The sequence below is a fragment of the Eptatretus burgeri genome, chromosome 9 (genome assembly GCF_056783735.1).
Source record: "Eptatretus burgeri isolate ZD-2024b chromosome 9, Ebu_testis_v1, whole genome shotgun sequence".
Taxonomy (NCBI): domain Eukaryota; kingdom Metazoa; phylum Chordata; class Myxini; order Myxiniformes; family Myxinidae; genus Eptatretus; species Eptatretus burgeri.
In genome coordinates, this window is record NC_140969.1 from 35,401,095 (window position 1) to 35,473,183 (window position 72,089).

At 46.1% G+C, this 72,089-nt stretch overlaps 2 protein-coding genes across 6 annotated transcripts in view; one reads left to right on the plus strand and one right to left on the minus strand.

Annotated features, from left to right (window-relative positions):
- Positions 1-471: 471 nt before the first annotated feature.
- On the plus strand, positions 472-54,522 carry LOC147019894 (uncharacterized). Of its 3 annotated transcripts, none has more exons than XM_085894708.1 (12): positions 472-705; positions 9,772-9,856; positions 10,192-10,363; positions 16,197-16,376; positions 28,782-28,889; positions 29,064-29,179; positions 29,826-29,959; positions 30,056-30,124; positions 39,478-39,627; positions 43,460-43,546; positions 49,542-49,751; positions 54,058-54,522. In XM_085894708.1, exons 1-12 carry the CDS (start codon positions 691-693, stop codon positions 54,160-54,162), a joined length of 1,431 nt encoding a protein of 476 aa, XP_085750834.1. In that variant the 5' UTR covers positions 472-690; the 3' UTR covers positions 54,163-54,522. The 3 variants fall into 3 exon arrangements, with proteins under 3 accessions (XP_085750834.1, XP_085750835.1, XP_085750833.1); XM_085894707.1 differs by lacking the exon at positions 472-705 and adding an exon at positions 8,096-8,744; XM_085894709.1 differs by lacking the exons at positions 472-705; positions 43,460-43,546 and adding an exon at positions 8,091-8,744.
- A 5,000-nt stretch (positions 54,523-59,522) lies between these two features.
- LOC147019895 (NUAK family SNF1-like kinase 1) overlaps positions 59,523-72,089 on the minus strand; it is a 37,200-nt gene continuing 24,633 nt past the window's right edge. For 2 of the 3 annotated variants that reach the window (XM_085894716.1, XM_085894715.1), the window contains 3 exons: positions 69,259-69,378; positions 63,430-63,562; positions 59,523-63,258 (listed from right to left, as the gene is read on the minus strand). In XM_085894716.1, the coding sequence (XP_085750842.1) occupies positions 62,381-63,258; positions 63,430-63,562; positions 69,259-69,378 (1,131 nt within the window). In that variant the 3' untranslated portion in view covers positions 59,523-62,380. The remainder of the gene's footprint in view (positions 63,259-63,429; positions 63,563-69,258; positions 69,379-72,089) is intronic. The other variant, XR_015061565.1, reaches the window with a different exon arrangement.

Sequence of the window (72,089 nt, forward strand, 5' to 3'; positions counted from 1 at the left end):
GGAGAGAACCTTACTGTCGGTCGGTTGGGAGTCCCAATATGGCGGCCTCTCAGCGGCAAGTGCACACTCTTGAGACGACATAGTAGTTCCTCAGGTTTCAATCGCTCATGCTTCCTTCATTGAGATTCCTTGAAAGGGAACTCATTAATACGAGTATTTTGACCCCAAATATCCTAAAATATTTTGACCCTGAAAATTTCATGGAAAATCAGCTGTCATGTATTAAAATAATCAGAAAGATTCATTCATTTCGCTTTGTCTGTTTTATTCATTAATTTGTAATTTGATATTCAAAGTCGCTGTTGGGGTCTTCTTCTTCTTCCTCTAATCCTTCTTCTTCATCACGAGGCGTGGTCGGATTGGTGTGGTGAATTAAATAATTTATTGTCATAGTGTGCACGATAATTTGATTGTATTGTCATTGTGTGCATGATAATTTGATCGTCTGATTTACAGAAGCGGATTTGAGGCTGAAGAAGAAAAACTTTCATTGAAGGGAACCTTGAATGACTCATTATTCATTCGCTCCTGAAGGAGCCAATGGCGTGCGTTGGAGGCGTGGTCGCGCCAAGCGCAAACGGCCGTTCCATCGTGCACTGTCCGTAGGAATCGCTCTCCACACGTCGTGTCCTTTCAGCGTTTTAATTCCATCTGAGTCTTTTTTCCACAGGCAGAGGATTTCATTGAGAAATGATTTCGTCTGTGGTAAGTTCACAGTCATTTGGTTCGATTTTTTTTTTTACTCTTGTTTCACTTTCACCAAGCATTGGGGGAGCTTGTTTCGTTTTGGACATTGTGCGTTTCGTTGGTAAAGTAGCAACTTTTACTTTACCTGGTTTTACCGATCAAGTGGTTTAATTATAATTAAACCACTTGATCGGTAAAACCAGGCAAAGTAAAAGTTGCTACTTTATCGATAATTATCGAACAGTAAATTGTCGTGATTACCTTGTTCCTCATCCGCCCAAGGTGAAGGAGGTTGTGTTTTCACCGTCCGTCTGTCTGTCCGTCTGTCCGTCTGTCCGTCTGTCCGTCCGTCCGTCCGTCCGTCCGTCCGTCCGTCCGTCTGTCCGTCTGTCCGTCTGTCCGTCTGTCCGTCCGTCCGTCCGTCCGTCCGTCCGTCCGTCCGTCCGTCCGTCCGTCCGTCCGTCCGTCCGTCCGTCCGTCCGTCCGTCCGTCCGTCCGTCCGTCGGATATCTCAAAAAGTTGAAGACGGATCCAGATGAAATTTTGTGGACAAGTTCGGTGTGTAACAAGGAAGAACTGATTAGATTTTGGTGAAGATCCTGATCTGGACACGAGAATTATTTGATTTTTTTAAGTGATTCATCACCATCGAGAGATCTGACCAAAAAGGATATACTGTAGTACTGTATAACATGATATTTCAAATATGTCTTGGGCCCGATATGTTCTCGTGGTGGGGGTGTGCGTTCTCCCGAGTGCCTTTCCAGTTGTTTCATCACCAACAAAAACTTTCCCTGGCCTCATCCCGACCGATCTCCATTGCTACACCCTCACTGCCGCTTCCCGTCACCGCCGCTTCCCGTCGCCACCGCTTCCCGTCGCCACCCCGTCTCCCACCGCTTCCCATCGCCACCCCATCACCACCGCTTCCCGTCGCCACCTGTCACCACCGCTTCCCATCACCGCCACTTCCCGTCACCGCCGCTTCCTACTGCCGCTTCCCGTCACCGCTGCTTCCTGTCGCCACCCCGTCACCTCCACTTCATGTCACCGCTGCTTCCTGTCGCCACCCCGTCACCTCCACTTCATGTCACCACCGCTTCCCATCGCCACCCCGTCACCGCCGCTTCCCGTCGCCACCCCGTCACCGCCGCTTCCCGTCGCCCCCCCGTCACCACCGCTTCCCATCGTCACCCCATCACCGCCGCTACCCGTCGCCACCCCCTCACCGCCGCTACCCGTCGCCACCCCGTCACCGCCGCTTCCCGTCATCGCCGCTTCCTGTCGCCACCCTATCAGCGCCGCTTCCCATCACAGCCGCTTCCCGTCGCCACCCCGTCACCGCTGCTTCCCGTCGCCACCCCGTCACCGCCGCTTCCCGTCGCCACCCCATCACCGCCGCTTTCCGTGACCGCCGCTTCCTGTCGCCACCTGCGTCACCTCCACTTCCCGTCACCGCCACTTCCCGTCGCCACCCCGTCACTTCCGCTTCCCTTCGCCCCCCCGTCACCACCGCTTCCCGTCGCCATCCCGTCATCACCGCTTCCCGTCACCGTCGCTTCCCGTCACCGCTGCTTCCTGTCGCCCCCCCGTCACCTCCACTTCCCGTCCCCGCCACTTCCTGTCGCCACCCCGCCACTGCCGCTTCCCGTCCCCCCCCCCCCCCGTCACCGCCGCTTCCCGTTGCCACCCCATCACTGCCGCTTCCCGTCACCGCTGCTTCCTGTCGCCACCCCGTCACCTCCACTTCCTGTCACCTCCGCTTCCCGTCGCCCCCGCGTCACCACCGCTTCCCGTCGCCACCCCGTCACTTCCGCTTCCCTTCGCCCCCCCCCCGTCACCACCGCTTCCCGTCGCCATCCCGTCATTAGCGCTTCCCGTCACCGTCGCTTCCCATCACTGCCGCTTCCCGTCACCGCTGCTTCCTGTTGCCACCCCGTCACCTCCACTTCCTGTCACCGCCGCTTCCCGTCACCACCCCGTCACCACCGCTTCCCGTCGCCACCCCATCACCGCCGCTTCCCGTCGCCACCCCGTCACCGCCGCTTCCCATCGTCACCCCATCACCGCCGCTACCCGTCGCCACCCCGTCACCGCCGCTTCCCGTCGCCACCCCGTCACCGCCGCTACCCGTCGCCACCCCGTCACCCCCGCTTCCCGTCGCCACCCTATCAGCGCCGCTTCCCATCACAGCCGCTTCCCGTCACCACCGCTTCCCGTCGCCACCCCATCACCGCTGCTTCCCGTCGCCACCCCGTCACCGCTGCTTCCCGTCGCCACCCCGTCACCGCCGCTTCCCGTCGCCACCCCGTCACCGCCGCTTCCCGTCGCCCCCCCGTCACCACCGCTTCCCATCGTCACCCCCTCACCGCCGCTACCCGTCGCCACCCCGTCACCGCCGCGACCCGTCGCCACCCCGTCACCGCCGCTTCCCGTCGCCACCCTATCAGCGCCGCTTCCCATCACAGCCGCTTCCCGTCACCACCCCGTCACCACCGCTTCCCGTCGCCACCCCATCACCGCTGCTTCGCGTCGCCACCCCGTCACCGCTGCTACCCGTCGCCACCCCGTCACCGCCGCTTCCCGTCACCGCCGCTTCCCGTCGCCACCCTATCAGCGCCGCTTCCCGTCACAGCCGCTTCCCGTCGCCACCGCTTCCCATCACCGCCGCTTCCCGTCCCCGCCAATTCCTGTCGCCCCCCATCACCGCCGCTTCCCGTCACCGCCGCTTCCTGTCGCCACCCCGTTACGTCCACTTCCCGTCGCCACCCCATCACTTCCGCTTCCCTTCGCCCCCCCCGTCACCACCGCTTCCCGTCGCCATCCCGTCATCACCGCTTCCCGTCACCGTCGCTTCCCGTCACCGCCGCTTCCTGTCGCCACCCCATCACTGCCGCTTCCCGTCACCGCTGCTTCCTGTCGCCACCCCGTCACCTCCACTTCCTGTCACCGCCGCTTCCCGTCACCACCCCGTCACCGCCGCTTCCCATCGCTACCCCATCACCGCCGCTTCCCGACGCCACCCCGTCACCGCCGCTTCCCGTCGCCACCCCGTCACCGCCGCTTCCCGTCGCCACCCCGTCACCGCCGCTTCCCGTCGCCACCCCGTCACCGCCGCTTCCCGTCGCCACCCCGTCACCGCCGCTTCCCGTCGCCACCCCGTCACCGCCGCTTCCCGTCGCCACCCCGTCACCGCCGCTTCCCGTCGCCACCCCGTCACCGCCGCTTCCCGTCGCCACCCCGTCACCGCCGCTTCCCGTCGCCACCCCGTCACCGTCGCCACCCCGTCACCGACGCTTCCCGTCACCACCGCTTCCCACCGCTTCCCGTCATCACCACCGCTTCCCGTCGTCACCGCCGCTCCCCGTCCCCACCCCATCACCACCGCTTCCCGTCCCCACCGCTTCCCGCCACCGCCGCTTCCCGTCCCCGCCAATTCCTGTCGCCCCCCATCACCGCCGCTTCCCGTCACCGCCGCTTCCTGTCGCCACCCCGTTACGTCCACTTCCCGTCGCCACCCCATCACTTCCGCTTCCTTCGCCCCCGTCACCACCGCTTCCCGTCGCCATCCCGTCATCACCGCTTCCCGTCACCGTCGCTTCCCGTCACCGCCGCTTCCTGTCGCCACCCCATCACTGCCGCTTCCCGTCACCGCTGCTTCCTGTCGCCACCCCGTCACCTGCACTTCCTGTCACCGCCGCTTCCCGTCACCACCCCGTCACCACCGCTTCCCGTCGCCACCCCGTCACCGCCGCTTCCCGTCGCCACCCCCTCACCGCCGCTTCCCCCCGCCACCCCGTCACCGCCGCTTCCCGTCGCCACCCCGTCACCGCCGCTTCCCGTCGCCACCCCGTCACCGCCGCTTCCCGTCGCCACCCCGTCACCGCCGCTTCCCGTCGCCAGCGCGTCACCGCCGCTTCCCGTCGCCACCCGTCACCGCCGCTTCCCGTCGCCACCCCGTCACCGCCGCTTCCGTCGCCACCCGTCACCGCCGCTTCCCGTCGCCACCCGTCACCGCCGCTTCCCGTCGCCACCCGTCACCGCCGCTTCCCGTCGCCACCCCGTCACCGCCGCTTCCCGTCGCCACCCCGTCACCGCCGCTTCCCGTCGCCACCCCGTCACCGCCGCTTCCCGTCGCCACCCCGTCCACCGCCGCTTCCCGTCGCCACCCCGTCACCGCCGCTTCCCGTCGCCACCCGTCACCACCGCTTCCCATCGCCACCCCTTCACCACCGCTTCCCGTCACCACCCTATCACCGCCACTTCCCGCCACCACCCGTTACCGCCGCTTCCCGCCGCCACCCTATCACCGCCGCCACCCCGTCACCGCCGCTTCCCGTCGCCACCCGTCACCGCCGCTTCCCGTCGCCACCCCGTCACCGCCGCTTCCCGTCGCCACCCCGTCACCGCCGCTTCCCGTCGCCACCCCGTCACCGCCGCTTCCCGTCGCCACCCCGTCACCGCCGCTTCCCGTCGCCACCCCGTCACCGCCGCTTCCCGTCGCCACCCCGTCACCGCCGCTTCCCCTCCCCACCCCGCCACCGCCGCTTCCCGTCGCCACCCCGTCACCGCCGCTTCCCGTCGCCACCCCGTCACCACCGCTTCCCATCGCCACCCCTTCACCACCGCTTCCCGTCACCACCCTATCACCGCCACTTCCCGCCACCACCCCGTTACCGCCGCTTCCCGCCGCCACCCTATCACCGCCGCCACCCCGTCACTGCCGCTTCCCGCCGCCACCCCATCACCGCCGCCACCCCGTCACCACCCCGTCACCACCGCTTCCCGTCGCCACCCCGTCACCACCGCTTCCGGTCGCCACCCCGTCACCACCGCTTCCCGTCGCCACCCGTCACCACCACTTCCCGTCGTCACCACCGCTTCCCGTCGCCACCCCGTCACCACCGCTTCCCGTCGCCACCCCATCACCGCCGCTTCCCGTCGCCACCCCGTCACCGCCGCTTCCCGTCGCCACCCCGTCACCGCCACTTCCCGTCGCCACCCCGTCACCGCCGCTTCCCGTCACCGCCGCTTCCCGTCGCCACCCCGTCACCGCCGCTTCCCGCCGCCACCCCGTCACCGCCGCTTCCCATCGCCACCGCGTCACCACCGCTTCCCGTCTCCACCGCGTCACCACCGCTTCCCATCGCCACCCCGTCACCACCGCTTCCCGTCGTCACCACCGCTTCCCGTCGCCACCCCATCACCACCGCTTCCCGTCACCGCCACTTCCCGTCACCGCCGCTTCCTGTCGCCACCCCATCACTGCCGCTTCCCGTCACCGCTGCTTCCTGTCGCCACCCCGTCACCTCCACTTCATGTCAACGCCGCTTCCCATCGCTACCCCATCACTGCCGCTTCCCATCGCTACCCCATCACCGCCGCTTCCCGTCGCCCCCCCATCACCACCGCTTCCCGTCGCCACCGCTTCCCGTCGCCACCCCGTCACCGCCGCTTCCCGTCGCCACCCCGTCACCGCCGCTTCCCGTCGCCACCCCGTCACCGCCGCTTCCCGTCGCCACCCCGTCACCGCCGCTTCCCGTCGCCACCCCGTCACCGCCGCTTCCCATCGCCACCCCGTCACTGCCGCCTGCCGTCGCTACCTCCTCATAAGGTATTCAAAAATTGAACAAATGGAGAGGGGGCACTGAAGACGCCCCTTTCCAGGGGTGTGATTTGATCTATGACCGGCCTGCTGCCACTCCACCATCCCCTCCCTCACCTGAAATGGTATCATGGTTGACTGCTTCAGAGAAGGCAGAATGTTTGTCTTGAAGCAGTGTTTGCTTCCAAATCTTGTGGGACAAACCTATTCTTGTCTCTCCATACCTTGGTACATCTAACACTGACCTTTTCACCAGAGACTGGTAGTGGACGCACGAGCGCATGTCATTTCACTACTTGTTGAAATTTGGTCTTCTTGATTATTGCGATGTTACTGTAGCCTGTCTCAACCACACTGCAGATGCTTGCGACTTCTTTGAACACGTTCAGCTTTACTCGCATGCTCTCTTCGTACTCTACGTCCCTATCCTGGTTGTGCAAAAAAATTGGTTTTGACACTTTTCTCACCGAAGGTGCATGATGCAGGTGTACTCTGCGCCCATTAGTCGAGCCTCCACATCACCCACTGAACCACACAACCTCCAAATGAGATCACCACCACGATGAGATGAGCCTTTCTCTTGCATCTCTCGCAAGATGTTGTGGTATTCTTTCACCATCGTACGCTTCGATAAAGACCTCGTGACACTGTGCTTTGTGTGCACTCATGTATTCATGGAAACAGCTGCACCATGCTCTTTCTTGACTCTACATTGTGCATAACAAATCTTTACTACATCAGTACCTGAGCACAGGAACTCCACAACCGCAGGTGTGATTTACCTCCTAATGCTATTAATTTACAAATGAAAAATGTAGAAGTGCATGGGACTCGATTGACTCTTGATCATGAAGGAGCAGACATGAATTAAGGTTACCAAGTCTGTCTGCTTTTTGTCTGTCTGTCTGTCCCATCTACAAACGTCAGTTTATGATTGAGGAACAACTTCATTACAATTTAATGTTATATTTTGAACATGAATTGGAAAACCAATCTGTAGTTAACATTACTTTGGCTCTGAATTCGACACAATTATATATGTGCAGAGGAGTGAGATCATTTTTTATAGTCTGTCTGTCTCTTTCTGGCAGTCAAACAAAATTGAAAATCATTCCAAACAGGAAAGTTATTGTTTTTTGAGGACGTCATAAAGGACACAAACAACAGGCATGAAGAACTAATTTAACGTGTTGAATAAGGTGGTGTAAAAGACTACGTCAATGGCGGTCAACTTCCGGAGTTTTTTTTTTTCTCTCTGCAATCTTTAAAATCTTGATTTTATTTCAATTGAATTATATCTCTGAACACTGTAGAACACAAATCAACTTTTTGACACTTTCCAAACCCTTGCATTCAGCAGTACATGGACAAAATATTACAGCATTTTACATCATCATAACCAATCAAATTTGCCACTTATAGATCCTCCCCATGTCCGTTTTTTTTCCTCAAGACTGTGCTGGTTAATGAACTTTCTACTTCATTGTTATTCCTTTGTAATTGTGATGTGGCATTGTCCCTGATGATTATGGAGTTACCTCCATGATCGTGGTGCAGATGCAGCTTATTACAGCGCGTGCACTGTCTACAATTGCACCGAGTTTGAAATGTCCCCGGTGTCGTCTCCGGTGGGTCCGGCGTCTCCGGTGTGTCCCCCCCCCCCACGTGCCTCAAGACAGCCAATGACTGCCGTCCGGTAGATGCAGTGCGTCACCTCGACGGAAATGGCGACAATTGACGGAAATACCCGAGTATTGCAATGGAAATTTGTGAGATGAAACTAATGTTATATATGTGAAAACCATTTAATCTATTGCTTGACGGAAAAAAAAAACGAGGAAACGCGCCCCTCATGTACGAACGAACGAAAGACGTCATTTCGCGCCGAACGCTGAAAGCTAAGTTCTTCTTATGCCATCATTCTCTTTAATATTAGCCATAAACGAGTGTTTCGTCATGCATTAGGAGTTGAAATTTACTTACAACAAGAACGAAAAAATAATCTCCTCACAGATTCAACAAAAACGAAAAAAAAAACCCGAAAACATCACGAGCAGGACAAGGCCAATCGAGCTGAAGGAAACGATACTGTACCTGCACTGCTCCTGATTGGTCAAAGGACACCACGTGTGTTGTGTGGGCGGTGTTATGCACGAGGATTCCAGCAAACAGGACTGGACCAATCATGTTCGTGATGTACCTCATGCTGCATCGCCAATCCTCAGCGGCACGTGATACCATTGGACCAATCACGTTCGGCGATGTACCTCGTGCTGCATTCTGACAAGCTCTGGATCAGAGCGAGCTTTGATTGGTCAAAGTAGTGGAGAGGTGGCGATAACCTCTGATAGATGGTAATGACCAAGGAGGAAAGGCGATGCGTCGTTTTGATTGGTTGAAACGTGGAGGAACGGAAGGAATTCTTCTCCTCGGATCCACTTGCAACACACAGGTATCTGTTTCATAACCCGAATCACTTCACTGCGTCATTCATAATAATCTTTTTCTCCTTATTTTAATTTGTACGATTTTCTTTTTTTGTTCAACGTTAAAAAGCTTCCGTGACAGCTTTTGACATTTTCTTCATCCGCGAGTCTTCATCGATATTTGTGAAAATTTGATTTCCGTGGGAATGTGATCTCACTGTGAACGGCTGTCCTGGTCACGCGGGGGGTGCCGCATCGCGAAGCACGCACTCAATGTGATGTTCAGCCCTTTTCCAACTGCAATGGTCTACAAGGCTGGACCTGAATTTGTGATGAATATCAAGAAATCGGTAAACTTCTAATAAGTTCTTCTTCTGCTATCATTCTTTTGCGGCCTCCTGCCACGCTGTATCGAACAATTTCATTCCTTATGTTATATATGAAGGTGATTATCACAATAATAACAAGATTTTTACATTTCAAATATTAGGTACGCTTTTTAATTGTTTTTCAACTGAAAAAGCATAACTTGCATGTTTTAACATTAGTGTACTCATTTGATTCACCACACGCGCTGTATTGAAGGATTTCACTTGTTTACCTAGCTTATTTCCCTCTGGATTCCAATCTTGAGGCAACTATAAGCGACTGGATTGGGGCTTCACAGTCAGGGTGTTTCCATCAAGGAATGTGCAGTCTAGTCTGTCGGATGTATTTTGAGCTGTTACACCCCTCTGCAAGCATTGATTGCTGGTGAACTTTTAGTACCGTGTGGTGTCTTTGCAATGAAGTTTTTTGACTAGTTATTTGAGGCACACTTGCTGAATTCAAAACCTCTGCTCAAGCATACGGAACGTACGATATCAGTGGCTCGTTCACCTCTTTCCGCCCCTGAGAGTAACAGGAAATACTCCTGTTTCGGATGGATTTCCGTTGCTCTGATTAAGCCACGGACAATGTTAGGTTTCAGGATGAATGTGTTGTGTTCTAGTTGAATCTGAATTATTTTATTCAATTTTATGATTCTTAACGAACCTTCAATTGCATTAACAGGAAGATCCTGTCCTTGATAGACGTTTCAGAGGTCATCGGGACACAGTCACAAGCCTGGATTTCAGTCATAATATGAAACAGCTTGGTGAGGGTATTGTTTCTTCTTCCTTAAATATATTTAGTTTTACTTCTTTTTTTTAATGATTATTTATATATATTTTTTTCCTTTCCTTTCCGATTCGTTTATTTAATTATTCTTGGCCTATTCTTTCATCGAAATATTATTTCTTTGAAAATCTTGGCAATTATAATTGCGGTGAAGACAATTTTCTCCCACTCATGTGCAGATAGTAGCAAGTGCATGCATGCATTGTAACGATGTAGAGTTGTTTTTAACTTCCTCTGTCTAGGTTTGACTCTTGATCATTAATTTGAAGTTAACATACCTGTGAAATATCGCTCCTTTTCCCTTTTCTGCAGTGAGCGGCTCCATGGATGCATGCGTAATGGTGTGGCACTTCAAGGCGAATCTGCGAGCTTACCGCTTTGTAGGCCACAAGGATGCTGTAACGAGTGTGCAGTTTTCTCCTTCGGGGCAGCTTATCGTGTCGGCTTCACGTGACAAAACTGTGCGCCTTTGGGTGCCCACTCTGTAAGAGCCATCGCTAAGAAATCAAAACTTGATGTGATCGACTGATGTTGTATATGTTTTTATAATTCACACTATAAGCACCCACTCCCTATGGAAGAGTAATACCTTCTCCATCTGGTAGGGATCAGTGACACACTTGCACTGTGCCTCGTCATTTACAGTGCAAAATTGCAATTTTATCTCCACAACTGACTTGTAATACCCTCTCACACCACCACTGGGTGGCGCTATACGCTACCCATTTACACAGAGAATTTGCGTCCCTATCGAACCTCTGCAGCTACAATTCTTTTTTTTTTAAATGCCGAAAACATTCCTGGGCACAACCCAAGTGAAACAATCAAATTTCTACTCGTTTGACCCAGCGGTTTAGGATTGCATCCCAGACACACGGCCACACATACACAGACACGCACACACACACACACTGAATTATTTTTTAAAAGTATGATTTGCAACTTTTAATATTCATTGGTTACAACACAAGCATGTCTGCTCTTTGCCATACTCCAGCCTGTATTGTTTTTTTTTTCTGTACACATGGTCGCGGCTTGTGAAAGAGCTAGGTTGAGTACACAGGACAAAAGGAACAGGAAATGGAGAGAGACAGAGAGGAAACGCCAACAGCAGAGCTGAAGGCCAAGATGGAGGGAGGTGGACAAACAATGGGTGTGGGAAGGAATGGGGGGCAGCAGAGGATGCATGAGGGTGGACAAAATAGATACAGAAGGGAACTCTCAGGAGGGAAAACTGAAAATTTGGTTGGTGGAGGGCTTGGGGTGGGCTTAACGAGAGTAGAAACGGTTGTAGTTTTGGATTGGTGACAATCTGAGATGGTGGTGAACAGCTGTCTTGAAGACATTGAGGGAACAATGAGAATGAAGAGAATGTGGAAGTTGGTTCCACAGGTGTACAGAAAGAAGAGGAACAAATGAGTGGAGGTGGGCAGTCATCCTAGTTTTAGGTAGTTTCACCAGAATAGGGTTGATGGTGGACCGTGTGAGCCCTGTGGAAACCTGGGGGGTGGGGGGGGGGCAAAGCACAGAAAGAGCAGAAGGTGTAAGACCAGAAAGGAGGCAGTACAAGACGTAGAGACCATTGACCTGTCTGCACTAGCATAGTGATAGACCCATCGACACAGATTCATCACGGGAGATTCCATTAATCTTAAAGGCCTTGGTTTCCACAGTCTTTGGTCTTTCATTTGAGTCTGTTTGTGGCCCTTCACCAAGAACTGGAAATGAATTATTCACCAACATTCACCACAGCATTAAATTGCACTGACAATCCTAGAATCGTGTCCCATTGTGAACTGTAGCTATTGCAGTCCCCATTACAATGAACAACAATGACTGTCCCCAGCCCCCTGAACATTCAAATGGATGAGCTCAAAACTACCAGCTGCACTCACGAGCAGACAAACCTAGCATATAATTCTGATCCTCCATATACTTATTATGTCTACAAAATTGGATAAACCCTTTCTTCCACCCATATTCTCCATGTATGACTCTTTCCTTCCTTCCCCTTTTACTTTTTTGCATCAAAGTTTGTCTCTTCTTGAGAGGAATTAGATAAAACAAACTCTTCCCAAGAAAGCCCACGTCACCTTCCATGGTCTTGGAAGTCAGCCAACATCACATACTAACATTCGGTGGGCAACGGCTTGAGTCTGGGAGGTTGGCGGTTTGAACCTGATCCTGGCTGGGTCATACTAAAGATTTAAAAATGGAACCTGTTGCTTCCTTGCTTGATGCTTAGAATCTAAAAAGGATAGAACGTGCAAAAACAACCATAGGTTGGTAATAATAGCGCAGGCTTTGATGGGCCTCTACTCATGGTCTCCGATTACTGGTGTTGGCTTAATGGTTAGGGTGGTGGGCTTGAGATCCTAGGATCCTGAGTTCAAATCCCAATTAATACCAGGTGGGGTTGACTCGGCCTGTCATCCTTCTGAGGTCGGCAAAATGAGTTCCTGCTTGCTGGTATCCTGTGTTGGAGTGGCGACCCGTCTGGGATTGTGACCAATCGCCAAGGAGACTGCTTAGGCAGCACCAACACTCTGCACAAAGTACAGTCACAATGGATGTATGATGAATGGATGGATGGTCTCCTCATGCATTGAAGTTCTTTTAATGGAACTGTTATTATTGGCTGCTCGCTCCGCTCTAGAGCACCCTTATTCTGGACATTTCCATCTGTCTGTCTGTACGTGAAACTTTGGTCAAGCCTGGGGGCTAAACCACTCAACCGATTCCAATGAAATTTGGTCGGAAGGACCAATATTTCTGGGAATCGTGTGCTTTCGAATATGGAACCCCGGGCCCTAGCAACGGGATAGCAACGGCCCTTTAAAGTGGTCAAAAAATCGAAAAAAAAATAAATCGAAAAATTGAAGCTTAGAGTTCTGTGTGCAATCTATCTAGCTCCCTTCATGCCAATTTGCAGCCCTAACAAAAATATTTGTAGGAGGAGATAGGTTTTGGGCGAGTCCATGTCGAACATTTCAGAAACGGTTAATTGCGAATATCTCGAAGAGAAAGAGTATGATTTTGATGAAACTTGGGTGAAATGTGTACAATGTGGCTAGCATGTACACAAAAATGAAGCTTTCTGCACTCAATTGAACCTCATTCCTTCCCATCATGGACCGACACGTGGCGCTGCTCAGCTGAATCATGTACTGATTCCTGAACAATATACAAATTACGAAAATCTCCGATACATGCATACTCCAACTTTCGCTAAGTTGTACTCTGATCATCGCGCCGTGGCCATTCGACTGTCAAAGAGTGAAATTGATTGATAGCATGTACATGAATATCAGCGAGTCGCATCGGCCAGCTTTCCTTCTAGAGCGAGCAGCCATGTCACCTACCGGCTTGCTATTATTATTAGTAGTAGTCGTATTATTATTTATTATTGTTATAAACCAGCAGTCACCAGTTGAAAAATCAATGGGGCTCGATGCTTTGGATAAAGTAAATCTCTGTATGGAAACCTTAATAGAATATACCTCTGGACAGAATAACTTTAAAACTGGATGTTATCGCAAAATAATAAATCGAACTCCCGGAAGTTGCACAACTTGTATGGGAGAAAAAACCACTCCCTTGCTGCTCCCTTTAGGAGCGGGTTTTTCTAAAAGATTGTAGAATATCACCACAGCAGATTTCACTCGATCACTAACGATGACGGTGACCCGAAAATCGAAATCTCGTGCATCGGGATGGGTTGCGTCGGGTTATAAGCAGGGGGGAGGGAGTTTATTTTGATGAACCACGCACTTTTTGCGTATTATTTTGTAGAATTGCTGCAGTACACACAAAAGGGTGAAAAAAAAACAAGCTGAATATCATGGATGACCCCAACGTTGAATGAAAGCTGATTACCAAATGATGTTGATACTTGGGCAGCCGATTACCAGACAATATAAAAAATACCATGAATGATCGCGAGGTCAAAGAAAAGCCGATTACGAAATGATGTTGATAATACTTACATAGCCGATTACCAAACATAACAAGTAAATATGAAGCTCAATACCATCAATGATCCCTGAGGTTTGTGTCGCTGAATAGCAGGCAATATGGCAACATAAAAGCTCACCCTTGTTATTTTTTCCCCTCAACAACTCTTTTTTTTTTTTTTCGTTAAAAAAAGAAAAGAAAAATATGCCAATATTCAACAAGTTGTTGTTGTATCAGTAAAAATGGAACTAAAATAAAACGAAATTGTTAGTTTAGTAAACAAAAGGAAGTTGTTTTTTTTGCCCTAGTTTTAGTCGAAGCGAGGACAACTATGTGCGACCGCAACCCCTTGTTTGTCATGATGTCGATTTTTTTCGATAAAATAAATGTAGATACAAATTCCTGTCAGTTTGATTACACAATGTAAGGTGGCATTGCAGTTAAAGATGACAGAAACACAAATCTATCCATATCTTAACGAAGACATGTCCTTTGTGCGTGACTGTTTAAACGGTGAAGACAGACTGACCACGTGCCTGGGTGTGGCCTAACTCTGATTGACAGGAGCTCTGAAGCGCTCGAGTTGTGATTGGTTTCCGATCTCGTGGACGGTCTGACAACGCTTCTGCAGACCTCGTTACAATGTTGTCTGTTGGTCCTTTGAAGTTAATTGCTGCAATCAGAGCAGAAAACTATTTGAAAACCCCTCTAATTGACAGAGTCAAATGTCGGGGTAATAAACAACATCCTCTTAACTACAGACCCATTAGCTTACTTCCAATTATAAGCAAAGTCATGGAATTCAACATCGCAGTTGCCATTACTCAAAATCTTTCCCTTTTTTAATTGTTTTTATTTTTTTCTTTCTTCAGTTTGGTTTTGACTCAGTCACCTCAGCTTATGCATGCTGCATTGGCTCTCCCAACAATGAATAGAGGCCTGGAATCTCGAACAAGATATCAGGGTCCTCTCTGCAGACCTATCTCGAGCATTTGACACAGTCTGGCAACTTACTTTGCTCTCCATATTGTCAGCACGTAGCTCTTGGTGGTATCCTCTCATCTACTCACCCTGTTGAGGGTGGAGTGCCCCAGCGTAAGGTCTTGGGCAAAGCTTTGTTCCGCATCTACACAAATGACCTTCCAGACACCCTGGAAAACTTCTTTTTTTTGCAGATTGCCAATTATCTCGTACAATAACCCCATCCCACTGACACACAAAGCACTGTATCAGCCTCTACTCTTCTGGAAATGATTATATGCTGGTCTACTAAATGGAACATGTTCTTCAATCCTGACAAATCTTAGTCTCACCATGTCACGCCAGAAGAATTTTTACACAAACAAACTTGTCTATTTGTATGGTCAGCCACTTGACATGGTTCCATCTCTTGAATTTCTTGGCATCACCATCACCCTCTTGGGTCGACCATATGGCATCGCTGCCCTCTGACGTTTGTGTTGTCCTTTTTTGTTGGTAATCTTTAACTTATCTGAACCTTTAATTTTCTTTATGGTATGACTCGGTCTCACATCATTGGTGTGGTTTTGTTTCTTTGTTGTGTTTTTATCTATCATTTATATTGCATTTCTACCCTACAAGCCCCTTGGAAATGTTATTTAATATCTGTGAGGGAATTGGTCATGATTGTTTATTATCTCCACCACCGAAGGTAGACGGAAGTTATGTTTTCACCCCTGTCTGTCTGAATGAATGTCTTTGAGCAGGATATCTCAGAACATTGCAGATGGATTCAGACAAAACTTGGACAGGTTGGGTGTGTGACAAGGACGAATTGATTCGATTTTGGTGAAGATCCGGATACAAGAATTTTTATGTGATTCTTTACCTTTGAGAGATCGGGCCAAAATCTATATGTAGCACGATATTTCAAAAAGTTGAGGACGGATTCTGACGAAACTTGGTGGACAGGTTGAGTGTGTGACAAGGTTGAATTGGTTCAATTTTGGTGAAGATCCAGATCCGTATCCAATATTTTTTTTTATTTTTGAAGTGATTCTTCATGATTGAGAGATGGAGACAAAAACGATTATATTGCATGATGTTTCAAAAAGTTGTGGAAGAGTTATAACTAAACGAGGTGGAATAGTTAGTTTGGTGACTAGTTTTAACTAAACTAGGTTGGTGAGTTAGTTTGGTGACATTACTAAACTAGGTGGATGAATTAGTTTGGTGATTAAAACAAGCCGATTCAATTCTGGCTAAGATCCGAATCCAGATCTGGCCTGTAAGTGGGATACAAAACATAAATTAATTATTCAGCCTGGCAGAAGTAGGTGTGCTACTGAGTGCCGTTCTAGTCTTTCTCTGCTGTGCCAGTTATTTTGTGTTTTCCTTTTTAGGAAGGGACAGTCAACGGTATTCAAAGCTCACACAGCAGCTGTAAGAAGCGTTGCCTTTTCATCAGATGGACAAGAGCTCATCACAGCCTCGGATGACAAATCAGTCAAACTGTGGACTGTCCATCGACAAAAATTCCTCTTTTCTCTGAACCAGCATTCGAACTGGGTCCGATGTGCGAAGTGAGTCAACTGGTGTTTGCATGTACAGCATATGTATATATGTAGATTTGTGTGGCATGCTTGCCGAAGTTGGGGTGCATTGGTTCATTCTTCATGGAGATATAATATATATGAGCTTTATATATTTGATAAAGTGGATTATGAGTTTTATGTATTTAATGAAGTGGATTGTATTTGCATTCTGCAAGCGGCTAAATAACTCGATGATAGGTGATAAGAATACGCTCTTTATTTAACAGTTTTCAGCTTAAGTCATTTTTCATGTAAATTCTGCAAAAGTTACAAAATAAAACTATTCTTTACAGTTGAATGGGTTGCAAGGAAATGCCATGAGTCACAATTTGTGATTATAAGTCGAAGACGAACATTACGGAGTGGATCTGGAACTTATAAACCAAAGTGAAGAACACAGTAATTGTCATTATTGAAGCTGATCCCACGTTGCGCATCATTAACAACAGAGCCAATTTGAGTTATCAGCATGTTAAGTTCACATCTTCCCTTTTTGATACGTCAATTGAATTTAGATTTGTAACGATTTACGTAATATGCTGCGAAAGAGATAGCCATTCTGTCTGATCTGGGTTCAATTCCTGAACCACCGATAAATGCAGTACAATACAGTAAAAGTCATTTTGAGTGCTTTTATTAGTTGAGGAAGAAGGCGGCATGCCTTACAAGGAAGACAAAATGCTGCTGTGAAGCATAAATTAAGTTTCCAAAAATCCTAAATTTTGTCTTTCTGAGCCTCTTCCCTTGATTCTTCCAAGCAAGCTTAGTTTGCCCACCCAGCCGAGTGTCTCCACCCCCTTTTCTCCTCGGCATCCCTGTGCCTTTTACTTCGCCACCAGAGCTACTCCAAAACGCAGGGAATAATGAAGTTATTCTCTTGATGTTTTGAATAATTAATTCTGCCACCGAAGGTGGGCAGAGGTTATGTTTTCACCTGGGTCTGTTTGTCTGTTTGTTTCTGAACAGGATATCTCAAAAACTTGTGGATGATTCGGACAAAATTTGGTGGATAGTTTGGGAGTGCGACGAGGATGAATCGATTGGATTTTGGAAAAGATAAAAGGAAATGCTTTTAAAATTCTTGTTGCCGGATCCGGATCCAGCTACTATAATATTTTTAAAGTGATTCTTCACCATTGAATGATAGGGCTAAAAATTATATGTAACATGATATCTCAATTCGGACGAGACAAGGTGGATGAGTTGGTTGAGTGACAAGAACAAGCTGATTCGATTTTGGCTCAGGTCTGGATCCAGGTCCGGCCAATCAGTGCGATACAAAACGTAAACCGTTCAGCTTGGCGGAGGTATATACTCTACCGAGTGCCTTTCCAGTTGATTAAGGCAATCTCATCTGTATTTCAGGGATTTTCGAATGTACGGCCTTGTGTCTGATTAAGCAATCTTTGATGATTTCCAGGTTACTTTCCAGCTCCATGGCAATATGTAATTGATGAAAATGTGTTCTCATTGTTTGTTATAACCAGGGCTTGAGACAGAGGTCCACCTGTAAATATAAACATGCAATTCTTAAAATATGCATTGTAACAACACTCACACTGTGTAAACGATAAATGTGTTCGACTTCCTTCCACTCACTACATTGTCCGTAAACGACATAAACCCACAGACGCTTCTCTGATCTTACCACCATAAAACCGAGAAATGCCCTCTCCCTTCGGAAGCGATCGTGCCTGTGCAAGATCACGTGACTTGCCATTCTGAGTCATTGATTATAAAGGTGTGCGTATGTATGTGTATGTGTATGTATATCTATATGTATATGTATATATATATATATATATATATATATATATATATATATATATATATATATATATATTGTTGTGGTTGACGAAATTCACAAACCACCATTCAGGTCCCTTAGGTGAGATATCTCTGTAAGTATATGTGTAGTTAGGCCCAAACCCGTTGTTTAGAGGGAATAAATGTCATTCATGCGGGCTGCGACCCTTTAAGATAGCCGTTTTTCTTTTACTATCTTTATTTTGGACCAGCCGCCATTACTACCACCACCAACCACGTCTCAACAGCCATCACACAACAACCACCAACCACAACGCCGCTTCACAACAACAACCACCAACCACAACGCCGCTTCACAACAACAGTCACGACCTTTACCGTCACAACTCGCCACCATCGCATCACCACCATTCTTGCGCCACTTGTGGGCACCGATACTGGACTCGTGCAGGGCGTGCACCGAGCAGCGTGTTCAGAAACATCACAGACTTTCCGAGGAAAACGGATCAAAAACGACTCACGCCCACTTCTGTTCCGTCCTATCGGTGAGCGTGGGGCGATTTGGCCCCGCCTCCAGGGCGTTGGAGCGTGGTCGCTATATGCAAATTCATGGATCAAAAAGCATTCACGCCCACTTTTCCTCGGTCCAATGGGGAGCCAGTTAGAGGTGAAGGGTCGGAGGTAAAGGGTCAAAGGTGGGGGGGTGAAGCCACGGGGGATATAAACGGCCGCGCTCGCCAAACAGTTGAGTTCGGAGGGGAGAGTTCGCAGTTCGCAGTTGGGAGTTCGCGGAGCCAGTGAAGAGTTGGGACGAGTCAAGAGAGGAGACTGAGAGGGCGATTGGACGAAGCTGTGGAGAGGCGGCGGCGGCGAAGGCGGTTGAGGGGGTGCTCGCGTCGGAGTCGGGGAACTGCGGAGGGAGAGGCCGGCGGCGCGATCGAGGTCGTGGTGGAGACGCTCGTCGCGGGACCCGAGACAGGAAGATATCCTCCTTTCCCCCGAGCATCAACAACCCCCCTCCTGTTTCCCCCCGCGCTGAGATAGTGCGACAAGGGGGCCCCTTTCCCACCCCCTACCAGACACTGTCCGCGAGGCCCGCGGAGTTGGGGCGCCACCGCCACTTTGCGTCTCATCATCAGACGGGTAGGCCCGACGCGGTCTCGGCCCCAGGCCCGCCTCATCCTTGAGGGTGGTCCTTTTCTTTTGCTTTGGGTATATGTGTTGTCGGCGCCGTCTGTGAAGTAAAATTGTATAAGTGTTGCCGTGTGCTCGGTAGTCGGATAGCTCTGCATTGTCTTCTTCTTTTATATTTGCTTTTTGTGTAATATTGTGTGTTTCTTCTCCTTTTACATTTGCTTTTGGTGTAATTTTATATGTGTGCTTTCCGTTCATCGCGAAATAAATGTGCTTATTGTTGAACTGTTTTCCCGTTTCGCTTCGTCTTTTCCTTTATTGAATCTCCATCTTACTTCACGTAAAGGGTTGGTAGTGGGCTGGATACGCCCGATAATTAATCGAACCGTCGGGGCCGACGATAACACCGCTCGGTTATCCCGATAGTACGGAGCGGGTCGCTTAAAGTGGCCCGTGTCCGAAGTCGACCTGCGGCGAGGTGCGATCGCCCGGTCTATCCTCCGTGTGGGTACTTAGGTAGGTCGAATTTGGCGAGCAACCCTATCCCACGCGGGGGGCCGATTGGCACGATCGTGGTGAGGCCGAAAGGTCCACCCGTGACTAGTTCCCGGCATTAGTCCGAGAGGGTCACGACTGGATTGTCCGTCCGGTGGGCGACGTGCCGCGATTCGAGTTACGTGGCCGTTCGCACGCCGGCGGGCGCGAATCAGCAACACTGGTGTCAGGTCGTGCGATATAAACTCATCGCCCTCCTCGCGGCACTGGTATCGGAGAACGGGAAAACGGGCTCTCCTGTCTCCAGCTAAATTCACGGGAATCGGTCCAGGGGTGAGAGGAGCGACCCCCGATTCCCTCCAAATTACGAGCGAGTTAAATTAACCCTTCACGAGAAATAAGATGGCGTCTCAAGGCGAGCGGGAGCCGGGGGTATTAGAAATGTATATGTGCAGTAATGTGTAGAATCCATGGCTCAGGACGAAATCCCCGTGCAGGAAATGTTGATTGTGCAGGAACATGAACTCCCCCAACTGAGCCCAGAGCCCGAAAAAGGTGCGGCAGCGGCCGCGGTGTATGACACCTCCCCTCCCCCCTCCGCCAAAACCCCCCGATCCCTGCCGAAACGGCTCACCCAAGCGCACCCGACATGGCCCAGCTATTCACCATGCTGGCAAAAATGAATGCGGAACTGATCGAAAAGATGGATACAAACGCAAATGAATTTATAAACGAAATGAAAGGCATGAACAAGCAAATGAACGGAATGAACAAGCAAATGAACGGAATGGAAACAAACATGAAGGAAGAAACTAAAAAGCTGCGGGGTGAGACGCAGAACATGGGCCGAAGCCTGCAGGCGGGCATGAAGGCAGTGACCAGGGAGCTAAAATGGCGACTCCACGTGTGGGAGCGACCGAGCTGGAAGGGGGTGCAACGGCTGTCGGGCCCGCGGTGGAGGCGGGTGACAAAATAATTCGGGGGGCGTGTTGGGCGAGGGTCGTGACGATGACCGAAAGGGAAAAATTAAATGGGGAGACCAAAACGTGTGAGACAAGACACGAGGTGACGACAACGGAAATAATAGTTGAGACAAGGGAGGTAAAGGGTGAAGAGGTGACTGAGTTGGCAGAGACACGGGAGATGGGAACGATAGAGGGAAGACTACACGATGAAGACGGGGTAAATGACGCACACACACACACACGGAGGTAGTGGAGGATAATGGGGGTGAGCTCGCGGACCGTGCAGGGACCCGGTGCGAGCAGCGGGATGGCCTCCTCCAGGAACGAGGGGAGGGAGTATGCCCCCTTGCGAGTCACGACCAGGTGAGTTCGGTCGTGCTTTGCGAGGTCGAGGGGAGGAGTGCTGTGGACAGGTGCACGGAGAGCTTGGGGGGTATAGAGGCCCCGGAGACCCTTGTGGGGACACGAATCCCCAGTGTGGTTGTCCCTCTGTGTGTGGTGCAAGGTGTGAGTGCGTCCCTGTGTGTGGAAGCGACCCCGTGTGTGAGTGGTGTGGTGGCGATTGTGCCGGAGTACGTGCTTCCCAGCACGCCGTGTGTGGATGAGGCACCGCGGGTGAGTGCCCCCGCGTGTGTGAGTGAGGCACGGTGTGTGGATGAGGAACCGCGGGTGAGTGCCCCCGCGTGTGTGAGTGGTGTGGTTTGTGTGAGTAGTATGGCACGAGTGAGTGGAAGGCCGCGAGTGAGTGGAGCCACGTGTGCGAGGGAGATGGCATGCGTGAGTGAACGGCCGAGTGCAAGGGAGACCGTGTGTGTGAGAGAGCGGTATGTAAGGGAGATGTCGGTGGGCATGTGTGAACATGCAGCCGCGTCTCCCGGGGTGAATGGAATGGAATGGAGTGTGAGCGTCGTAACACGCAGGTGTGCGTGGGTCGAATGGCGACGACGATGGCGACAGAAGAAAGAAAGCCGAGTAGCGGCTGTAGTTGTTTCGGGGACCGTGCCGGGTTCACCCAGCAGTGAGCACGAGGTCCGTGCTGTGCAACGCACGAGGCCCCCACGTGCTCGCTTGCGAGAGTGAAGTCCCGGTCCGGAAACGCCAGCGGTGGATTTGCCGATCCTGCGGACGGACAAAGTTTAGGCAGGATTATGGATTTGGACCGGACGGGTTCTCCACGCGATCGTGTGTGTTAAGCTCCAACGGGCAAAGCACATGTGTTCGCGTGGGGAACCCCTCGAGACGTGGGGCTTGTGTTTTTTTATGCGCACGGTGACGTCATGGCTGCACGTGGGGTTGGAATCCGGCAGGAGGGGTATCCCTGCCGGATGGTACCGTCCAAGGAGGGACGAGGAACACGTGCAGCTGCATGACGTCACGGGCAGGTGCAAAGTGCGCGAGCTGTGAGTTGCCGCGCTGGTGCTGCGCATGTGGAAAAAAAAAAAAAAAAGCAAGCCTCACTTTCGGGTGCACAGGATTCCTGGGCAAGGGGTGGAAGACCCCCTTGACCGGGGCACAGGATGGAAACTAGTTAGGGGGAAGGGTTAGCTTAGTTAGACCGACTTCATGGGGCAGGGGTAAGTCCTCATGGAGTCCGTGGAATGGATTAGTTAGAGGGATGATAGTCAGATTTAGGTTGGGTAAATAATTTTTGGGACATTTGAGAACAGTGACTGACAGTGAATGTGTAGCGGGGACGTAGTTTAGCTACGTAGTGTTAAAAGGAACGTGCTGTAGTTTAAGGGACGATGTGGGAGCACGAGTTAGTTAGGGGATGTAGTTAGAAGGATGGCAGAGTTCAGCGGTGAGTGTGTTGAAGAGTTGGTGAGTGAAGTGGAAGCATGTGCTTGGTGAGTGAGTGAGGCCAGCGGGTCTGTGTGAGTGGAGCGAATGGGGAATGCATGGTGCGATGAGTGATTGGGGGGAGGAGTGACTCCCGCCCAAGGGACCCCGGGGTCAGTGTAGAGTGAGTTAGGGGGTTAGTCAAATTAACAAATATGGAAGTCGTTTTGTTGTTGGTGGGGAAGTAGGCTCGAAACCCGTTTGGAGGGGTGCAGGAGCCCTGTTGACAGGCTGGGAGCGTGGTGGCGAAAGGTGAGTATCGCTGAGTGGGTACCCCGGGCACCAGGCTAGTCGGCCGTAGTAGGCCAAGGGCCCATGGGGGGCCGGGATAGCGTAGTGGGCACAGGTGCGCCTGCTTGGTGCGGGGGCCCGGGGCGCCATTAGCCGCGTGGGCAGTGTTGTGGGCACGGGTGACCCTCGGAAAGGGGCCTGGGAAGCCAGCCTGCCACGTGTGCGTTTCAGGGGAGGTGCCATGGGGGGCACTCCCCGGTGTTAGGGAGCTGGTAGGCTCGGAGGCAGTGTAGTGCCCGGGGGTGCCATAGCGGGAGATTCGGCAGAGGGTCGTGCCTGCCAAAGGGAGCCACGTGTCCCAGCCATGAGACCGTGTGAGGGCACGGAGAGAAAATTGGGGGGCGAGGCCCGAAATTGTGAGGACACCAACACAGGCGACGGGAATCTGGGTTGTTAGAACCAATAGTTTAAGCGAGAGGCGCTTGTTGGAAGCCCCGGGGTAGTTTAACAGTTAAATGGTTAGGGTAGATTAGGAAGTGTACCCCTCCGCACCATCCATCCCCTCGCTCTCGTTGTGGGCCGCTGGACCCACTTTGGTTATAGATCGCTGAAGTCTGGGGAGGCCATTCTGAGGCTTGGATTGGGCCTCGACACAGGACGTTAGCTCTCCCTTATTCCCCTCCGGGAAGGGAACGTAGGGGTTGGGAGTAGGCTAGGTGACAGGATAGGTTAGCCGAACAAAGACGATAAAGGGGGTTAGGGGACGATTTATAGTGGGGAAGTAAAAATAAAAAAATAAGTTGGGGCTAAATTGGGGTTTGACAAATTAAGGGAGTGGGTATCGACAGTGACAGGCAAAGGCGATAGGTTGGGAGGGAGACCGTAGGGTAGGTCCGAGCCCGCCTTCCGAGTGGCCAGCACCACCGCACTCCCTCCACCAACCTCCACTGAACGGCAAAGGCTGGCCAGCTTCATCTGCCGGCTGGCTGTTTTTCTTCAAGGCCTGTGCCGGCCCACTTCATCGGCAGCTGTTGTGTTGCTGCAAGGCCTGTGCCGGCCGGATCATCTGCAGCTGTGGTACTTCAAGGCCTGTGCCGGCCAGTTCATCTGCCGGCTGTGTTTGCCTGCAGCGGCCTTCTTCTGCGGGCTGTGTTTGCCTGCTGCCTTTGCCATGCCCACTGCCCACGTTCACCAGCCCCATTCAATTTTGCTTTGCCCCCCCCCCCTGTTCATTGCCATGTGCGCCAGGATCAGAAAGCAACAGTTTGCAAGCTGCGAGAACTGCCCTGTTGGCAGCGACAACACGGGCCTGCAGTGGCGGCCCGTGCACCGTGTTTGTGTCCATCCATCCATTCGTTGTGTTCATTGCGTGTGCCACTTGAGCTGGCACGGAGACTACGTTTGTGCAGCCCATGCACCGTTGTAGTTCACTGCGTTCAGTTCAAAAGGGAAGGCCTTGGACTGCGTGTGAGCAGCCGGCCACGTTCCCTGTCACCTGCATTGTTTGAGCCAGAGACTGCATGTGGGCAGCCTGGCTCCCTGCTAACTGCTTTCTTTTTGCAGAGTTCAATGATCCTGGGCCATGGTTTAGTGTAAAATTTGTAAGTAAGGTTAAGATGTACTGTAAATATGAGTGCGCCCCCGGCATGTATGTCTTAGCGCCGGCAATTTTATTTAAGTCGTCCGTGTGAGTGAGTTTGTTTAGGTAGTTACTCAGCCCTCAGGTTATTTATTTTGGGGACACGAATACCATGAATGTCGCACTCAGGGATCCGTAGGTAAAATGTACTAGGGGAAAACTACACATGATGGCACGCGAAAATTTGACGACTCGGGACGAGTCTGTAAAAAGGGGAGGGGGTAGTGTTGTGTTTGACGAAATTCACAAACCACCATTCAGGTCCCTTAGGTGAGATATCTCTGTAAGTATATGTGTAGTTAGGCCCAAACCCGTTGTTTAGAGGGAATAAATGTCATTCATGCGGGCTGCGACCCTTTTAGATAGCCGTTTTTCTTTTACTATCTTTATTTTGGACCAGCCGCCATTACTACCACCACCAACCACGTCTCAACAGCCATCACACAACAACCACCAACCACAACGCCGCTTCACAACAACAACCACCAACCACAACGCCGCTTCACAACAACAACCACCAACCACAACGCCGCTTCACAACAACAGCCACGACCTTTACCGTCACAACTCGCCACCATCGCATCACCACCATTCTTGCGCCACTTGTGGGCACCGATACTGGACTCGTGCAGGGCGCGCACCGAGCAGCGTGTTCAGAAACATCACAGACTTTCCGAGGAAAACGGATCAAAAACGACTCACGCCCACTTCTGTTCCGTCCTATCGGTGAGCGTGGGGCGATTTGGCCCCGCCTCCAGGGCGTTGGAGCGTGGTCGCTATATGCAAATTCATGGATCAAAAAGCATTCACGCCCACTTTTCCTCGGTCCAATGGGGAGCCAGTTAGAGGTGAAGGGTCGGAGGTAAAGGGTCAAAGGTGGGGGGGCGAAGCCACGGGGGATATAAACGGCCGCGCTCGCCAAACAGTTGAGTTCGGAGGGGAGAGTTCGCAGTTCGCAGTTGGGAGTTCGCGGAGCCAGTGAAGAGTTGGGACGAGTCAAGAGAGGAGATGGAGAGGGCGATCGGACGAAGCTGTGGAGAGGCGGCGGCGGCGAAGGCGGTTGAGGGGGTGCTCGCGTCGGAGTCGGGGAACTGCGGAGGGAGAGGCCGGCGGCGCGACCGAGGTCGTGGTGGAGACGCTCGTCGCGGGACCCGAGACAGGGAGATATCCTCCTTTCCCCCGAGCATCAACAACCCCCCTCCTGTTTCCCCCCGCGCTGAGATAGTGCGACAAGGGGGCCCCTTTCCCACCCCCTACCAGACACTGTCCGCTAGGCCCGCGGAGTTGGGGCGCCACCGCCACTTTGCGTCTCATCATCAGACGGGTAGGCCCGACGCGGTCTCGGCCCCAGGCCCGCCTCATCCTTGAGGGTGGTCCTTTTCTTTTGCTTTGGGTATATGTGTTGTCGGCGCCGTCTGTGAAGTAAAATTGTATAAGTGTTGCCGTGTGCTCGGTAGTCGGATAGCTCTGCATTGTCTTCTTCTTTTATATTTGCTTTTTGTGTAATATTGTGTGTTTCTTCTCCTTTTACATTTGCTTTTGGTGTAATTGTATATGTGTGCTTTCCGTTCATCGCGAAATAAATGTGCTTATTGTTGAACTGTTTTCCCGTTTCGCTTCGTCTTTTCCTTTATTGAATCTCCATCTTACTTCACGTAAAGGGTTGGTAGTGGGCTGGATACGCCCGATAATTAATCGAACCGTCGGGGCTGACGATAACACCGCTCGGTTATCCCGATAGTACGGAACGGGTCGCTTAAAGTGGCCCGTGTCCGAAGTCGACCTGTGGCGAGGTGCGATCGCCCGGTCTACCCTCCGTGTGGGTACTTAGGTAGGTCAAATTTGGCGAGCAACCCTATCCCACGCGGAGGGCCGATTGGCACGATCGTGGTGAGGCCGAAAGGTCCACCCGTGACTAGTTCCCGGCGTTAGTCCGAGAGGGTCACGACTGGATTGTCCGTCCGGTGGGCGACGTGCGCGATTCGAGTTACGTGGCCGTTCGCACGCCGGCGGGCGCGAATCCGCAACAATAAATATATATATATATATATATATACATATATATATATATATATATATATATATATATATATATATATATATATATATACATATATATATATATATACATATACATATATATATATATATAAATACATATATATATACATATATATATATAAACATATATATATATATATATATACATATATATATATATATATATATATATATATATATATATATACATATATATATATATATATATATATATATATATATATATACATATATATATATATATACATATATATATATATATATATATATATATATGTATATATATATCTATATATATATATATCTATATATATATATATATATTTATCTACACATATATATATACATATATATACATACATATATATATATATATATATATATGTATATATACATATATATATACATATATATATACATATATATATATATATATATATATGTATATATACATATATATATATATATATACATATATATATATATACATATATATATACATATATATATATATATACATATATATATATATATATATATATATATATATATATATATATATATATATATATATATATATATATATATATATATATATATATATATATATATATATATATATATATATACGCAATATTTGGGACTTTTTTGGGGTTCAAGCAAAACTGATGTTAAACATGCAAGGTTTTCTGCAAACAGGTTGATGGAAGTTCTGTAGACCTTTACAGCATTGCTCTCTAATGCTCCACTCACCAGCATAACTCTTGTGTACATTGCCAGCAGGTTCTCCCCTGATGGGCGTTTGATCGTGTGTTACGAATTCTGGTCCGCCTGGTGTGCGACCGGCCGCGTAACTCTAATCGTGACCGCGTCGCCCACTGGTCGGACAATTCAGTCGTGACCCTCCTTGGAACTATCGCCAGGAGCGAGTCACGAGTGGGGGTTTAACCTCACCACAACCCAGTCCGCATTCTACCCGCGCGAAATAAGGTGAATCGCCGAATGTCGATATACCTAAATACCCGTGCGGGTAACCTACTGAGGAGTTGCACCACGCCGCAGGTCGGCTCAGGACACGAACCGCTTAAGCGGTTCGTTCCGTACTACAGGGATAACCGAGCGGTGTTATCGCGGACCTCGACTGTTCAGATTACTTTACCCAGGTGTTCAAACCCTCACTAATTATTCCACGAGGTAAGGTGGCACTTTCAATAAAGGAAAGGACGCAACGACAAGGAACAGTTCGACAAAGCACATGTATTGCACATACACACAACAAGCAAGGGCAGTCATGTAATATGTACAGCAAGAAATAGAAGACGTTACGACCAACTATAGTTATTAAATGTATAGTTACTTCACCAGTTTTACTTGACAGACTGGCGCCACAAACTCACATACAAAAGTGACAAGAAAAGAAAACCTCCCTTTTGCGGCTGGTGAATCCTCTCCGACATTCTCCTCGTCCGCACGCACAGGTCCACCACAGGCCGCCTGCGGCGCCTCCTGTCTGCGTCTCCCACCAACAGGCCGCGCCGGGCCACGAGCGCGGGAACGAGCGAGGTGGAAGGGAGCGCGAGTCAAGGTGAGCGGATGAACCGTGAAGAGGAGAGAGCATACGAGACAAGAAGAGCAGAGCATGCACCCTGGACAAGACGAGGAGAAGAAGGGCGCGCCAAGGTGCGCGCGTGAACCGGGGAGAGAAGAAGAGGGCAGAGAGGGCACGCCCCGCGCGTGTCCGCCCTTTATAGAGCGGGGCTCCGCCCTTTATAGAGCGGGGCTCCGCCCTTCGCTCCGCCCCATTTCTGGCTCCACCTCCCTTCCGGAAGCTTCCCAAAAAGGGGTGTTCCTCACTCCCGACCGCGTCACACCGCGCGTCCACCAATCGGGGGCGAGCCGCCCCACCCCACCTCTGTCACCCTCCTCGGAGAAACAGGCGGGAAAAATCCGCGCGCCTATCGGAACTCCTCTGGTTTCCTTTCGCCTTCGACGGTTTTCAACGCGGCTTGTTGTTTGCGTGGAGGTTTGTTCAAAATAACGATAGGAAAAAGAAAAACGGCTATCTTAAAGAGTCGCAGCCCGATGAACACGAACAAACCCCTTTTAACCACGGTGGAGTCCTATCTGCACATGAACTTAGCGTCATAACTGATCTGAGGTCCTTTATGGTGATCTGCGAATTTCCACAGCCGTAACACTTCTGTAGACCTTTGCAGCATTGCTCTCTAAAGCTCCACTCACCCTTGTGTACATTGCCGGCAGGTTCTCCCCTGATGGGCGTTTGATCGTGTCTGCCAGTGATGATAGGACGGTCCGTGTGTGGGACCGCTCCAGTCGGGCTTGCATTCACGTGTTCAAAGAGCATGAAGGGTGAGCCTTCTTTAATAGCAGCTCATGATTAGTTGTTTGAGTGTTTTTTAGGAAGCATGAAGTTATTTTAAGTATTGTAATTGAGTGATTATATGCGGCACTTACTATGCCATTGGCTGCTGACTCAGAAGAATGCACACAGAGTGTGTTCGCTTGTGAAACTGTTTTGCACAGCATTGTGAATTATGTCGACTTCCATCCAAATGGGACCTCCATCGCCACCGGTGGCACAAACAACACCATCAAGATCTGGGACGTTCGCACGAACAAACTACTGCAGTATTACCAATGTGAGTGTGATCTGCTGTTCCTTTTGAGTACTTTTTTGTATGTCAAGCATTGAGGGGGTCAAGATATCAGTCAGAACTGACAATGGTAGCTCAGAGGCATTTGACATAAAGGCAGGTTTATATCTGCGATCAGCTCTGAGTCCTTTTTAAAAAACTTGTGGTGGTGATGGACGTGCTTATTGAGGTAGAAATTAGGTTACCTTGGGACTTATCTTGCAGATGATTTGGTGCCGATTTCAGATTATATGGAGAGAGTTGAAGATGTGAGAGGTTTATGGCAGGAATGTTTGGAAAGTGAGGGACTGAAGATGCATGTGGGGAAAAACGGAGATGAAAGTGAGCAAGAGATGAGGTGGATATTCGGGATAGGGAGGCTGAGAGTTAAAGCATTTGAGAAAATGCAAGTCAGGAGTTCTTTTTGGGGGGATGGAGATGGTGGTTGCAATGATATTGAAAGAAATAGAGGTATCTGGAGGCAGAGAGAGATAGGTGGAGGTCGAGACGTAGAAATAGAGAGATGTGTCGCAGAGGTTCTGCTCTGGTCTATGATAGAAAGATTCTGGTTATGTTAACAACCAGAAAGGTGGTGATGTGCTTTTTCGTGCATTGTTTTGCACCACCACATATTTGTGCCACCACCCTTCAGTGCACAATGATGGTATTAACGGCCTGTCATTCCACTCATCTGGAAGTTACCTGATAACGGCTGCCAATGACTCGACTCTGAAGGTGTTGGACCTGGTGGAGGGACGGCTGTTCTTTACACTACATGGCCACGCGGTAAACCACATGGCGGTTTCACTGTTTTGGGTTTATTTTTGTATAAGACGATAGACTTGTGGTTTCATGTGTATCCAACCTTTTTTTCTCCTACAGGGCCCGGTCATTGCTGTTGCTTTTTCACACTCTGGTGCTTATTTTGCATCAGGAGGTTCTGATGCGCAGGTATGTCCATGTTTTTTTTCCACTTTGTTTCATCCATCATGCGACCGAATGGAACTGTTCAAAATATTGCCTCATATTTATTTAAATCTGTGTAAAGACATAGCCGGCTGACAGGATGGCATATAGGTATGCGCACTTTCCTCTAAGCTGTCTCGCCTGCGTTCAAATGTTGGCCCAGCTATAAACTGTCATACTGGTGATTCACAGGCATGGTGATTCAATGTGTGTGCCATCCCTTAAACCGGCCATCCTGTCTGCCAGTATTAGTTGGTTGACATTAAAGATCCCCACGATGTCATTCGCGAAGAGTAGGTGATCTATTGCCTACACTTTGGCCAAGTTCCAAATTCCTGACCGAACCACTGCTGGGAGGACAACAGCAAACCACCCAGTATAACCCTCGCTTTAGGGAGCTGCTTCAGCAGCACCAATGCTCTGTGACTGAGTATGATACATTCGAAGAAGAAGAAAGACGTAGCCGTACGCATCGTAAATGTTGAAGCATATGATCACTTCCCCGTTATGTTATTTTTTTTTTCATGAAACTTCAGCATCGTGTATTTGTTGATAAGGAACCTGTCTATGTTGTTTTAATATGGCTGAAAACGATACGCAAAGGGCATGTTTCACAGACTTTTTGTCAATGCGACCCAAAGCTAGTTGGGTCATTCACTGGAAGAAGTGTGACACGTAGAGGATAAACTTTCAAAAACAGGAATATACGATCCTTCTGAAAACACTTGGATATACCCAGAGTCTTAAGGAACCAAAAGTTGCAGTTTTTTTCAGTCAAGGAAAAATGTTCCAAAGGTATCGGAATACTTGTAAAAACATTGATGAGAATCACATGAATGATGGAATCCATGACAAATTCCTTTTCTGGAGCTGCATCAAAAATTATCCTTCCATATCTTTTTGTTATTAATATTTTCAGTCATGACTTTTACAACCATCCTTTGATAAATCATATTTACAATAAGATCCCCAAGCTGTCTGCCACGAGGAAAGACACAGTGATATGCACTGGAATGCCACATTGCCAAAATCACTTTGAATCATGTTTTTCCTTTTTTTTTAAATTCTCATTTTTTTTCCTTTTTTTTTTTTCCTTCTTTCATACGCAGCACTTGGCAAGAATTTGCCATTATTTGCTCAGAGCAAGGCTGTGCTGCTGCTGCAGTGTCCCCTGTAGGGTGCCAGAGATAGCTAGCATACTCTTTATGAAGGACATCATGGGATCTTTAATATCCACTAGCTAATGCTGGCAGAAAAGTCCTCCAGCTTGAATGTACTGCTGCTGGGAAGTGCAAATTGATTCCTTATCTTGCATGTGAAACACCAGGGTGACGATTCATAGCTGGGTCAAGATTTTCACCCACATTAGAGAGCTCAGAGGCGAGTGTATATCTCCAGTCTATCCTGCTCTCTGTCACTCTTAATCTCCCCCATCAAATACAGTATTCTCTCTCTCCTCTGTATCTGTAAATAAACATGTCTCCTCCCACCAGTGCATTTCCATAAATACTCCCCCATGCCCAGCCTCTCACCCATGCTCCACTCACAGTCCATGTTCCGAACAGCCCACCTATCGTTTGGCCCAGACCATCTATCTGGAAGTTTTATACAAATCCATGTTGAATTGTCCCAGCATGCCCCAGACCCAACAGTTTGCAGCGGTTGAGTGGAAAAAAATAAATAAATCTGGAATAAATTGATAAGAAACCGATAAAATAATAGGCCACCTGCATCATGCCCACACTGCACCAACCTCCGTATCATCACCCGTCCACACAATCTACCTACCATGCACAGCCCATCATCTTCTGTGATGTAGGTTTGAGCTACTTTCGTGAAGGCATTGTGGCTTTTCAATGTTTGAGAAGGGTGGTGGGGGCGGGGGAGGGGGTGGAGGGGTGGGGGAGGTGTATCTTCTCTTAGCTTGTTGTGCAAGGGGTGGTCAGGGTTCTGAGATGCATTGAAGGCTGCGTGTCTGGTGATGGCGACTCATCCAATGTGATAGGGATGGATGCCCTAAGGACTGGAAGGTGATGAGTGAGAGTATGGCAGAGGCATCCACTGATGACCCTTAAAGGAAGAGTTGAAGTGCACATCTACTTTAATGTGGTTAATGTGGTGGCTCCTTCCCCATGCAGACACGTAGTATTCTGCAGGGAGGTGTACAAGGGATAGTTTTGAATTGTGTAAGGTCATGAAATCAGCTTCCCAGTCGTTGCAAGAAAGTCTGTGGATGAGGTTAACTCCAGCAGCTGTTTTCCCTGCCACCTTCTATGCATGCTGCCTGAAGGCCAGGGACCAGTCCATTTGTATGCCAAGGTAGGTCGGAGCATGCATGAAGGGAAGCTGGATGTTATTTAGCTGGACTTCTTGCTGCCTGTCAGCAGGCTGCCTTGCTGCTTCACCTTGCTGCCTGAAGGTGGAATTCAGAGTGGACTGGCTTCTGGACATTGAGACATAGGCACCATTGGTGGTGGTAGCAGTCCATAGAATCAGCTGAGAGTGGCCTCAACTTCCTCAAGACTTGCTGGGATGCAGGATAGAAAGGTCATTGGCTTCGGCATGTTTAGTACCTGTTGACTCGGGGAGCTCTGATGTGTACACATTGAACAGCAGGTGCAAAGAGTGAGCCTCACGGAACTCCTTTCTTGAGGCTGTGGGTTCTGCCTGTTTGTCCATTAAGGTTGACTCTGCAGCAGTGGATGGAGGTCAAGACTTGGATAAAGTGGACTAGGTGGTGGTCCTGTAGTATCTCGTGCAGCTTCATCAGCAGGCCACTGTGCCAGACTGTGTCATATGCTGAAGACCAGTCAAAGAAGACAGCCCCACATTTCTGGTTTGATTCAAAGGCAGTCTCAGTAATGTCAGTGGCAGCTAGAATCTGATATTCAGTGCTGCGATTATTCCTGAAGCCTGCTTGTTCTGGTAGGAGTACGACCTTAAAAAGTGGTTCTATTCTGTTAAGGATCAGCCTCTCATGGACCTTGAATGGGAAAGATAGCAGCGATATCAGCCTGTAACTCTTTTGAGATGTCTCTGGGCTTGTTCGGTTTTCGGGTGGCTACAACATTGGCCCTTTTCCAAAGCTTTGGAATCCTGAGTGAGGACAGACAGTAGGGCATGAAGTATTTAAACCAGAGGAGTAGGTGAGTGCTGGCATTCTTCAACTGCTCTGCGTGAGTGTTATCAGGTCTGGGTGCTTTCCCACATTTCAGGCTTTCTAGAGCAAACTTTAATTCCTCTGCACTGAAGTCCACAACCAATTCAGTCAGCCGATGGTGTTGACCGGAAGTGTTGCAGTTTGGCATTTACTTTGCAGGAAAATGCTCTTTCTGGGTTGGGTTGGTGGCCATTGCTGATTAGGGGTACTCGCGGTCAGATCATGGGTACAAAAAAAAATCCCCCAACAAGGCGCTGGAGGGGTGGGGTGGGGGGGACTATGTAGGGGTTCTGGCAGATGTGCATTGAAAACGATGGAATATAATTTATATATTTTTTTTTCTTTTTGTGCATTTGTTACTCTTTCACAACGGAAACCACTGCCCAGAAAAGCACGCCAGGTAGCTCCTGAAAGTGAATAATAAAAAAAAAATAGGACCACTGTCCCTGCATTTTATCTGGCCCTGGCCTAATGTAACCCAAATTTGGTAGCATTCGTAGTGGTGGGTATGGAGAGGAAGGTTTTTGAAGGAATTTGCATGATTTTTCTCAAAAGTTGGCTCAATCGGCCATTTTGACATATTTCCGGTCACATGATCGGCGTGACTTCTTCAATTTAATATCCCTACCCTGGCCTAATATTGCAACCCAAATTTTATAGCGTTCTGAATGGTAAGTCTGGAAAAGAACATTTTGGAAGGAATTTGTGTGACTGCCATTTTGACAAACGTCCGGTCATGCGATTGGCATGGCCTCCACAATTTAACATCCCTACCCTGACCTAATGTTTTAACAAAAATCTGGTAGGATTCTGTCTGGTGGGTCTGGAGAAGAAGATTTTTGAAGAAATTTACAAAGTTGGCCATTTTGACCTACTTAGTCATGTGATCAGAACAAGCTTGCAACTCCTGTTACCAGTCAGGAGAGGGACGTTGCTGCCAAATTTCAGCTGGACTGGCTCAGTGGTTTGGCCGGAGAAGTCGGAAAAAGGAGACGGACGGACGGACGGACAGATGGTGCACGATGACGATACCTTATCTGGAATTTAAATTCCAGGGTTCTTCCTGGATATGGCGAACAGTTCCTGGATTCCTGGATATACAGTTCCTGCTCTGCCATTTCTTTCAATACTCTAGGATGCATATTATCCGGCCCTGCATCTTTCTCATTCCTTAATTTTTCTAGCTGCTGCTTCACCTCATCTACTCCTGCCTGATCTCTTCTGAAAGCCCTTGCTCACCCCTGAGAGGTGTTTTTATTCATTAGCAAAAGCCATAGAATTGGATTTTTTTAATGGTAAAATGTATGATATTTTGTTTGATTCGAGAATAATAGATAAATACAAGTTCATTTCAGTCCGTCTGACTCGTGTGCAGCTTACCCCATATCCTCCCACATTTTCCATGTTTCCCTTCATTCTAAAACAAAGTATATGCCACACTCACGCATTGCAGTACTCGCGCACAGCTTGTTCATCGTACAAAACAAAATGGGATAAGCGCACATCATGGGATAGTTGTTTCATGGTATGTTTGCACTGCACTTGTGGAATCCATGCCCAGGGGAATTTCAATTCACTCGGGGACATTGGATGCCCCTTTCGCACCGCGAGTGAACCCATGCCGTGTCATCTGTGTGCATGCGAGCAGATTGATGATGTCAGAGTTGTAATCATCAGGTGGCCCGAAGAGCGATGATTGCTGCTGGTAATGTGGTGGAAGGACTTAAACATTTCAATTGGAGGGACTCGTAAGATTGTCTGGTCCCAGAATGTCCAAAAGATGCTGATATTTCTTTCCACCCTCCTTCACTTATTTTTATAGTTTTTATCCCCCGCCGCGTGGCGGAAGGGGGATATTGTTGTCACCCGGGTCGTCTGGGCGTCAACATTTATAGCTGTGAGTGGGATAACTCATAAACTGTTCGCCATATCGATTTGAAATTTGGGTCACACATGTACCACTTGAAAAGGAAGAACCCTATTGATTTTGGGCATGGCCGGATCCAAGATGGCCGACTGGGGCGGCCATCTTGAAAAAAATGTTTTTTTTTGTAATAAATGGAAAACCGCTTATCTGATTTCAATTATTTTTGGTTACTCCGTTCCTCATCCCTGGGGAACTTTTTTGAGATGATGACCAAATGGTGTCTTGTTTCCAATTCACCTCCCTCATTATCTGGAATATGTATGACCTTTCTCATTCAATGATGGGGGATTCCCCATCTCTGATGGGATATTTTTTATTTCCCTCTTATCAATTACAGCATCTTTGTCTTTCATCTTATAGATTTTAAAAGCAGATTTGTTGTTGAAGTGTTTATGCCAGCATAGCATCAGAGATCGGTCCCGTCTTTGGACTGCTTGACACAGGTTGATGAAATGCTGACCGCTAGTCTGCTTCCAGGCATGCTGTAGCATGATGGAGGATCATTTACAGTGCTAAAAGGGAAATAGAGATACTAGCCAGACATAAATGTCAAATCTCTTATGTGCCTGAGCATATCAGAATGTCGTAGATATTGTTTAAGTCATACTCTTCCGACCACATCTGGCACCATGAGACCTCAATCTTTATTTGGAGACAAAAAGTTTAAAATATACTTGAATGTTTGTAGTTCTCCAATGGGTGTGTTATCACATGTTTATAATAGCAACACACACAATATTATTTGTTTCAAGACCATGGGACAAGTGCACAGCAAAGGATTGTGATTGGTGCCTTCATGTTTGTTAAAATTATATATATATATATATATATATATATATATATATATATATATATATATATATATATATATATATATATATATATATATATATATATATATATATATATATCTCCTCTCTCTCTCCTCTCTCCTCTCTCTCTCTCCTCTCTCTCCTCTCCTCTCTCTCCTCTCTCTCCTCCCTCTCCTCTCTCTCCTCTCTCTCCTCTCTCTCCTCTCTCTCCTCTCTCGTTTCCAGCAGTAGTTAGTGCTGGTTATGACTCGCCTTGTCTTTGCAAAGACATGGGGTCTTTAACTTCTCCCAATTAATGCTGGCAGACGGGATTCCGGTTTTACGTCCATCCAAGGGACGGCACGCTCATTGATAATTTACCCTGCCTGCAAAACACCAGGATGACAGTTTATAGTGGGTCGAGATTCAAACTCAGGCTAAACAGCTTTGAGGTGAGTGTGTGTATCTCTCGGCCAGGCATCCTGCCAACCCTAAAATTGTATAAAGGTGTTTTTTTTTTCTTGAAGCATTAAAAATTATTGAGACCAAATGAGGTAGGGCTTTACTTTTTCTCAGACTTTTTATTCATTGATGTTCTCAGACACATGGAGGATGTTGTACAAATTTTGATGAGAATGGGATGGGAGGGGTGGAGAAGGGTCCAGATCCAGGTCCCGTAGCTGAATGTGCCATGTTTATATGAAATGGGACATAAGGCAGACATATATTTGCTGAATCGTACATCCAAGTGGTTCAGGGAGCCAACTAGTGACTCCCCACTGGTAAATCTTTTCACCTGCATCTTTTCGAACATTAAAACTCTGTACAATTCACCCCTGCGTCCTGTTATCAATTGTGAGTGTGTACCGACACTGCCACCCATTGACCTGTCATGATAATCCTCTCTTGGTGGATGGACTTGTACACGCAAAGTGCCAGGTTTTGGGAGTACTTCATGCTTCATCTTCGCCGTGGCCTGATTATTGGGAGAGCTGGAGCTCAAACAGGATAAAGCCATCAGGAAATCTAGTCGTCAAAAGACGAGAACATGCAGTACTGTAGGAACTGTGATCGATATAAGTGACTCGCAGCAACAGCAGATGATCCTGCTCGCAAAGCGAAAGGGAAAAAAAAAAGAAGTAGTATGCAGAGGACGGAGTCATAATGATGGGTACTCATGCTGCCCCAAACTGAGTGGTGTGCAGCTGGAGCCGAGAGAGCCTGGAAGAGGGTGAGAAAATAAATCCAAAAAGTTAAGTGAGCGAGTCGAAGGATCTTTTGCGATGAAGTAATACTGGGTGAAACATTTTAGTCATATCAGCGGTAAGCCTCGTATCCAGGTTAGGTTCAACTAGTTTGGGCGTAGCCTCTGCAATATTTCAACGTATGACATGCTGAACTTCAGGAGATGTTGCTGCATCAAGGGTGTGTACTGGCCCCTCCACTCTTCAATACTTCCATGGACTGGATTTTATGGAAGATGTTGGAGAGATCAAGCTGCGGTGCATCGCTTGGGAATGTCAAGATCTCTGACAGTGATTTTGCAGATGATGCAGTCATCTTTGCGGAGACTTTAGAAATCCTTTTGGGGGCTCTTGAGGCACTGAATGAGGAATCTGAGCCTCTGGGACTGTGGGTTTCCTGGGTCACAACAAACATTCCAGGCTTTTAATGACATCTTGGATGCTGCCATCTTGTCTGTACCTGTTTGAGGTGAGGATATTGAGGTCACAGAGAGATTCACTTTACTTAGCAGTGATATTCATGTCTCCGTAGGTTGTGAGCCAGAGGTCGATAGACGGCAGAGTCGGGCCTGGGAAGTCGTGGATTCACTGGATCATGGGGTGTGGTGCTGTGTCGGTACATATGCAGAAGAACGATCGTCTGAGTCTTCAGGTCCTTGGTGCTTCCAGTCTTGCTCTACAGACGTGAGACTTGGACTCTGACCAGGGATCTGCGATGAACACTTAACTTCCTTGCTACCACGTCTCTGGAGAATCCTTGGCTGTCACTGTGCAGACTTTGTGTCTCACGAGCGGTTGCTGAGAGAGACTCAAATGAGATTTGTTACCTGCATCGTCCATGAGCATCAGCTGCGGCTGTATGGACATGTGGCTCGTTTTCCTGACGTTGATCCTGCTCACCAGATTCTCTCAGCAAGGGAGCCTCATGAGTGGAGAAGGCCAATGGGATGACTGCGTGTCTCGTGGTTGCAGCAGGTTGATCGGCAGGAGAGGGGGATGGCGAGACGGAGGCCACTGGAATACCGAACGAAAGTGGACGCAGCGACGTGCTGCTCCGGCACGTGTTCCTATACCTGACCTCATATTTATATGTTTATATGTGAATTGCAATGATATTCATGGGTGGGGAGGGGGAGGAGGTGGTGGACAAATCTACACAGTATGGGGAATTTGAACCAAGGTTCTCAGCATCATGAACCATGCTCTTCATGCTAACTTGCTTCCCAGGTTAATAATTTAGCTTGTCTAACTTCGATTCACATTGAGTGATGTACATAAAGTGTTCCTCTGTGTGAAAGAGTAACTTTACAACTAGTAACCGCATGTATGCGAAGTGAAAAGTGGGGTTAAGCAATTGGTTCACTCTGTCTGTCTGTCTGTCCGTCTGCCTACCAATGTCACTTTATGATCGAGGAACAACTTAATTTAAATTGAATGTTATATTTTGAACCTGAATCAGAACATCAATCGGAACACAAACCTGCAGTTGAGCAGTACTTTGGATCTGAATTTGGAAAATTGCACATACGCACAGAGGAGTGGAATTATTATTATTTTTTGTCTGGCAGTCAAACAAAATTGTAAATCATTCCAAACAGGAAACTTCTTGTTTTCAGGATGTCATAAATGACACAAACAACAGGCACGAATAACTGAGGTAATGCGTGAGTAAGTTGGTGTGTAAGACAGTTATAAAAGACAAGACAAGGTGGTAAACTTCGAAAAAACAATTTCTACAACCTTTAACATGTTTTATTTCAGTTGAATTATTTACTTTAATATTGCAGAACACAAATCACTATTTTCGCACTTTCAAAACCCTTCCGTTCAGCAGTACTTGGACAAAATATTTCAGCATTTTACATCATCTCGGCCAATCAAATTTGCCGCTCACAGACCTTTCCCATGTTAATTTAAAAAAAATTTTTTTTTTATTTTTCTCACAAAACTGTACAGGGTAAGGTGTTCTATGAATTCTGGTTTTTGGATGTTTAGGAAACCAAATTCCACACCTTGGACACAGAATCCATTTTGTGCAGTGATTTTTTATTCTTCCCATCATGTTTTGGTTTCATCACCTGTTTATGAAAAACCTGTATTAGCTTTTCCATGAAAGTTGGACTGAGGACAAAAATAAATCTATATAATCTGTCTTGCCTGGAATCTCATGAATCCTTCCATGGATGGCAAACATTTCCCTCTCCCTGTTCCTGCAGATAATGATCTGGAAGACAAATTTTGACACTGCAATCTCGGAGACCACTGCGAGTCACAAGCGTCAGAACCCACCTCACTGTCGTTCAGAAGATCGCAGCTATAACCATGCCTCGCCCAGCGGGACTTTGCAGCACACAAGGTCATCCCAGGTCTGACATTTGAAGTGCATTTTGGGTGGGTGGAGGGAGTTGCTTTACCCTTAGGTTTCCCTGTACAGCAATAACACAGTTGATGAAAGTTACTTCAACTGTTGGAGGCTCGAGGAAAGGGTTGGTTTGTGGTGTAATGATTGTGGGTTTGTTTATTCATTCACACACTTATAACTGAAGTTGGGTCACCCAGTCTAGATTGGGTTGCTTGACTTTTGTGAAACATCAAGAAGATCGTTGTTTAAAGCTGTAGCAAAATAGATGAAAATAGAGTGCCACATGCCAATGACAGGCCAATTGGTTTCCTAATTTCCTTGTTTGAAGAGCAGGTTTTGGGTCGCTGATGACTTCGCGTGATTTGAAGGTTGCAAGTACATTAATAATCGTTAGGCAATTATTTTCTTACATTTGAAACTCAAAATATGCTAAAATTAACTTTTAAGTCAAAACTTTTGTCAGTGATCGAAAAACAGTCCGGAAGTTACCGAAGATGCTTTGACGTCACGTTCTCCGAAAACTTCGTGAACATTCGGAAACAGCGTGTGAACAATGGCGAGATGCGAATCAGAGAGTGATTTCAGTGGCCATGAAATTGAGTGTTTTCATTCCGATATTGCCGAGGACGAGTCGGAGGATGATGGGAATTTATACTATGGAGTTTCTAGCCCTGAGCCATATAAATTTGAGCCACTTGCAAGTGCAAGAAAACGGCCTATTTCGTGTACAAGTGGCAGGAGTGACTGCCAGCTCAGGGAGGATGGAAACCTCCCATGGAGCAGAAGGGCGAAAGCTCGCTTGATCTTGATTTTCAGTACGAATACAGACCTTGAAAGCGTGGCCTCGCGATCCTTTTGACTTTTTGGGTTTTAAGCAAGAGGTGTCAGAAAAGTTACCACAGGGATAACTGGCTTGTGGCGGCCAAGCGTCAATAACGACGTCTCTTTTTGATCCTTCGATGTCGGCTCTTCCTATCATTGCGAAGCAGAATTCGCCAAGCGTTGGATTGTTCACCCACTAACAGGGAACGTGAGCTCGCAATAATAAGGTAAGTTTGGTGCAATTTGAGCTTTTATTCGTCGAGTTATGAATGTTTCACGTTGAGGGCGCCTGGCACGTATGGCCGCGGGCGCCTTGGCTAGATCTAGGCCGTGGCGCTTTTTCCACAAAGATGAGGTTTAAAAATTATTTTTTATCCCAATAAAGGTTCTCATCACATGCCTTACTTGTTAAGCTGTCGGATTATGTAAAGATTGTTCGTGGATGGCTGAATATTATGGTTTTATGACTTTTACAAAATAATTTTAAATAATGCCGTGAATTCCTGTGGTGAATTGAGATTTTTGCTTCGATCGACGTTGCGGGTTCGTTTTAAAGTCAATTCAAATTCTGTTTTCGGTTTTTGCAGTCGCAAAGGATGCTTAACACTCGGTAGTTGTGAAGTTTGTAAAATTCCGATATTTTATAAGGTTTATGTTCGATGGCGCGCAGGGCCTAGGGCACCTTGACTAGATGTTAGGCCGCAGCACTTTTCCACAAGATATTGTTTAAAAGGCAGGGAAAATTCGCCCGTTTTGTTTGTACAAATCTTATCCACTACCGGCGAATGTTTGATTCCTTCGGGAATCGGTGGGAGCGATTACCCGTTTTCCAGCCATTTTCGCAAAACATGACACACGTATGAGGCATGATGTACAAATATCCAAATAACTTTGTTCTACAATAATTCAAAATAAAAAAGGATAATATAGACAATTGCAAGCTCAAAAAAAGTGAAAGAAATGCCCGCTCAACTGGACACTTCTTTATTGAAAGAGTGAGCTTCCGCTTTGTTTTGGAAAATGTGACGTCACCATCCATATATGCACGCGGCTGTTTTTTTTTTCAACAGCCTCGAGAAATAACGACTTCAGAGTTAAATTTCATTAATTTTCCCAAAAGTTAGGCAACGACAATAGTTTGCATAGAACTATTTAATGCACATATAATCATATTGATAAATTTTCAGAACATGTTTGGTGACCCACAACCTGCTCTTTAAGGTCATACAGGAGTCTGTGACCACTCCTTACACTCAGTGTCATCCTGCGAAGACTGTGGGTCCTTTCCTTTTTAGGTCATCTCTTCGAGCATGACCTAATAATATGGGTGTCGGATGTCTTTCCGTCCGTCCGTTCACAATGAAGTTGAAGCGGGAGATCTGGTCATTAGTGATCCTGATAGAGGTCGATGAGACGTACACGATGGGATCACTTTCAAGGTCACCGAAGGTCAAGGTCACGAGGCCTTTGAAGTTGCGAAAATGACGATTTTCAAAATCTATCTCCTCCTACATTTGAGCCTGGTGTTGGCGCAGTGGTTAGGGCAGCGGCTTGGGATCCAAAAGGTCCTGAGTTCAATCCCCGTTGGGCCACTGAATTAATACACCAGGGGGTTGACTCAGCCTGTCATCCTTCCGAGGTCGGCGAAATGAGTACTAGTATACTGGGCCGGTGTATACCCCGGTTAAAATAGGTGTACCATTTCCCTGTGTCGTAAGAGGCGACCAGGGTTGCGTCAGGAAGGGCATCCGGCGTAAAACATGTGCCAAATCACTATTCGGATCATACGGATGATCCGCTGTGGTGACCCCTAACGGGACCAGCCGAAAGAAGAAGAAGATCTCCTACATTTCTCAAGCAATCTTGAATTTGATTGTGGCATATGAATCGATGGGACAATATCTAAATTTGGTCAGGACGGATTTTCGAATTTTGCTTTCGTTTCCGCGTCACATGACTTCAAAGTTTGCAATAACTGCCCTACCTTCAGGAGGCTATATATTTTCTCGCAGAGATGACCGTCACTCCCGCACGGGTGTATTTTTATTTTATAATTTTCCATTCTGCGTTCGGAATATAAATCGTCACATGCAAGTGGTTTGATTCCAGACACAGAATCATCTTCAAACACTGAGGTGCAAGCCAAGCTTCTCCCCTTCACCCACCAAAGGGAGCACCTGACATATGACACAGTGATCAGCCAAAATCCTGTTATTTTATGTTTTAACTTCAATTTGATTATTAATTGAAAGTTTTTATTGTGATGTTAACCTAACATGTGTTATAAGACCTTTAAAACTACTTAGACCCTTTGTACCTTGCATGTTTTTATGCGGTACAGCAAATTTCAGGCTAATTGGCCCAAGGGGATGGAATTGGATAAAAATCAAAAAGGTTTCATACTGAAACAACTCACTCTTATCTATAGATACTAGCAGAGTACCCACCTTCAGGGTGGGTGGAGTTTATATCTTACTTGATTTAAAATGTATAGTCTGTATATTGATGTTTGGGAAGACTCAAAAGATGTTTTGTGGTGTGCGTCTAGGTAAGAGGGTCTGAGGGGTCTAATTGGTGTGAAGGTCTAAAGTGTCCATAGGGTTTTTCAAGGTAAAAAGGTCTAAAAGGTATATTCCAATGGTAATTAGGGTGTAATGGGTCGAAAGGTTGAAAGGGTCAAGGAGTCTAAAGGTCATGTTCCAATAATAGTAAAACTCTATAGTGTCTGAGGGGTAAATGGGGTCTAAAAACCATCAAAAGGAGTTAAAAAGTCAAAAACGTTCGTTCCAATAATATGTAATTAATAAATGTCGGCATGGTCCCATAATACGTAATTGATGGCCATATTCACAGTCCAATTTGCGTTCAAACAGTATGTAATTAATTGACATACTCACATGAGTTGACTGAGGCTTCACCTCAAAGAAGCTGCACTGTCCATGTTTTTCAGTTTTATAAATATGCAGTGTATATAAATATACAGTGATTGTTGCTTGACTGTTTTGAAATTTCAGATTCATCTCACAGCAGAACCAAGAGATTTTGTGTCCAAAAACCCGAAAATACTTGAAATGGGGCCAGCTACGTTGCGACGGTGTGATGTATGTTTTATTTTTGACCAAACTAGTTGTACAAATGCTATCTTTATTTTTTTATTTCTTTTTTTATATTTCTTATGCATATACAGGGAGTACGTTGCAACTGAATGCTAGCAATGAGTACTTGCTTTGGTGGTACTAAAACAATGGAAGTTGTCTTTTTATTTTCGTTATTATTAGCTTGTCTTACCTTTTGTGGGCTCCTAATAAGCCACCCTGTGTCATCACCCATCCTGGCCCATGATCTTTATTTATTATCCCTTTTAACCATTTCAAACTCAACCGTCTTACTTGCTGAATTCATTCTCTCTCTCTCTCTCTCTCTCTCTCTCTCTCTCTCTCTCTCTCTCTCTCTCTCTCTCTCTCTCTCTCTCTCCTCTTCCTCTTCCTCTTCCTCTTCCTCTTCCTCTTCCTCTTCCTCTTCCTCTTCCTCTTCCTCTTCCTCTTCCTCTTCCTCTTCCTCTTCCTCTTCCTCTTCCTCTTCCTCTTCCTCTTCCTCTTCCTCTTCCTCTTCCTCTTCCTCTTCCTCTTCCTCTTCCTCTTCCTCTTCCTCTTCCTCTTCCTCTTCCTCTTCCTCTTCCTCTTCCTCTTCCTCTTCCTCTTCCTCTTCCTCTTCCTCTTCCTCTTCCTCTTCCTCTTCCTCTTCCTCTTCCTCTTCCTCTTCCTCTTCCTCTTCCTCTTCCTCTTCCTCTTCCTCTTCCCTCTCTTTTTTTTTCCTGGCCATTTGTGCCCTATACTACTACCCCACTGTCAAGGTAACCGTGTTCTTCCATGAACCTCTCTTTTCGAGAAAAAGGAGGGGGGGGCAGCATGTGACATTTTTTTAGCCAATCAGGGACCCACAAACACATTGCTGCCTGCACAGAAATTGCTGAGAATTTCACCAGTTACATTTGCTGCTTTATGGTGTATTATTAATACAAAGATGTCAAGTATTTTACTTCATTTTATTTCGTTTTTTTGTAAACATGATCGAGGCCAACAGCAGAGTCAGTGAGAGTGAGATCAAGGGTAGGGGCACTTGGGGTTAAGAAGCTGCACCTGAGCTGAATGAAACACAGCAAGAAGAGGAAGGGAAAGTGGGGATAAAATAGAAAACGAACAAACCAACTGACAACTAACAAATAAAACAAGGTGAAGGAGAGGGGAAAAAAAGGGAGTGCTTGGGAATTGGTCATCCTCTTTTGTTTTTTTTTATTAGGTCTAATGCTCATGGAGGAGCTGTTACACACATCACGCTCACACATGCAGCTCGAGACATTAGACAACACTGGACTTCACTTCAGCCAAAAGCTCTTTTTATATTCATCCAATTTTCATTAAGATAAGTTTCTCTTTACCAGAAGAAGACGTGCAGAGCACGATACTTGCAAAATCCATGAAACAAATTTGACCTCAAAAATAATTAGCTGGTTTAATTCAGTGATCAAATATGCATTGCCTCTTCAAATTTCAAGTCAATGGGATGAAAATTGAGGATTTTGGAAATACCTTCTCAGTTGTTGACCTTGAGCCTATGTTGACGTTTTAGTCGATGCTGACCTCAGAAATAATTGGCTGGTTGAATTCAATGACCTGAAATATAAATCCTCTAACCACAATGCCACAGAGTTGTGTGAAGAACACTGTTACTCTCATTTCACACAGGTCAGTGGCCTGTTCTTTAACGCCTCTCCTCTGATCTAGATCTCTCTTAACTCCCCGAAACTGACTAGGTCTTGCAAGTAGTACAAATTTAAGCAGCAATCCAGTCTTGGTTAAACTCCCAAAATCCAGGTTCACTGCACACCTCCATCCACTCATTTGTTCCTGTTTTCTTGTGTTTGTGGAAAAGCATTGATAAGGCTGTTAATTTTCACTCATACCTTCACAACTTCAAACTTGCAATGCACCACCATCTCAAGTCATTCCCCATTCCTTCTCATGATCTTTTTTTTTTTCATTAACTCACATAAACCCAACCTCAGCCAACTCCTTTCCTTGCAAGTCACTGTCCCTTTCTCTTTCTCTTTCTGTTTGTCTCTTTTTGTCTCTTTCCTGTTTGTTCATTCCCTTGCTTATTGTATACAACAGTGTTCCCAATACCCCTCTGTCAGTTTGTTACCTTATTTTTACCCTCTCTCACCCCGCTCTCCCATGAGCCTCAATCATGTGTTTGAAAATAGAAATATACTAGAAGGGCACTCGGTAGAGCGCATACCTCCACCACGTAATGCCTGATCCACTAGAACATATTGGCCCATTACATTTTTGAAATATCATGCCATACAGTACTATATCGTTTTTGGCCCAATCTCTCAATGGTGAAGAATCACTTTAAAAATCAAATAATTCTCGTTCCAGATCCGGATTCGTATCTTCACCAAAATCGAATCATTTTGTCCTCATCACACACCCAACCTGTCCACCAAGTTTCATCCGAATCCGTCCACAACTTTTTGAGATATCGTGCTATATATTTGTTTAGCCCTATCTCTCAATGGTGAAGTCACTTAAAAAAAATTATCAGATTCGGATCCGGATTTGGATCGTCACGAAAATCTAATCAGTTCGTACTTGTCACACACCCAATCTGTTCAAAAAATTTATCTGGATCCATCCACAACTTTTTGAGATATCCTGCAAACAAACAGACTGACAAACAAACAAGAAGACATCATGCAAGGCACAATACATGCAAAATCCATAAAACAAATTTTACCTCAAAAATAATTGGCTGGTTGAATCCAGTAACCTGAAATATAAATCCTCTTCAAATTTCAAGTAAATTGGATGAAAATTAAGGAATTTAGAAATATCACCTAAGTTGTTGACCTTTCACTTATGTTGACCTCAAAAATAATTGGCTCGTTGAATTCAATGATCTGAAATATGAATCCTTTTCAAATTTCAAGTAAATTGGATGAAAATTGAGGATTTTAGAAATCTCATCTAAGTTGTTGACCTTTGACCTATGTTGACCTTTTAAACCTCAAAAACAATAGCCTTCCTCCTTATGACAAACTCTACCATGTGGTGAAGTTTCGTGAAGATCAGTTTAAAATTGTGACCTGTAGGCGACAAACAGACAAGAGACAGGATAACAAAATCGACTGATCAATATACTTGAAAAATCTTCGATTTTGCAACTAACAAACAAACAGACAGAAAGGGATGAAAACATCACCTTCGGTAGCGAAGGTAAAAAGGGTGTATCACAATTCCCATCGTGAAGAAACCTTCACTGGACACATGATCTTCAAATTTACAGACCTGTTTTTCTTTTACCTTTCACAAATCTCAATTTGATATCTCCAGACATGCTCTTGAATGGTTTAAATCCTATGTTGCAGATTTTCATTGCTACTGTCTGTCAGTATTCCCATGGATCTGTGTCAAGGTTCTCTCTTGTTCTTTTCATCTGCATCCTCTTGGTGCAATCGTTTGGAATTTATTACTTGCACTGCTGTAATGATGATACCCATGTCTTCCTGTCTGCTGAACCTGATGATGTACTGTCTTCTGAAACCCTGAATTATTGTCTAAGAATGTTAAATGTGTATGTGTATGAACTTTCTCAAACTCACCATTGCTAAGCTTCTAAAACTCACATGTTGGTCATCGGTCCCTCACCTGTCCTTGAAAAGATGTCTCTTGATGTTGAACCAAGGGAGTCACCACCTGTTTTCGATTTCCACTGTATCTACTCAAGTTGTCACTGTGGATTCAGTTCTTACCTTTGTTCAACATGTTGCTAAAGTCGAAGTCTCTGTTTTCAAATTGAGCAACATTGCCGAACTCCATTAATGCTGAAGTTGGAAGACAACCAAAAGTGTGGTTCATGCTTTAATAACGTCGATTCCTCCACTTCTTATTGACAGGTTTGCTTGTCTCTTCCCCCAATCCCTTACAACTGATTCAAAACATGGCAACCAGGCTTTGATCAAATTTGAGCTTGTACATTTGATCACTTCACTATCTCCTGGTACATCAAGGTATCGATTTTAAAATACTGCTGTGATAACCTTGAAAGACAACCTGAAATTGATCCCTGTCTATGTTGCTGACCTAATCACATCTAACACCCTTGTAAGAAAGCTCCATCCAAATAATAGGAATGTCATGGTAGTTCCTCGCATGAGGATGAAGAATTTTTTGTTTTTGTTTTTAGCAATCAAGTAGTTCATATTTTCTCCTCAACTGTACAACTCTGCCTTTTGAAACCTGCACAGCTGCACACATTGTTGTAAATATTATTAGTATGATTACACTCGCTGAAGGAGAGGGTATTGCGTTTGGGTCCGTTTGGTTATCTGTCTGTCATTGTTTGTGTGTTCGTCCACATAGAACGTTTGTGTTTTTCTCCACAACCGCTTGTCAGATTGAGAAACAATTTTCACCATAGTTGCAACGACTCATGTAGAATGTTTTAATCATAATTATGATGTCATGGGTCACGTGGTGTGGCAGCCATGTTGGAAAAATTGAAAAACTTTGCAACTCTATCTCTGAAACCGCACCAAGGAAAAAACGAAACTTGGCACACGGCAAGTATGCCTCATGAGGAATAAGTGATTTTTTAAATTTCATCATAATTGCATATGTAGAATGCCACATCTGATTGGTATGAAAATTTTTGAGGGTCATCTCGGGATAAAATGGTCCACAGAAATAAATTTGATGACGTCCTCAGTCACTTGATTCGGCAACCATATTCTTAAATAAAAAAATGACCGTTTTTACAGCCATTTTTTCCCTGCTGTGCAGGGGTTTGGCTTTTTCTTGAGGCAATGTTTTTTTTTATGGCCGGATGCCCTTCCTGACGCCAACCCTGTCGCCTCTTACGACACACAGGGATATGGTACACCTATTCTAACCGGGGCATACACCGGGACCAGTACACTGGCACTCATTTCGCCGACCTCGGAAGGATGACGGGCTGAGTCAACCCGCTGGTGTTAATTCAGCAGCCAACGGGGCTTGAACTCAGGACCCTGGGATCCCAAGCCGCCACCCTAACCACTAAGCCAACACCAGGCTTCATATTCTTAAATAAGGTTAAAAAAAAAAAACCTTTGAAAATAATCTTCTCTGAAGTGGCTGAACAGATCGAGGTGAAACATTACACATATGACCACTATCCATGAGGAACAAAAGGTTCATGTATATGACATCATTGGTCACATGGTTTGGCTGCCATATTGGAGTTATCACAAAACCTATAAAAAAATCTTCTCCAGAACGGCTGGACAAATTGAGAGGAAACTTCACACAAGTGTTCCCCAAGCCATGGGTGTGCAAGTTTGTGAAGGAATAAATGATAGGTCACATGGTTTGGCAGCCATATTGGATTGATTTAAATATTAAATAATGTTTTCTCTGGAACCACTTAATCAATTGACATGAAACTTTCCATTTATGATCTCGTGGTGATGGGGAATACATTTTTTTCAATTTCAATTTGATCGGACACATGATCTGACGGCCAGAATTATTTAATTTCTTGTGAGTTCCTTTGGGGGGTTTTTATATGGTTCACTTGGCTCTGCTTGGATGGGTTTGAGGGTAGAGGAGTAGCAGCTGAAATGAGAATCCTATCCAGGTTCATCCTGATGACTTCATCTTTGCTTTTTGCTTGTTTGCGTTCCCTGGTTACTCCAATGCAGGACTCGACCTATTTGGTCTTCCATTTGAATTGAATTGATTTTAATCCTATCCTAAATTCAACTGAAGAATAATAATAAACGACATGGGTTAGGGTCAGGTGTCCAATCAAAGCAGGATGTCTTGGTACCCGGTCATCATTGCCAGCAGGTATAAAGTGGCAGTTTTTATTCTAATTCTAATTATGGCAGTTCTAATTATGTCTCTTATTAATCACGTAATGCACCAGTACACAAATACCACACAAAATACACAAATACCACACAAAATACACCACACAAAAGAAGTCCTGGCGATGGTCTGCAATCTCTGATTGCTCTTTTTCTTGTTTATTTGTTTGTTTTTCTTCCCACAGGGCAGACAAACCCCTCGCTTTTCTGGCAGCGTGCATGCCACACAGCCCTCCAAACCTGGGCTGCAGCCAAATTCCATTAACAAGCAGTTTGCAATTGAAGTAGACGTGAAGGAACCTCTACACCAACCTCTGGAGGAAAGGATGTCTGTGCCGACTGAATTTGTGAACACCCTGGAACATGTTGTGAACCAGTTGGATGTCTTAACACAGGTGAGGATGGCATTCCTGCCATGGTGGTAAGATGTTCTTTCTGAGTTGTCCCTGCAGGGATAAATGTATTGACAGTTAGATGTTGTCTGTCTTATGTATTCATAGTGAAGTGGTGTGGGGAGGAAACGAGGAAAGGGAAGGTAGTAGAAGAGAGGACAGTAATGAGGAAGAAAGTTATGAGGAAAACAAAGGAAAAGCAAATATACAGGAATATATACATTTAAGTTTTTGTTATTTTTATCCATGGTCAAGGCTTGTGGAAGAGCTTGGACACAGACCAGATCAGGACACAACATAGCAAAGTGACCAGCAGGAAAAAGGGGAAACACCAACAGCAGGGCTGAGGGAGAAAGTAGATGGAGATGGCAAACAAGGGATGTAGGTAATGATGAGGGTTAGGCGAGAATGCAAGGGGTGGACAAGATGGATACATCAGCTAAATTTTGGGAGGGGTGGGGGGGTGGTTTAAATGAAAATGGTTTTGGCTGAAGGATTATTTGAGATGGTGGTGAACAGCTGTCTTGAAGACCTGGAAGAGAAGAATGAGATTGAAGAGAGTATAGAAGGTGGTTCCACAGGTATGGAAAAAACAGAAATAAATGAATGGAGGTGAGCAGTAGTTCTGGCTTTCGGCAGTTTCACTCGGAGGGGATTGCTGGTGAACTGTGTGCATCCTGCATATACCTGGGCGTACCTATTGCTTATAATTCAAAACGCCTCACTGCACTGGAAAACAAGGGGACAGGTATACTGTCCTGTAAATAGTGGAGTTTTGTAAAACCTTCCCCCACCTGGAGGCGGCGCTACACGATACACATTTACATGGAGAATTTGCATCCCCTCTCAATACTACCAGCAAAGAAAAATAAATACCCCTCTACATTAATTGGGTTCATGCTGATCCTACGTAGCATGTCTGGATGTAATCAGCCCATAACTGTCGGGGAAGTAACGTGAAAGACAAACACACACACAAACACCGGTCTGTGAGTTATAGTAAGGATGCTCATTAAAATAAATATTGATGAGACAAACCACATTTACTTAACTGTCCCATTCAGTCGTATTTGAGAATATTTGCTTTTGACCGAATGGCATCGGTTGTTTGTTTAGCTGCACTTTAGTTATGTCATGGTCCACTGTTCATTCCATGACTTGCTACATAGAATCAGCATGACCCCATTTAATGGATAGGAGTGTTTTTGTCTTTGCTTGTGATATTGAGAGGGGACGCAAATTATCTATGTACATAAATGTGTATCGTGTAACGTCGCCTCCAGGTGAGGGAGGGTATTGCAAGCCCCACCGTTTATAGCATCGCATGCGGTGTTCGTTTGCGATCCTCTCCGTTTGACTCTTCGCAATGAAACCCTTGCCATGTTGAAGCATATTCTTACCCCACACACGCGAAGCTAAAAATGGGGTGAAGTAATTGTTTCATGTCTGTCTGTCTACAAGCATCAGTTAATGATTGAGAACAACCTATTTCAATTGAATGTTATATTTTGAACATGAATCAAAAGACAAGTTTGCCATTGAACAGTAGCTTGTCTCTGAATTCAGATAAACAATTACAGATAAAAAAGAAATCATGGAATCGTTTTGTTGAACAAAATTTCATCTGAATTTTTGACTTGTCAAAGTAGCCACCTTTTGCAGATATAACAGCCGTACATACTCGTGGCATTCTTTCCACAATGGAAATCAAATATTGTTTGGAAAGTTCTTCCCAACACTGTTGTAGAAATTCCCACAAATGTGTTGCACTTGTGGGTTGCTTTAATTTCACCCTTCTGTCCAGTTCATCCCAAACCAACTCGATGGGGTTTAAGCCTGGAGACTGTGCTGGCCATTCAATGATTTGAAGCCTACCATCTTGTTCTCTTCTTCTAAGGTAGTTCTGACATAGCCTGGAGGTATATTTTGAGTCGTTATCTTGCTGTAGGATGAACCCCTGACCAACTCGGCGTAGACCAGAGGGTATTGCATGGCGCTGCAAAATGCTGTGGTAGCCCTTTTGGTTTCGGGTGCCAGTCACTCTGTGCAAGTCGTCGACTCTGGATCCAGCAAAAGAGCCCCAGATGATCACGTTTCCTCCTCCATGTTTGACAGTTGGTGACACACTGAGGAACCATCCTTTCGCCTACTCAACGGCTTACAAAAGCCCTGCGTGATTAACCGAAGATTTCAAATTTTGATTCATCGGTCCATAAGACCTTCTTCCAGTTTTCAGTCGTCCACTGTCTGTGCTTCTTGGCCTAGGCAAGCCTCTTTTTCTTATTTTGCCATCTTCGCAATGGCTTTCTTACTGCCACTCGACCTGTCAAACCTGCAGCTCGAAGTCTTCTCTTCACAGTTGAAACTGAGACTTCCTTACTTCGACCAGTGTTAAGCTGTGCTTGAAGCTGCTATCCTGTGAGCCGCCCTATCACGCAAGCTGTTCACTCTCAGAAACTTGTCTTCTGATTGTGTTGTGGCTTTGGGTCTGCCAGATCTCTTCCTGTCAGAATTTCCTCCAGTTTCGAAGTGCCTTTTGATGGTGAAGGAAACTGTACTCACTGACACCTTGGCATGCTTTGCAATTTCTTCAAAGGAAACACCGACACTTTTAAGGGTTACAATGGTCTGTTTGTCTTCCTTTGTTAATTGTCTTTTTCTCGCCATGATAGTAGCAATATACTACTTCCTAGAGTGCAATATTGTCCAAATAATGCTTCAGAGTGAAGCAACACAGTCTTTTCCAACACTTCTTTTATACAGACAGAGGGTTTGTAACTAATCAACAAAAGTTGGGACACCTGTACGAATTGTTTGCATCAACTTTCAAGGCTTCATTTACTTCCATTGCTGCAGAACAGCTGCAGTTGCAAACCCATTACTTGTTCCCTGAAAAGGGCCTTTTTTAACAACTCTGAAATTTACATTATTTTTTCAGTTTTTGGGAACCTAAGCTTTTTTTTTAACCTCTGGCAGTTTACCACTTAGCTTTATACCATTTCAGGTTATTCACCGGACTTGAACTGCTTAAATTTCAGTAAAAACTGGAAAAATTGGGGTGTTCTAAAACTTTTGACCGGTAGCGTATATATAGGTGTTATGGTGGTGTATGAAATGCTGCAAAATTGGGGTTTGAGTGTGGTGAAGTCTGAGGTGTAACGTCTGTTGGATAATTGCTCGTGATTTGAATGGGAAATGGTGCTCTTATGCAAATGACTCGCCGCTGGTACGATGGTGCTTAGTGTACATGCATGCATGCTTTAAGGAAGGAGAGGCTCGTGTGTGCAGCAAAGTAAAATAATGTAAAGAATGAAAGATGGGTAAAGAATGGAAATAAAAATCACTGCCTAAAGCCCATGTGGCACATATTGTCCCATAAACCCACCACACATAAGGGAAGGGCTATCTCAAACGAATACTAATGAAATTACTGTCTCGGTAACCGCTATATGTTGTGTGTCTTTGCCTTGGGGGAGTGCCAGTTTCGCAGAACCATAACAATAACTTTTCAGACCTCAACTCGAGTTTGAAGCATCTGATGTTCTCTCTTATATTTTTCTCTCTTCTCTCTCATCTGACCTTTAATTTTTCATGTGACATTCAATGAGATCAAATGTACGAGCAGGTTGACATTTTCCTTGGGTGGAGGCATATCCCTTGGAGTGTTGAATTCGATTTTCTCATTGGTTTTTCTCCGGATACTTCCCGCTGTGCCTAAGCAGTCCATGCCACTCTGTTATGCCTGTGTTCTCTTGCCTTTGTTTCAAATGGTATATTTAACTAGCCTATCCATACTTTGCTTTGTGTTGTACAGTATATCAAAAATGGAGTCTGTAGGGGAAGCAAAAGCATGCGTCAAAGGTTTGGTTGCCGGGGAGGATTGTTTGGTTCATGTTTATTGCTCCCTTCTGCCTGCATCGAGGTTCATTATCCCCCATTGGCTTGGCCTACTGTCTGTGCCCTGTTTTGATGCCTTTTTCACCACTACACTGCAAATGTCACATTAACTTTTTCATAAATTGTGTGCTTCCTTCCTCCACTTTTACTATAAGATGGTTTTTTTGGCATTATAAGCAATGATCAGTATGCCTTCTCATGTGAAAAACAAACTTCATTCATTGCAGTCTCTTTCAGACGAATATGGTTTAAAACAGATGGTGTATGGTGTAAATCTGTTCGCATTAACGAGTCTCCTTTATAACACGTAGTTTGCTCCTCGTTGGTCTGATAACTCAAAAACAGCTGAAGTGTCCACAGCCGCTGCACACCAGCGTGGGTAACTTGAGGGTCCTCGTGTTGTACCCCGCAGACTGTTACAATTCTTGAGCAGCGACTCACTGTGACTGAGGACAAGCTGCAGGAATGCCAGAAAAGTCTGCGGCGCATTGAGTGCCAGAATCTTGGCCCAAGTTAACCATCCTGCAAGTTTTAAACCTCAACCTTCACTTACCCCCCTCCCCCCCCCACAATTCCCCCCCTTCACCATTTCTCCCCCTGGAATTGTTGTTTGCTCATGGTATTAATCCTCTACTTTCATATGTCCCCTTTATTAATGATTTAATGAACCCAGTGCTTTCATATTTCCCTCACCATCTTCACCTGCATGTCTTTTTGAATCTGCATCTTAGAAATTCTCAACGTTTTGATTCTATTTGTTTTAACATTTGAAATGACATATCTGTAAATGTTGTACATTTGGCTTCCTTATCGATTGTTTATCTTACTTGGCAGCAACGTTTGACTTTTTTGCATCTAATAAATGTACAGTACCGTTTTTTGCCCTGTACTTCAAATGAGAGGAAAATGTAACGGTTGCACAGACGGCAATCTGCTTTGCTTTGTCTGCCATGCTGCAAAATAGAGTCCGTGCACCTAATTTACCTCATTTCCTCAAGATAACCTCCCTCATCTCCATCCCCCTGTGCTACTCAAGTATTTTGAGCACCGGTCGGCAGTATGACCATTGGTACTTTTAAGTTGAATGAAGAATTGCCCTTGCTCGTGTGTACAGTTTCTGTGGACAGGTGGAATGGTGGATGGAATCAACAGAAGGTCTATTTATATATGCTAAGCACCATCGAAAGCAAGGACGAGGTGATGTTTTGGGTGTTAACTCGTTTGCTCTGACGAAGGGTTCTCATGAGCAAAGGTCAAGATCAGAGGATGCTCTGACAAAGAGTTAACGGTCGAAACCTCAGCTTCCCTTTACTTCCCACAGTAGTTAGCATACCTTGATAAACGTTTGGTTGATTCCATCGATTGAGACTTTTCTGATGTACCATACTCTGTTACAAAGCGTTGGTTCTGCTGAAGCAGTCTCAAGGCTGAGAGTCATGCTGGGCAGTTTGCCATCCCTTTCATAGTGGTAGTTCGGGCAGGAATTCAGAATTTCTTCATGGTGCCGGCGATAGCTCTCCCATTCTTTGCTAAGGACACCGTGGAATCTTTAACGTCCATGAACTAATGCCGGCATACACAACACTCAGTTTAATGTCCATCGGATGTATGCACACACACATTAATGAATCATCCTGCCCGTGAAACACCGGGATGACAGTTTATAGCTGGGTCAGGATTCAAACCCAGGCTCGACAGCTTGGAGGTGGGTATGCATACCTCTAGGGTCTCGGCCATCATGTTAGCCTGATTGAAACTTTTCAACTTTCAATGGGATATGGCAAAGGTGTTTACAAGAAAGATGGGACTCTGTCCTTGCTGGATACTAAATCTGGAGAGATAAGTGCTGGAATACCAAAAGTTGCCCTTTGTATGTTATGGAAGTTCTTCTGTTGGTAAAATTGTACCAAGCATAAACTATTTCTGAGATGCTCGTGTTGCATTTACTTTTAACAGAATTCCAGCCAACTTGAATGAAATTGACACTTTTATAGCAGCATCCCCATCTCAAATTTTGCAGATTTGAGGTCAAACATTGTTTTTGTTTTGGGGTCCAGTGTAGTGCACTCGTGGGTGGATGTTGTCGTGTGAATCGGTTAAATTTGTGATGCAAAAGTGACAACCTATCAATATCCTACATCAAACGCCTGGTCCCATTCTGCAACCTAAAGCAGCAAGGCTTTTTCCTGGACTGTAGCCATTGCCCACAATCAGAAATCTTGAAAGAGGAGCATAATTTGAGGCATTTGGAGAGGGACGTAACTCAAACCAGACTGTGGCATGGATTTTAAAAAAGTTTTTTTTAACTGATCAATCCAACTTAGACCTCCAGGAAGAACTGCTCTGTTTACGGGGAAGTTTGGATATTTAATAAATCGACCTGTATAAGGGTGTTTGAAATATGTTGAACTGCAAATTTTATGCAGTATTTTGCAACAAGTTGCCTTGTTGTGCTGTGCACTTATTTCTTCCACAGATTCATCTGTGGGTTCAAGGTCATTGAACTTCCTCAAGAGGATTGTTAAGAAAGTAGCTCGGAGGGTTTGCCAGACAGTCCTTTTGGAGAGAGACAGTGAGAGTGTGAGATTTGTTGGGATTGAAAGACATTCCAATTGTTTAATGCAAGTTAGCTTGTGATTTTATCAATGTCTGAAGAGGGGGAACAGGCTGCAGCCTGTCTGTCTGAAGGACGAGGGACGTCATGGCAGAGGGTTCAGCCCTCAGCAAATCGACAGAGGATTTTTCAGTCAGAGACATCATTGATGAAGATCAGGAATAGTACAGGGTCCAGAACACAGCCTTGGAGCACTCCAGCCTTGACCGAGAGAGAAGATGAAAGGATTCCGTTGAGTGCCACACGTTCGTTGGCTGTGAGAGCAGCGAAAGTCAGGAAACCATGTATGGAGTTGGCCTTGAATGCCATATGCAAATAATTTGGAGAGCAGGATAGGATGCCAGACTATCAAATGCACGAGATGTGTCCAGAGAGACGACCCTGATCTCATGTCTGACATTGAGGACCTTTATTCATTGTTGGGTGAGTCGGAGCAGCATGTCTATGGTGGAGTGACCTGGTCTGAAACCAAATTTGTGATCTGAGATGAGGTTGTTGGAGAAAAGGAAAGATTTCATATTAACTGTGATGATTTATTCCATGACCTTGCTGATGATTGGAAGTAAGCTAATTGGTCTATCATTAAGGGAATCAGTTTTTGCACCTTTTAATGTAATGCTGTGATGTTGGTGGATTTCCAAGGATGTATAAGGTGACATTGAGCAAATGATTGGGTGAAAAGAGCAGAAAGAGGATGTGAAGAACAGCAGAGCATGTTTTTTAGGAGATGTAAGCTCATGCCGTCTGGGCCAACACCCAACTTTAAAAATGATGTATGAATGCTAACGAGGCCTTTTACACATGCGCTGTGTGTGTTTTCAGTGACTCTCTTCTGCTCGTCTGGAAACTTTTAACCTGCCATTGCCAGCACAGATTCTGTAAGTGAAATGGTCTTTTGAAACATCATTTTCAACATTTAAATGAAAGAGTGGCAATTTCAAAATGGTTAACCATAATTGTTGTTGTGTTCCTGGATGCAAATTGGACGAATGAAATTTTAGGAAGACGAGAAATATCCGTCGATGAGACTGAGGTATTGCGTTCCTATCATTTCCTCTTGATAAAAGCATGCGGTCACACTGGATATATTTTAAAAACCACGCACGGATGGACGCTTCTCTTAATTTTGCAATAGATGCAAAAATCTAGTACTAGTAATAGGCGTCCACAACTACATTGTCTCACCAGGTGATGCTCCTGATCTTGCGGAGACATCGCTGATGACACACATCCAGCCTCTTTGCCACATTTCCTGTCCTATTTTTGCAACGACAAGTACTGATAACTAGTCTATTATCCTGGTTGTCCTCCATAGCCAAAGATGGACCATTCACATCTGACTTGTGATCAACATCGGTACAGGGCTTTGTCTTCTCGTGTAAGAGCTACTGCCTAGACAAGAACCACCCTGCAAGATAGGTACAGGAGAGGAGGCTTTGCTGTCAGGGTGTAAAGCAGTGTAACCTGGTGTCGAGGGATCGCTGATAACTTTCCAGTTTGTGGTGGAACCCTGCACACAAACATTGTCCATTGAGGGAATGTCTTAAAAGATGAATGGGATGTCCTACCCCTTCCCCACTACCCACTATCCCCCCCACCCCAACCACCACCCCCACAAGTTAGTGTACTGCAGATATCCCCAATATTCCCATATATTGAGGTTTGGACCCTTTTCCTTTGCACGTTGTTTGGACAAGCAAGAAGAATAAAGGTTTTAACGATAATGGGATATGATCCATTGTATCTACCACTACTTCTTTACAATAAAAGGGGAAAGGAATGTTACAAGACACTTTACACACACCCCACCACACTCATTCCCTCCCCACACTGCCCCACCTCGCGAGAAGTTGCACATTATAGTGTGGGTGAAGAAATGAGAAACTTCACTGGACTGGTTTTGAAACGAATGAAAAACTTTAAAGTAACCAAATGGCTGGCTCACTGGAGTGGTTCTCTGGGAGCATGTTGTGAAACAAGAGAAATAAGGATTCCACTCTTCCTATTAAACATGACTGGGCTCAGGATAGAAAATTTGCTTTTTTGTTGTTGACAGTGTGTCCAGAAAACGTCTGGGGGATTTATTTCTGTTGGTATAATAAAGACAAAGCAATGGAGGGTGAGTCATCTGTCCCTTAGAGATGCAGGGGAAGAAGCATCAATGCTTTCAGGGCAAACATCACGCCTTTCCCACCCTTTGTCGTCCTAAACAATAAGGGCTTGGCTCCTGTCTCGATGACGTTATCGTGCATTGTCACCCAAAGACGAACGACATGCTTGCCCTTTGGAGGGTCGTGGCCCTTGATGCTGCTCCCTCCTCCCTGTTGTACGCACTTCAACAATGCTTTGTGTGTCTGGGATTTGTTTTGTCGGGGCTGGAGATTGTTTCTAGGGCTTACCCTTTCACCAACTATTCACAACGGCCGACATGTCAACTTGGTGCTGCATCATGGATTATGCAGTGTTTCGGAAGAGATGTTAAAGCTGGTTCGTTGTTCCTTCTGCAGATGCCTTTCAAAGAATAGACCATTGCCTGCCTCACTCAATCCTATTACTGCCCTGACCATCAGTGGGAAGGCAATGGTAACCATCCCTTCTTATTATCCCTCGTGGTGTGTTCCTCACTACAAGACCGCTTGTCCCTTAGTAAAGAGAACAGAACACCTTACCAGCACACGAAGGACTACATTTGAGTTCTGGAAGATTTTTTAAAATTATTAAACATTTCATTTTCAAGGCTCATGGAAATTGTACACGCACTTAGATATAAAAATAACTCATCGGGATAATCAAAATAATCTTCTTGCAGATGACAAATACCGGCTCACACACAGGTCCAGGTCCATATTGGACAGCCAGGTGACAGCACTGTGTGTGGTCATGTGGATTACCTTGACTCCTTGGTTCAGTCGTTCACAATGTCATGCATAGTTTGGTCTGGGTGTCCACAGTTTACATGCAGGGCTATCAAATTTCCAGTTGGGGAGATTGTGTGATGTCTTTGCTTGGAGAGTACAGATGCGGTTTCATGTGGTCCACTGTTTTGGGGTGGAGGGGGGGGGGAGGGTAAACATGGGAGCTCCTCTATGGCATTGTTGACGATGTTGGTTTCTGCCAAAAGATGACACCTCTTGCTTGATGTTGAAAACCGCATTGCTCAATGTCTTGGCAGAACTCCCGAAAAGGTTTACATGATCTCAATGATGGACGATAAATATATACGTGATAAAATCACAGTTTACTACAAACCAAACATAACCTGATTAAAAACAATCACACATTTATTACATCACATAATGTTAATCAAATAGCATGGATAAAATAGTGTGGCATTTAATGTCACAGATAGTGATGAGCATATTGTTTAAAAGACTGCATAATGATGGAAGCTAAATTTTAATCAATCCGTAGAGCCATTGGGTCTGCATAGACTTGTAAAGCATTGTACTCGTATTTATGAATACAGTTGTGGTGCAGTATTAAATGTGGTGTCGTGAGAGAAACATCACACGTGATGGGTCATGCCATAACATTCAAACACTTTTTCCATAATAGGCTCGCTCCAGGCACTAGCCCTTCTTCCTTTTGCTTTGCCAGAGATTTAAATGTAACAAGTCTGGCTTAATGTAAAAATTAATTCCACTCTTGGATTGTTGTTTTGTATATGGAAATATCAGTGGGTGCAGGAGCTAAATGACAGAGTGCAACAGTTTCAGACTGAAAAAAAGGATTGGAGGGGAACAAAGACATTACAGATGATTGGCAGAAAGGTAAGGGCCAAGGGTCAGTGAGGATATATAAGAGAGCTGGGGTGGTTCTGCACCATGAAGTGATGATGGGCAGCACTCTTGGGGAATAGGAGGGAGCGCTGCGAGACGATAGGTGTAGCGAGTCGGGTCCATATCCGAGAGAAGAGAGGGATGGAGGTGAGTGTTCGGCTTTTAATTTGGGAGAGTAACCAAGTGTGGGGCTCTTGAAGAGCATGTGTGACTTGGGGAGGGGGACAAGGGGGGGATGTTGGGACAAGAGGAACAAAAGTGAGGTGGGTTGTATTTGATGTTAAAAGCAGTAACTTAATTGTTTGGGTAAGAGTTTCATGTCACAGAGAAAACTGAGATATCTACAAAAACAGCTCCAAAAGGAAGGTGCCAAATTGAAGAAAAGAGGAGACCAAGTTACTGAGCCTCGAGTAATGGCAACAGATGAAGGTGCATGTGTGAAGTGAGAAAACACTGGCATTTTTGAGCACTTCTATTTGCAGAGGTCAAGGGTCAGGGAAGAGCTCGATGGTAAAGGAAGAAGGGCCACACACAACAGAGCAGAGGAATAGGCAAACATGGCAAAGGGACACAGTCTTTCTCCCCCTCACACCCCAAAAAGGCAGATTATACAACATGACAAGAATGCGCCAAATTAAAATAAGCAGCACACAGACACCTGAGACAAGCCAACAGGCCCACGACAACGAGTTGAAAGTTACAGGTGGCCACAGGGGAAAAGTCAGTGAGAATGGAAAGGTCACAGATGTAAAGATGGTGGTGCGTCACCAACTCAAAGGACCGGAGGGAAGAGAGTATCAACCCCTGGAAGACATTACACAGATGACAAGAAAAAAACATGAAGGTGCATGGCAAATGTTGATTTGGGAATGGTTTGAGTTCAGGGTTGCTCAAACATCTGGACCTTGCGCAAACCAGTTCTGAGATCACAAGGTGAGATGAGTGTTGTGCAAGAAGAATATTATCAACGGTATGAAAAGTTGCTGTGTGGCAGATCCAAGAAAAGAAGCAACTGGAATTGAGCTCAGACAAACAAAGAGCAGCATTAGTTAAGTGAAGGAAAACAGTTGAGGGCAAACATTAAAAAAGAAAATGCTTTTAACATTTAAAAAACAGATAAAACATAATCCAAGTTGCTGAAGACAAACCATACTGGTTTGTAATGCTGAAGGAGACTACACATACACATGTGATCATTGTGGTCCCCTGGCTGTGGATAGCATTGCCAAATGGCAGGCAGGGAGAAAGCAGGTTATCATGAGTGGGTTTGAGAGGAAATAGCTGAGAACGCTACGATGTCTAACAAACTGCCTTTTGTGGACAAGGTGAGAAGTTCCGGTTTCTACTAACAACCACGATAGAGGAGTTTGAAGTGATGCATGTGCCGCCGCAGGTTTGTGGTGTTGCGGGATTCGTGTGACCCGCTGGTGACGGATTTCCCTGATGTAAAAAACAAAAAGAACAATTTATTTATTTTAAACAAGTCAAAATTTGACACAATTTGAATATTTCTACTTTGCAAATGCAACAGTTTTGGGAATGGTCGTTATAGGAGAGTTATATGGGTTTGAAAGAATTAGATCAGCACTTCAAATCCTCTTGTGTGACTACCACCTCCCCACCCTCCCCCTTTCCAAACAAAAACAACTTACCCAAAAGGTCATCTGCTTATCCGTTCATATATTGCTGTTTGTTTTATTCTCCTTTGTCTGCTGCGAAAGGGACTTTAGTTTTAGTGACAGGATCAAAACCAACCCGAAATGGCCCCAGTCATGGTATGAGGAAGAGGAGGAAGGAAGGAAGGGAGAGATTGGAATACAAGTTCAGACGGGAACACATGCGAGAGAAATTGCCACATCATATCCTAATGAGCTTGGTACCCCAAATGTCTTTAAACAGGAACGTCCAATATTTACCAAATCAGTGCAGATGCTAAGTATAACTCGGCAATCTTTCCAATTAAGACTTGATGACCGTTTCATCACCATAACAAGAGTACACAAGTTCATTTTGCAATTCAATAGAGAGAAGAATTATGATGCAGTGGGAACATGGTTAAACATCCAAGGCAAACTTGATTAAATCTGCCAAAGTACAAACATCAAGTTGTCATGAATGAAATCAAATAAATAATAATGTAAAATTCCAATGTAGAACAAGTCCGATAATGCACTCACAAAAAACAAACAAACATGTCAACGGTCATTATGAATCCAAATGTCTTTTTGAAAGTCGAAAACACCATTGTTGTAAAATAACATGCAAGACATGCTTCAGGCACATCACAGGACACTATCTCCATGCCTCTCCCTTCATCCACGCTGCAGCTGCCACACCTCATATCATGGTCCTGGTATCTTTAGATCTTCAGCAGAGTGGTGAACAGTCGTACTGCTTGAGGGCAATAGAAGGTCCTCCATAGAAGTGGATGAGCGTATCCGATCGCGGGCAGCATGGCACCGCCGCCTACGCCCAGCTAGACGTGCCAAGTCCTTTGGGGGTAAATCCAGAACGTCAAATGACTCGCAAGATAAAATACTGTCCATGCTTCCTTCCAAAAACCCTGCCGCCTCTATCTCTGCCTCGTCAACTAAATTATTAAGTGAGACAGATCTCTTGCTTTTATTTTTTAGTGAATCGCTGTTCTGAAAGTCTCCGTAGCTACACCTACGGCTGCCAATAAATTTATCATCACTCTGTCCAAAATCACTTGCTGTGGTGTTTGTTTCCTTGGATTCCAAATGCTCAGCTGAAGAGGAATATTCCGATTTGGCTCGAGATGACCTTTTCTTTAAGATACCTTTGCGTGGTGCTTTGGCTACGCTGTTTTGAAGTCGTTGAGCATCAACACTTTCTCTGCATTCTGGCACTTTGTCCTCAATTGCATGGTCTTTATCGTATCCATTTACCCGGTTTTTGAGGATACCTTTGGGCGTTGGACCTTCACAGTCCTTCCAAAAGGTCACTCGCACGTCGCTTGCCCGCTTTGATTTGCGAAGCGAGCTGTGGTTAGTTGAGGCAGCTCTGGACCATGTGGCATGGGTGTTTCTTACACCGGGCCTCGATGAGTTGGGCAGATATGGTATTCCATGTGGCTCCTTGTAGGCATAGGCTGGCTCCTTGTAGCCCTGGTTTACCCAGGGGTGACGTACCACATCCTCTGCTGTGGCACGAGCCTCCGGGGAAACACAAAGTAGCCAACCAATGAGATCACTCGCCACTGGAGAGAGGGGTAGGGTATTGGTTTGGCTGTAAATATGAATGTTTATTACTATTTTAAAAACAGTGCCCCAACACAATTTTAACTAAAAACAAAATAGGTTTGGAAAAAAAATAAGCAATTTCCCTTCTTACTACATCCCAAGCTGTCTTGCTGTGATATTTTTCTTACTAGATCTGTCATCTGGTTCGCTGTATTCTCCATGGGAAATTTTCTGCAAGAGGATCCTGTAGTCTTCTGCGATGAAAGGCAGAAAACCGTACACCAGTGCATAAAGAATAACACCCAGGGACCAACAGTCAACCTGTCAAACGACACATGGATAGTTTGAATTAGTTACTACGAGGAACCATAACCTCCGGGAGGAACCGGATAGAGAAATGTGGAATTTTAAAATGGAGCAGCAAAGGCAAACGGTCTGCTGGCCAGGTAAAGGCCTTTCACAAAACAAAATTAGATACCGGTCCATTGGATTGAGTGTCATAAATAGAGGAGCTTAAACTTCAAAGTAAATCTTTGCACAAGCTGGACAAACAACCTCAGTTGTCCATTGTAAATCCCTTCACCAAAGCCTCATTTGCAGTGGAATTAGCAATTATAATTGCCTTTATAACTATTGAATGACCAAAGTGGTCACATTTTAAATTTATTTTAACATTCCTGAACTGAAGGTAAAAAAAAAAAAAGTTCAGAGAACACCTTACCCCATGAAGTCTTGAGAAAAAGGAAATGGGAAGGGTCTTTTAAACTCGTGCTTTGTGTTTCCGAGCACAATCTATATTTCCTGCGAGCCATGATTTCTTCTGAAGCTCAATAATCCCCAACGCTGAGAGCGCAAGCAGCATGTTTGATTGGTCGAGACGGCGTAATATTTTGTCCAATTACTCTATTGCTAAAGTGGAGGTTTTTTTTTTTTTTTTTTTTTTTTTTTTTTTTGTATACCTTGGTCGAGGCTCATATGAGAGCGAACACACAACTCACAGCAAGGAGGCATGAGACAAGAGGGGCGGCGGGAGTGGAAGGGACAAAACATTGGGGAACAGACACAGGTGAACTGTGGAAGGGAGAGGGATGGGGATGGGACGGGGAACATGGCGAGGGGAAGATGGACATTAAAGGGACTTTCAGGAAGGAAAGCAGGAGAATTGAAGGAAGTGGGCTTGGGTGGATTATCGGGGGTAGAAAAGATCGAGGATTTGGATGGGGGAAGATAAGAGGTGGTGGTGAACAGCTGTTTTGAAAGCCTGGAGGGAAGAATGGGAAAGAATAGAGTGAGGAAGTTTATTCCAAAGGCGGGAAAAAAGAGGAATGAAAGAGTGAAGATGAGCAGTGATTCGTGATTTTGGTAGTTTTACCAGAAGGGGGTTGTTGGCGGACCTTGAGCGCCCTGTGGAAATGTGGTTGGGACAAATCACAGAGAGAGCAGGGGGCAAGGCTGGAGAGGAGTCGGTAGAAGACAGAAAGACCACCGACCAACCTGCGGTGATTGAGTGAGAGGCCCAAAGACTCAGCTTCATTGCGGGAGATGCCAATGATCTTAAATGCCCTGGTTTCGACAGCGTGAAGTCGAGAAAGGTGGGAGGCAGGAGCACCAGCCCAGAGGGGAGAGCAGTACTCCATCAGGCTACGGACAAAAGCTTTGTAAGTGGTCAGGAGCTCAAGAGGGCCGAGGAAGGACTTTGCACGACGGAGGATTCCCAGTCGGCGACTGGCTTTTGAGGCAAGGTTGGAAATGTGACTTTCCCAGGAAAGGTCATAGCAGATAGTGAGACCCAGAAGCTTGAAAGAAAAGACTTCTTCCAGAGGATTGTTGAGAAAGTGGATGGGGGGGTTTTGTAAACGGTCCTTTCGAAGAGACATAGTGAGAGTGTGAGATTTGTCTGGATTGAAAGACATGTTCCACGTGTTGGACCAGTTTGTGATTTTATCCAGATCTGCAGTGAGCGAAGAAGCTGCTGCTTGCCGGTCTGAGGGATGACAGATGGTACGGCAGAGGGTGGAGTCATCGGCAAAGAGAAATAGAGGATTTTCCAGAGAGTCCGAGAGATCATTGATGAAAACCAGAAAAAGAACAGGGCCCAGAACGCTACCTTGAGGAACTCCAGCCTGCACAGGAAGAGGGGATGAAAGAACTCCATTTAGGGCCACACGTTGACTGCGACAGGAGAGGAAGTCTGCGAGCCATGAGTGGAGATGGCCTTGAATACCATGGGAAGAGAGTTTGGTGAGTAGGGCAGGGTGCCAGACTGTGTCAAAAGCACGTGATATGTCCAGGGATACGGCTCGGATTTCCTGTCTGGCATTGAGGACCTCCATCCATTGATGGGAGAGCAGTAGCAGCATATCTAGGGTAGAGTGACCTGGTCTGAAACCAAATTGATGATTGGAAATCAAGCCATTGGAGAAGAGGAAGGATTTCATGTCTGAAGCGATGATGGATTCCATAACCTTGCTGATGATTGGGAGAAGGCTGATTGGTCTGTAGTTATAGGGATCTGTTTTTGCACCTTTTTTATGCAGGGCAGTGATGTTAGCAGATTTCCAAGCAGATGGCAGATGACCTTGGGAAAATGAGAGGGTGAATAGAACAGAGAGAGGGTGAGCAAGAGCAGAAGAGCAGGCTTTGAGGACACGTGGGCTGATGCCGTCTGGACCGGTTGCAGAATCTGACTCGAGGTTTGAAAGCAAGCTCTCCACCTTGTCAGGAGAAAAGGATACAGAGTCCAGGGACAGTTGGGTGCGACTGGGTAAAGTGGGTAGAGATAGTGATGGGTTTGGGACACAAGATTTAGCTGCAAACACCGAGTTTAGACATTCAGCTTTATCACGTGTGGAATCAGCAGTGCGGCCATTTGAGGTAAGGGAGGGGATGGAGGGGGAACATACACCAGAAACAGATTTGATTAAACGCCACCAGGATTTTGAGGAGGGAGAGAGGTTTGAGAGTTCAGACTTGAGATGAGAAAGATGTTGTTTTCTGGCTCTCCTGAGGGTAGCTACACACTTGTTCCGAGCTTTGTGGAAAGAACTGAGATTGCCCTCAGTTGGGTTTGCTTTCCATGAGGCAAAGGCAAGTTGTTTCAGGACAACTGCCTCGCCACAAGCTTCAGTAAACCAAGGGCGGGAGGAAGGGTAAGACAACTGAACACGAGAGGGGATAAATCTGTGCATGAGGGAGAGCAAGTTTCTTTGAAAGAATTCCCAGGATGAGTTGATGTTTGAGAAAGTAGTGATAGGAGACCAGTCTGTAAGTTTGATGGCTGCTCGGAGACCCTGCCAGTCGGCTTGAGTGAAATGCCAGACTCGACGGCGGTGAGGTGGTTCTCTGATAACAGCCAGAGAGATGTCCACTTTAACAAGGACGTGGTCAGAAGAACCAATTGGAGCGAAGGAAGAGCAGCAGATATTGTCAGGGAAATTTGTCAAAATTTTGAAAGTGCCAACAAGGATCTTTGTGTTCTGCAGTGTTCAAGTATACAAATCAATTGAAATAAATTTTTAAAAGGTTGAAAAAAAAATGCTGCAGAGAGAAAAAAATACTTTTTACACAAGTGTACCGCTGTTGATGCACCCTGTTTTACACCACCTTATCCAACATGTTACATTAGTTATTCGTGCCTGTTGTTTGTGTCCTTTATGACGTCCTTAAAAACAATGAGTTTCCTGTTTGGAATGATTTTCAATTCTGTTTGACTGCCAGACAGAGTAAAGATATTACCTTAATCTTCTGTGCGTATCTGCGATTATGATGAGATTCCGTAATATTTAACAAATTCAGAGCCAAAGTACTGCTAAACTACTGGTTCGTGTTACAATTCGTGTTCTACAATGTTCAAATTATAAAAAATTCAATTGGAATTAAGTTGTTCCTTGATCTTAGACTGACAGACAAAGTGAACAAATTGCTTCACCACACTTTGCACTTGATGTGCGGAGTAAAAACGAGCTCTCAGGCAGAGAGGGAGAGATTGGGGTTATGAAGTATATAATGTGAAGCGTGGTGTCTGTGCGTTCAGCACTCATGTTTCCAACGCTCCTTTTGAAAAGCTCCGCATGGAATCGCAGTTTGTTTATTACCTCCACCACCGAAGGTGAAGGAGGTTATGTTTTCACCCCTTTGTCTGCTTGTCTGTCTATTTGTTTGTCTGTGTGCAGGATATCTCGAAAAGTTATGGACGGATCCGGATGAAATTTTGTGGACAGGTTTGGTGTGTGACGAGGACAAACTGATTAGATTTTGGTGAAGATCCGGATCTGGATCCGACAAATAGAATTTTAAAAAGTGATTATTCACCATTGAGTGAATGGGCCAAAAATGATATATAGCACGATATCTCAAAAATGTTTTGGGCCAGATATACTCTCGTGGATCAGGCATTGTGGGGCAGAGGTATGCACTCTACCGAGTGCCCTTCGAGTTAACATCGTTAAGATATGACCTCAAAGTACGCACTCTCTCCTCTGAGCTGTCTAGCCTGGGTTTGAATCCTGACCTAGCTATAAACTGTCATCCTGGTGTTTCACAGACTCATTGAATCATCATTGTATGTCGTCCCTCCGTACCCCCGATGGGCGTTTAACTGGGAATCCCATCGACTGACATTAACTTGTGGATGTTAAAGATTACGTTGAGGTCCTTCGCGAAGAGTGGATGAGCTATCGGTGGCACCATGGCCAAATTACAAATTCCTGCTTGAACTACTTCTTGGAAGGCAATGGCAAACCGCCCAGTATAACCCTTGCTCAGGAAGCTGCTCCAGTACCACTGATGTTCTGTAAGGAGTATGGTACATCAAATCTATACAAATAAAAGTAACGACTGAATTGTGAATGCAAAAGAAAACAAAAAAAAAAACGGAAAAGGTAATTAAACCGTTTTAAAAAAGGATGGAGCATGGACATAAAGAGACAGGAGGAAGAAAGTGAGAGGAGGGGAAGAGGGAGGGGACTGGGGGAGAGATGGGTGGGAAAGAAGGGAGAGTGTTAGGATGGGGGATGGGGAGAAGAGAATGGAGGAGACGAGAGCGAAGGAGAGATGTCCATCCTGTCCACCCCATTGTTTGTCCAAATAGCCCTCTATTTTGTCCTTCAAGTCCGCTGTTGATGTCCCCTCCCCCCTCTACTGTTCTTTTTGTGCTGTTGCATCCTGATCCATTCAGTGTTCTAGCTTTTCCAGGAGCCTTGACCGTGTATACAAAAAAAATAAAAACTGGCAGCATACTTCATCAGCCGAATGGTCTCTTTCTGTGTTGAAGTTCCTTGGAAGGAAAGTCATTGATTACATATTGTGAACCGTGGTGTCTGTCTGTTCATTTATCTGTCTCCCATTTACAGAGGCCGCTTCTCGAGCTGCATTTAAAAGCCCAACATTCAATTTCGAAATGACGGGAGAACAGGCATGAGTAATGTTGATGCCAAATTTTATTTTGCAACCAGGATATTTTGCACTATTTTTGAGAGAAATCCAACCTCTGCCACCCTATGTTGCACCACCATTTTGTGGTGAGCAATATAAGTAGCTCAGAGCTTTAGCTCTGCATGAAACCAAGAGTGCAACACAATTAACATTTTTTAATTGATGGTCTCCCACTATTCCCAAATAGGTTGGTGCACTACTCCAATTTGTGGCCACTCAATAACAATGTGGTACAGATTACATAAGGCATCAGCGATAATGATCACATGTAAGTTACAAAAATCAGCTCAAACAACCGTCTCACTGGCAAATTGCCAGGGCCAACTCCAGACGCAGCAGCCCAGAGAGCATACCAAGGTCTTGAGAAATTGCAGCAAAACACTTCTGTTGTTATTCATTTAATCAAACAAAGCCCAAGCACCTAATCCATGGTAGCAGGTTTCTCAACCCAAAAGTGTTATTGACAAGTCACAGACAACTCGCACAATCACTCTTAAGGCACCTCACATCAAGTGATCAAATAAGTCTACATTCAAAACCGCAGATGTAAAATTGGAATTGACATTCCATTACGATCCACCAACCTCAGGACCATTATAAGGCTTGCCAGCAATGATCTCAGGAGCTGTGTAGAGTGGACTTCCACAAAATGTGTGCAGTAGACTTTCCTTGCTGTATGTGCTGGAGAATCCAAAGTCGGCAATCTGCAGAAAGCACGAATAATATTGTTGACAACATTAGTTCAGCATACCTTGTTATTTTAAAAAAAAATCCTTTTACAAAACTCATCTACCTGCTTCAAGTAACTGATCGTTAAAACACATTCAAAGATCCCTTTAGTTATTCTGCTTTGTCAAAATATTGTTACAGTTCTGCAAAACCATCACTCCCCAAGGCAATGACACACAATATATAGTGGTTCCCGAGATCATTATTTCATTATTCGTTGTAGATGGCCCTTCCCTGATGTGTAATGGGTTTATGGGTCATATGCATTGTGTGGAATTAGGCAGGTTTTTTTCCCCCAGGCAGGAGGTGGGGATTAGGCAGGTCTTCTTTACCTATCTTGCTTTGCTGCACAAATGAACCTCTCCTTCCTTCACGCATGCAAACTTTCCATGCATAGCACACCATAGCTTACAACAAACAGGGGCAAGTCTTTTGCACATGCACGCCATTACCCAGTGGACACTTCATCTCAACCTTCACCGTACTCGAACCCCAAAGCTACAACATTTCACACGCCATCAAGACTTCTTCATTATAATCACCATACCTTTGAACCATAATCCAAGCTCGTTTACATTCACTATTTCCACCTCAACCACAAAGAACAACCATGGCCATAACTCATCGCTACGCTTCCTTTACCAACACCTTAACCACAGTCACCACTGACAACCACCACTCCCCTATGGACCAACAGGGAACAGGGGAGTGCAGCGTACCATTATCAGAAGTCGGACTTGGGACGTTCAGGCATCCAACTTGGAGCGTAAGTGTGCGCTGAACTACATCAACATCAGATGGATAGCCCCAGCACTCTGCACAGTTACGGCCCCCATTGAGTGTTCAGTGCGTGTTTGTGGCAGGATAGCGCAACCGAATACCCCAGCACCATGTTAATTCTGGAGCTCTGTCACGTGAGGAAGCTCAGAGTATGATGGTGGCATCTTCGCAGCTGTACCCATGCGTGCTTGGAGCTCGCACTGGGATAATCGTCCATACACCAATGGGGGTTCTGGAAAACACCAACAGCTCATACTGATCTGCTTCTAAAACTCTGCCCCCACCAGAGGATTATAAAGCATTGTGCGTTCCACACAGAAGAGAGGGCTTGGCTGCGAGTTGGGTCATTCTTGAGCTGCAGTTTATTCTTGTTCATCTTGGCATTCTTGCTCTTGTAGTCATGGTACAACACTTCACCAAGTTTCCGGTTGGCAGAGCGAACGGAACAGAGCCCACGGAGCAGAGTGCAGAATAAGTGGAAGAACCAGGCACCAGACCGAGCACAGTATGAGAGACAGTAAAGTAATACACTTACGGACCTCCTTACACTTCACTATTAGTCTATCTCTTCACATGTTCTTTTTTATTTGTAACATTCTCGACGACTGTGGATGCAATAAAAGAGCATCAACGATCGTCCGGGGATACTGATCCACATATTTTACATATTCCTCTCTGCATATCACTTGCACGTCACCGCACCCTTATTTTGCACCTCCCCTGACCAGGCAGGTTAGACACCCTCAGTTCTCCTCCTCCTTCCCCTTTCTCAGCGACTGGGTTTGTACAGGTCCATCACCCTCGCCTGGTAACCAAGAGATAGAAACCACCTCGTACTTCTCTTATCTTTCTTGCTTTCTAATTTTCCTTGGGAGTGTCTGATGGCACACCATGTTAGTGTAAATTAGATTGTGTAAGTTTTATCATGGTTAAACTCTGCCCTGTGTCCTCTTTTGTATATAACTGTATTTCTTTTGCTGCACTTCACCAATCCTTGCTTCCCCTGCTATACATATGTTGATGGAATAAACCCATTGCTTCCTTGTGCCGCATACGTTTCCTCATCCTTGCTATAAATATATTGTTTGCATTGTAAATGTAACCAGCTCGCATGTCTTTTCCTCCATTAATCTCGCATAGACCGCATGTAGTGCTAGCCAGGAAGTTATACCCCACATGATTTGCTCTTGTTAGCCAGCACACACTCACTGCATCGCTTAGCAGTAATCTAGGTGTACAATGAGGGCACAAAACTCGCTTGGTGCGGTCGTCCAAAGGTAAGGTACCCATGCAAAGTAGTAACATCCTGCCAGGATTGGCAGTACCAATCGGCGTTCATGGTTGCTTAACAACCGACCAGGCCGCGGAGTTATCTGAGACTGGTGGCCTCAGGATCGGGTGTTCAGGAGGAGCTCGAGTACTTCCCCTTGTGGCCAACCTGGAACCCCGGCCCATAACAATATGTTTATGTTAACTTTGTATATTGGTGTTTGCAAGCATGCTGTGTTCGTGTCGACTTGTGGGTCATTCAAAATATTTTGCCTGCCTTGGTGGCCACTTAGTGTACATTGGGGGTACTGTAGTCTGTGAGACGACTATTGCACTATCTGCTTTGCCACTGTATGGCTTTTCCTGACCATATCAACCATTTTGAGCAGTTTGATATGGTCAATACAAAGTCATCAGGATTTCAGTGAGTGGTGGACAGTTTGTGAACACCTTTGGGATTACGGACAAAACCTGGATGCCCTTCTTCAATCCAGGAACCCAAAGGCAGTCGGACACAGTGGAAGCATTGATATTTACCTTCAACAAAGAAAGTTATTGTGTCGGCATCAGGCGAGAAGATGATTGAGGTCATTATTTGGGATGCTCATAGCATTATTTCCACCAATTGTGTTCCAAA

What these genes read in the sequence shown, in the direction of transcription:
- LOC147019894 (XM_085894707.1), top strand. Translation starts at nt 8,670, where the DNA reads ATGCGTCGTTTTGATTGGTTGAAACGTGGAGGAACGGAAGGAATTCTT. An exon ending in ACTACTGCAGTATTACCAAT is followed by an intron (nt 29,180 to 29,825) that starts GTGAGTGTGATC and finishes ACCACCCTTCAG; the next exon opens with TGCACAATGATGGTATTAAC. An exon ending in CTACGTTGCGACGGTGTGAT is followed by an intron (nt 43,547 to 49,541) that starts GTATGTTTTATT and finishes TTCTTCCCACAG; the next exon opens with GGCAGACAAACCCCTCGCTT.